Source organism: Gorilla gorilla, chromosome 21, assembly GCF_029281585.2.
Source record: "Gorilla gorilla gorilla isolate KB3781 chromosome 21, NHGRI_mGorGor1-v2.1_pri, whole genome shotgun sequence".
In the NCBI taxonomy this organism is placed as follows: domain Eukaryota; kingdom Metazoa; phylum Chordata; class Mammalia; order Primates; family Hominidae; genus Gorilla; species Gorilla gorilla.
The window spans coordinates 6,120,885-6,192,973 of record NC_073245.2 but is presented as its reverse complement, the minus strand read 5'-3'; positions in this window follow the sequence as shown (position 1 = coordinate 6,192,973).

The window sequence follows — 72,089 nt, the reverse complement described above, 5'->3', positions numbered from 1 at the left end:
TTTCCATTTTCATACAGATGGCGGTGTAGATATTTCCATGTTCATACAGATGGCGGTGCAGATATTTCCATGTTCATACAGATGGCGGTGTAGATATTTCCATGTTCATACAGATAGCGGTGTAGTTATTTCCATGTGTAAAGAGATACCTGTGTAGATATTTCCATGTATATGCAGATAGCTGTGTAGCAATTTCCATTTTCATGCATACAGCGGTGTATATATTTCCCTGTTCAAACAGATAGCGGTGTAGATATTTCCATGTTCATACAGATAGCGGTGTAGATATTTCCATGTTCATACAGATTGTGGTGTAGATATTTCCATGTTCATACAGATAGCGGTGTAGATATTTCCATTTTCAAACAGTTAGCGGTGTATATATTTCCATGTTCAAACAGTTAGCGGTGTAGATATTTCCATGTTCATAAAGATAGCGGTGTAGATATTTCCATGTTTATACAGATAGCGGTGAAAATGTATGCATGTTTACTCAGATAGCGGTGTAGATATTTCCATGTTCATCCAGATGGCTGTGTAGATATAACCATGTTCATACAGATGGCGGTGAAGATATTTCCATGTTCATACAGATAGCGGTGTAGATATTTCCATGTTCATACAGATAGCGGTGTAGATATTTCCATGTTCATGCAGACAGCGGTGTATGTATTTCCATGTTCATACAGATAGCGGTGTAGATATTTCCATGTTAATCCAGATGGCTGTGTATATATTTCCATGTTCATACAGATAGCCGTGTAGATATTTCCATGTTCATACAGATAGCGGTGTAGATATTTCCATGTTCATCCAGATGGCTGAGTAGATATATCCATGTTCATACAGATGGCGGTTAAGATATTTCCATGTACATACAGATAGCGGTGTAGATATTTCCATGTTCATACAGATAGCCGTGTAGATATTGCCATGTTCATACCGATTGCGGTGCTGATACTTCCATGTTTATACAGGTAGCGGTGTACATATTTCCGTGTTTATACTGATGGCTGTGTAGATATATCCATGTTCATACAGATGGCGGTGTAGATATTTCCATGTTCATACAGATAGCGGTTTAGATATTTCCATGTTCATCCAGATGGCTGTGTAGATATATCCATGTTCATACAGAAGGCGGAGAAGATATTTCCATGTTCATACAGATGGCGGTGTAGATATTTCCATGTTCATACAGATAGCGGTTTAGATATTTCCATGTTCATACAGATAGCGGTGTAGATATTTCCATGTTCATACCGATGGCGGTGTAGCTATTTCCATTTTTATGCAGATAGCGGTGTATATATTTCCCTGTTCAATCAGTTAGCGGTTTAGATATTTCCATGTTCATAAAGATAGCGGTGTAGATATTTCCATGTTTATACAGATAGCGGTGAAAATGTATGCATGTTTACACAGATAGCGGTGTAGATATTTCCATGTTCATCCAGAATGTTGTGTAGATATATCCATCTTCATACAGATGGCGGTGAAGATATTTCCATGTTCATACAGATAGCGGTGTAGATATTTCCATGTTCATACAGAAAGCGGTGTAGATATTTCCATGTTCAAACAGATAGCGGTGTATGTATTTCCATGTTCATACAGTTAGCGGTGTATATATTTCCATTTTCAAGCAGATAGCGGTGTATATACTTCCATGTTCAAACAGTTAGCGGTGTAGATATTTCCATGTTCATAAAGATAGCGGTATAGATATTTCCATGTTTATACAGATAGCGATGAAAATGTAGGCATGTTTACACAGATAGCGGTGTAGATATTTCCATGTTCATCCAGATGGCTGTGTAGATATATCCATGTTCATATAGATGGCGGTGAAAATATTTCCATGTTCATACAGATAGCGGTGTAGATATTTCCATGTTCAGACGGATAGCGGTGTAGATATTTCCATGTTCATACAGATAGCTGTGTTGATATTTCCATGTTCATACAGATAGCGGTGTAGATATTTCCATGTTCATACAGATGGCGGTGTAGATATTTCCATTTTCATACAGATAGCGGTGTAGTTATTTCCATGTGTAAAGAGATACCTGTGTAGATATTTCCATATATATGCAGATAGCAGTGTAGCAATTTCCATTTTCATGCAGACAGCGGTGTATATATTTCCCTGTTCAAACAGATAGCGTTGTAGATATTTCCATGTTCATACAGTTAGCGGTGTAGATATTTCCATGTTCATACAGATAGCGCTGTAGAGATTTCCATGTTCATACAGATAGCGGTGCTGATATTTCCATGTTTTTACAGGTAGCGGTGTAGATATTTCCATGTTTATACAGATAGCGGTGAAAATGTAGGCATGTTTACACAGATAGCGGTGTAGATATTTCCATGTTCATCCAGATGGCTGTGTAGATATATCCATGTTCATATAGATGGCGGTGAAAATATTTCCATGTTCATACAGATAGCGGTGTAGATATTTCCATGTTCATACAGATAGCGGTGTAGATATTTCCATGTTCACACAGATAGCGGTGTAGATATTTCCATGTTCATACCGATGGCGGTGTAGCTATTTCCATTTTCATACAGATAGCGGTGTAGTTATTTCCATGTGTAAAGAGATACCTGTGTAGATATTTCCATGTATATGCAGATAGCTGTGTAGCAATTTCCATTTTCATGCAGACAGCGGTGTATATATTTCCCTGTTTAAACAGATAGCGGTGTAGATATTTCCATGTTCATACAGAGAGCGGTGTAGATATTTCCATGTTCATACAGATAGCGGTGTAGATATTTCCATGTTCATACAGATAGCGGTACTGATATTTCCATGTTTTTACAGGTAGCCGTAAAGATATTTCCATGTTTATACAGATAGCGGTGTAGATATTTCCATGTTTATACAGATAGCGGTGTAGATATTTCCATGTTTATACAGATAGCGGTGTAGATATCTCTATTTTAATACAGATGGCTGTGTAGATATTTATATGTTCATACAGATGGCGGTTCAGATATTTCCATTTTCATACAGATGGCGGTGTAGATATTTCCATGTTCATACAGATGGCGGTGCAGATATTTCCATGTTCATACAGATGGCGGTGTAGATATTTCCATGTTCATACAGATAGCGGTGTAGTTATTTCCATGTGTAAAGAGATACCTGTGTAGATATTTCCATGTATATGCAGATAGCTGTGTAGCAATTTCCATTTTCATGCATACAGCGGTGTATATATTTCCCTGTTCAAACAGATAGCGGTGTAGATATTTCCATGTTCATACAGATAGCGGTGTAGATATTTCCATGTTCATACAGATTGTGGTGTAGATATTTCCATGTTCATACAGATAGCGGTGCTGAAATTTCCATGTTTTTACAGGTAGCGGGGAAGCTATTTCCATGTTTATACAGATAGCGGTGTAGATATTTCCATGTTTATACCGATAGCGGTGTAGATATCTCCATGTTTATACAGATAGCTGTGTAGATATCTCCATTTTAATACAGATGGCGGTGTAGATATTTATATGTTCATACAGATGGCGGTTCAGAGATTTCCATTTTCATACAGATGGCGGTGTAGATATTTCCATTTTCATACATATAGCGGTGTAGTTATTTCCATGTGTAAAGAGATAGCTATGTAGATATTTCCATGTATATGCAGATAGCTGTGTAGATATTTCCATTTTCATGCAGATAGCGGTGTATACATTTCCCTATTCAAACAGTTAGCGGTGTAGATATTTCCATGTTCAGAAAGATAGCGGTGCTGATATTTCCATGTTCATACAGATAGCGGTGTAGATATTTCCATTTTCAAACAGTTAGCGGTGTATATATTTCCATGTTCAAACAGTTAGCGGTGTAGATATTTCCATGTTCATAAAGATAGCGGTGTAGATATTTCCATGTTTATACAGATAGCGGTGAAAATGTATGCATGTTTACTCAGATAGCGGTGTAGATATTTCCATGTTCATCCAGATGGCTGTGTAGATATAACCATGTTCATACAGATGGCGGTGAAGATATTTCCATGTTCATACAGATAGCGGTGTAGATATTTCCATGTTCATACAGATAGCGGTGTAGATATTTCCATGTTCATGCAGACAGCGGTGTATGTATTTCCATGTTCATACAGATAGCGGTGTAGATATTTCCATGTTAATCCAGATGGCTGTGTATATATTTCCATGTTCATACAGATAGCCGTGTAGATATTTCCATGTTCATACAGATAGCTGTGTAGATATTTCCATGTTCATCCAGATGGCTGAGTAGATATATCCATGTTCATACAGATGGCGGTGAAGATATTTCCATGTACATACAGATAGCGGTGTAGATATTTCCATGTTCATACAGATAGCCGTGTAGATATTGCCATGTTCATACCGATTGCGGTGCTGATACTTCCATGTTTATACAGGTAGCGGTGTACATATTTCCGTGTTTATACTGATGGCTGTGTAGATATATCCATGTTCATACAGATGGCGGTGTAGATATTTCCATGTTCATACAGATAGCGGTTTAGATATTTCCATGTTCATCCAGATGGCTGTGTAGATATATCCATGTTCATACAGAAGGCGGAGAAGATATTTCCATGTTCATACAGATGGCGGTGTAGATATTTCCATGTTCATACAGATAGCGGTTTAGATATTTCCATGTTCATACAGATAGCGGTGTAGATATTTCCATGTTCATACCGATGGCGGTGTAGCTATTTCCATTTTTATGCAGATAGTGGTGTATATATTTCCCTGTTCAATCAGTTAGCGGTTTAGATATTTCCATGTTCATAAAGATAGCGGTGTAGATATTTCCATGTTTATACAGATAGCGGTGAAAATGTATGCATGTTTACACAGATAGCGGTGTAGATATTTCCATGTTCATCCAGAATGTTGTGTAGATATATCCATCTTCATACAGATGGCGGTGAAGATATTTCCATGTTCATACAGATAGCGGTGTAGATATTTCCATGTTCATACAGAAAGCGGTGTAGATATTTCCATGTTCAAACAGATAGCGGTGTATGTATTTCCATGTTCATACAGTTAGCGGTGTATATATTTCCATTTTCAAGCAGATAGCGGTGTATATACTTCCATGTTCAAACAGTTAGCGGTGTAGATATTTCCATGTTCATAAAGATAGCGGTATAGATATTTCCATGTTTATACAGATAGCGATGAAAATGTAGGCATGTTTACACAGATAGCGGTGTAGATATTTCCATGTTCATCCAGATGGCTGTGTAGATATATCCATGTTCATATAGATGGCGGTGAAAATATTTCCATGTTCATACAGATAGCGGTGTAGATATTTCCATGTTCATACGGATAGCGGTGTAGATATTTCCATGTTCATACAGATAGCTGTGTTGATATTTCCATGTTCATACAGATAGCGGTGTAGATATTTCCATGTTCATACAGATGGCGGTGTAGATATTTCCATTTTCATACAGATAGCGGTGTAGTTATTTCCATGTGTAAAGAGATACCTGTGTAGATATTTCCATATATATGCAGATAGCAGTGTAGCAATTTCCATTTTCATGCAGACAGCGGTGTATATATTTCCCTGTTCAAACAGATAGCGTTGTAGATATTTCCATGTTCATACAGTTAGCGGTGTAGATATTTCCATGTTCATACAGATAGCGCTGTAGAGATTTCCATGTTCATACAGATAGCGGTGCTGATATTTCCATGTTTTTACAGGTAGCGGTGTAGATATTTCCATGTTTATACAGATAGCGGTGAAAATGTAGGCATGTTTACACAGATAGCGGTGTAGATATTTCCATGTTCATCCAGATGGCTGTGTAGATATATCCATGTTCATATAGATGGCGGTGAAAATATTTCCATGTTCATACAGATAGCGGTGTAGATATTTCCATGTTCATACAGATAGCGGTGTAGATATTTCCATGTTCACACAGATAGCGGTGTAGATATTTCCATGTTCATACCGATGGCGGTGTAGCTATTTCCATTTTCATACAGATAGCGGTGTAGTTATTTCCATGTGTAAAGAGATACCTGTGTAGATATTTCCATGTATATGCAGATAGCTGTGTAGCAATATCCATTTTCATGCAGACAGCGGTGTATATATTTCCCTGTTTAAACAGATAGCGGTGTAGATATTTCCATGTTCATACAGAGAGCGGTGTAGATATTTCCATGTTCATACAGATAGCGGTGTAGATATTTCCATGTTCATACAGATAGCGGTACTGATATTTCCATGTTTTTACAGGTAGCCGTAAAGATATTTCCATGTTTATACAGATAGCGGTGTAGATATTTCCATGTTTATACAGATAGCGGTGTAGATATTTCCATGTTTATACAGATAGCGGTGTAGATATCTCTATTTTAATACAGATGGCTGTGTAGATATTTATATGTTCATACAGATGGCGGTTCAGATATTTCCATTTTCATACAGATGGCGGTGTAGATATTTCCATGTTCATACAGATAGCGGTGTAGTTATTTCCATGTGTAAAGAGATAGCTTTGTAGATATTTCCATGTATATGCAGATAGCTGTGTAGATATTTCCATATTCATGCAGATAGCGGTGTATATATTTCCCTGTACAAACAGTTAGCGGTGTAGATATTTCCATGTTCAGAAAGATAGCGGTGTAGATATTTCCATGTTTATACTGATAGCGGTGAAGATATATGCATGTTTACACAGATAGCAGTGTAGATATTTCCATGTTCATCCAGATGGCTGTGTAGATATATCCATTTTCATACAGATAGCGGTGTAGATATTTCCATGTTCATACAGATAGCGGTGTATGTATTTCCATGTTCATACAGATAGCGGTGTAGATATTTCCATTTTCAAGCAGATAGCGGTGTATATATTTCCATGTTCAAACAGTTAGCGGTGTAGATATTTCCATGTTCATAAAGATAGCGGTGTAGATATTTCCATGTTTATACAGATAGCGGTGAAAATGTATGCCTGTTTACACATATAGCGGTGTAGATATTTCCATGTTCATCCAGATGGCTGTGTAGATATATCCATGTTCATACAGATGGTGGTGAAGATATTTCCATGTTCATACAGATAGCGGTGTAGATATTTCCATGTTCATACAGATAGCGGTGTAGATATTTCCATGTTCATACAGATAGCGGTGTATGTATTTACATGTTCATACAGATAGCGGTGTAGATATTTCCATGTTCATCCAGATGGCTGTGTAGATATTTCCGTGTTCATACAGATAGCGGTGTAGATATTTCCATGTTCATACAGATAGCGGTGTAGATATTTCTATGTTCATCCAGATGGCTGCGTAGATATATCCATGTTCATACAGATGGCGGTGAAGATATTTCCATGTACATACAGATAGCGGTGTAGATATTTCCATGTTCATACAGATAGCAGTGTAGATATTGCCATGTTCATACCGATAGCGGTGCTGATACTTCCATGTTTATACAGGTAGCGGTGTACATATTTCCGTGTTTATACAGATGGCTGTTTAGATATATCCATGTTCATACAGATGGCGGTGTAGATATTTCAATCTTCATACAGATAGCGGTTTAGATATTTCCATGTTCATCCAGATGGCTTTGTAGATATATCCATGTTCATAGAGATAGCGGTGTAGATATTTCCATGTTCATACAGATAGCGGTGTAGCTATTTCCATGTTCATACAGATAGCATTGTAGATATTTCCATGTTCATCCAGATGGCTGTGTAGATATTTCCATGTTCATACAGATAGCGGTGCTGATATTTCCATGTTTATACAGGTAGCGGTGTAGATATTTCCATGTTTATACAGATAGCGGTGAAGATGTATGCATGTTTACACAGATAGCAGTGTAGATATTTCCATGTTCATCCAGATGGCTGTGTAGATATATCCATTTTCATACAGATAGCGGTGTAGATATTTCCATGTTCATACAGATAGCGGTGCAGATATTTCCATGTTCATTCAGATGGCTGTGTTGATATATCCATGTTCATACAGATGGCGGTGAAGATATTTCCATGTTCATACAGATAGCGGTGTCGATATTTCCATGTTCATAGAGAAAGCGGTGTAGATATTTCCATGTTCAAACAGATAGCGGTGTATGTATTTCCATGTTCATACAGATAGCAGTGTAGATATTTCCATTTTCAAGCAGATAGCGGTGTATATATTTCCATGTTCAAACAGTTAGCGGTGTAGATATTTCCATGTTCATAAAGATAGCGGTGTAGATATTTCCATGTTTATACAGATAGCGGTGAAAATGTATGCATGTTTACACAGATAACGGTGTAGATATTTCCATGTTCATCCAGATGGCTGTGTAGATATATCCATGTTCATACAGATGGCGGTGAAGATATTTCCATGTTCATACAGATAGCGGTGTAGATATTTCCATGTTCATACAGATAGCGGTGTAGATATTTCCATGTTCATACAGATAGCGGTGTATGTATTTCCAGGTTCATACAGATAGCGGTGTAGATATTTCCATGTTCATCCAGATGGCTGTGTAGATATTTCCGTGTTCATAGAGATAGCGGTGTAGATATTTCCATGTTCATACAGATAGCGGTGTAGATATTTCTATGTTCATCCAGATGGCTGTGTAGATATTTCCATGTTCATACAGTTAGCGGTGTAGATATTTCCATGTTCATACAGATAGCGGTGTAGATATTTCCATGTTCATACAGATAGCGGTGCTGATATTTCCATGTTTTTACAGGTAGCGGTGTAGATATTTCCATGTTTATACAGATAGCGGTGAAAATGTAGGCATGTTTACACAGATAGCGGTGTAGATATTTCCATGTTCATCCAGATGGCTGTGTAGATATATCCATGTTCATATAGATGGTGGTGAAAATATTTCCATGTTCATACAGATAGCGGTGTAAATATTTCCATGTTCATACAGATAGCGGTGTAGATATTTCCATGTTCATACAGATAGTGGTGTAGATATTTCCATGTTCATACCGATGGCGGTGTAGATATTTCCATTTTCATACAGATAGAGGTGTAGTTATTTCCATGTGTAAAGAGATACCTGTGTAGATATTTCCATGTATATGCAGATAGCTGTGTAGCAATTTCCATTTTCATGCAGACAGCGGTGTATATATTTCCCTGTTTAAACAGATAGTGGTGTAGATATTTCCATGTTCATACAGAGAGCGGTGTAGATATTTCCATGTTCATACAGATAGCGGTGTAGATATTTCCATGTTCATACAGATAGCGGTACTGATATTTCCATGTTTTTACAGGTACCCGTGAAGATAATTCCATGTTTATACAGATAGCGATGTAGATATTTCCATGTTTATACAGATAGCGGTGTAGATATTTCCATGTTTATACAGATAGCGGTGTAGATATCTCTATTTTAATACAGATGGCGGTGTAGATATTTATATGTTCATACAGATGGCGGTGCAGATATTTCCATGTTCATACAGATGGCGGTGTAGATATTTCCATGTTCATACAGATAGCGGTGTAGTTATTTCCATGTGTAAAGAGATAGCTTTGTAGATATTTCCATGTATATGCAGATAGCTGTGTAGATATTTCCATATTCATGCAGATAGCGGTGTATACATTTCCCTGTTCAAACAGTTAGCGGTGTTGATATTTCCATGTTCAGAAAGATAGCGGTGTAGATATTTCCATGTTTATACAGATAGCGGTGCAGATATTTCCATGTTCATCCAGATGGCTGTGTAGATATATCCATTTTCAAACAGATAGCGGTGTAGATATTTCCATGTTCATACAGATAGCGGTGCAGATATTTCCATGTTCATTCAGATGGCTGTGTTGATATATCCATGTTCATACAGATGGCGGTGAAGATATTTCCATGTTCATACAGATAGCGGTGTCGATATTTCCATGTTCATAGAGAAAGCGGTGTAGATATTTCCATGTTCAAACAGATAGCGGTGTATGTATTTCCATGTTCATACAGATAGCGGTGTAGATATTTCCATTTTCAAGCAGATAGCGGTGTATATATTTCCATGTTCAAACAGTTAGCGGTGTAGATATTTCCATGTTCATAAAGATAGCGGTGTAGATATTTCCATGTTTATACAGATAGCGGTGAAAATGTATGCCTGTTTACACATATAGCGGTGTAGATATTTCCATGTTCATCCAGATGGCTGTGTAGATATATCCATGTTCATACAGATGGCGGTGAAGATATTTCCATGTTCATACAGATAGCGGTGTAGATATTTCCATGTTCATACAGATAGCGGTGTAGATATTTCCATGTTCATACAGATAGCGGTGTATGTATTTCCATGTTCATACAGATAGCGGTGTAGATATTTCCATGTTCATCCAGATGGCTGTGTAGATATTTCCGTGTTCATACAGATAGCGGTGTAGATATTTCCATGTTCATACAGATAGCGGTGTAGATATTTCTATGTTCATCCAGATGGCTGCGTAGATATATCCATGTTCATACAGATGGCGGTGAAGATATTTCCATGTTCAAACAGATAGCGGTGTATGTATTTCCATGTTCATTCAGTTAGCGGTGTATATATTTCCATTTTCAAGCAGATAGCGGTGTATATACTTCCATGTTCAAACAGTTAGCGGTGTAGATATTTCCATGTTCATAAAGATAGCGGTATAGATATTTCCATGTTTATACAGATAGCGATGAAAATGTAGGCATGTTTACACAGATAGCGGTGTAGATATTTCCATGTTCATCCAGATGGCTGTGTAGATATATCCATGTTCATATAGATGGCGGTGAAAATATTTCCATGTTCATACAGATAGCGGTGTAGATATTTCCATGTTCATACGGATAGCGGTGTAGATATTTCCATGTTCATACAGATAGCTGTGTTGATATTTCCATGTTCATACAGATAGCGGTGTAGATATTTCCATGTTCATACAGATGGCGGTGTAGATATTTCCATTTTCATACAGATAGCGGTGTAGTTATTTCCATGTGTAAAGAGATACCTGTGTAGATATTTCCATATATGTGCAGATAGCAGTGTAGCAATTTCCATTTTCATGCAGACAGCGGTGTATATATTTCCCTGTTCAAACAGATAGCGTTGTAGATATTTCCATGTTCATACAGTTAGCGGTGTAGATATTTCCATGTTCATACAGATAGCGCTGTAGATATTTCCATGTTCATACAGATAGCGGTGCTGATATTTCCATGTTTTTACAGGTAGCGGTGTAGATATTTCCATGTTTATACAGATAGCGGTGAAAATGTAGGCTTGTTTACACAGATAGCGGTGTAGATATTTCCATGTTCATCCAGATGGCTGTGTAGATATATCCATGTTCATATAGATGGCGGTGAAAATATTTCCATGTTCATACAGATAGCGGTGTAGATATTTCCATGTTCATACAGATAGCGGTGTAGATATTTCCATGTTCATACAGATAGCGGTGTAGATATTTCCATGTTCATACCGATGGCGGTGTAGCTATTTCCATTTTCATACAGATAGCGGTGTAGTTATTTCCATGTGTAAAGAGATACCTGTGTAGATATTTCCATGTATATGCAGATAGCTGTGTAGCAATTTCCATTTTCATGCAGACAGCGGTGTATATATTTCCCTGTTTAAACAGATAGCGGTGTAGATATTTCCATGTTCATACAGAGAGCGGTGTAGATATTTCCATGTTCATACAGATAGCGGTGTAGATATTTCCATGTTCATACAGATAGCGGTACTGATATTTCCATGTTTTTACAGGTAGCCGTAAAGATATTTCCATGTTTATACAGATAGCGGTGTAGATATTTCCATGTTTATACAGATAGCGGTGTAGATATTTCCATGTTTATACAGATAGCGGTGTAGATATCTCTATTTTAATACAGATGGCTGTGTAGATATTTATATGTTCATACAGATGGCGGTTCAGATATTTCCATTTTCATACAGATGGCGGTGTAGATATTTCCATGTTCATACAGATAGCGGTGTAGTTATTTCCATGTGTAAAGAGATAGCTTTGTAGATATTTCCATGTATATGCAGATAGCTGTGTAGATATTTCCATATTCATGCAGATAGCGGTGTATATATTTCCCTGTTCAAACAGTTAGCGGTGTAGATATTTCCATGTTCAGAAAGATAGCGGTGTAGATATTTCCATGTTTATACAGATAGCGGTGAAGATATATGCATGTTTACACAGATAGCAGTGTAGATATTTCCATGTTCATCCAGATGGCTGTGTAGATATATCCATTTTCATACAGATAGCGGTGTAGATATTTCGATGTTCATACAGATAGCGGTGTATGTATTTCCATGTTCATACAGATAGCGGTGTAGATATTTCCATTTTCAAGCAGATAGCGGTGTATATATTTCCATGTTCAAACAGTTAGCGGTGTAGATATTTCCATGTTCATAAAGATAGCGGTGTAGATATTTCCATGTTTATACAGATAGCGGTGAAAATGTATGCCTGTTTACACATATAGCGGTGTAGATATTTCCATGTTCATCCAGATGGCTGTGTAGATATATCCATGTTCATACAGATGGCGGTGAAGATATTTCCATGTTCATACAGATAGCGGTGTAGATATTTCCATGTGCATACAGATAGCGGTGTAGATATTTCCATGTTCATACAGATAGCGGTGTATGTATTTCCATGTTCATACAGATAGCGGTGTAGATATTTCCATGTTCATCCAGATGGCTGTGTAGATATTTCCGTGTTCATACAGATAGCGGTGTAGATATTTCCATGTTCATACAGATAGCGGTGTAGATATTTCTATGTTCATCCAGATGGCTGCGTAGATATATCCATGTTCATACAGATGGCGGTGAAGATATTTCCATGTACATACAGATAGCGGTGTAGATATATCCATGTTCATACAGATAGCAGTGTAGATATTGCCATGTTCATACCGATAGCGGTGCTGATACTTCCATGTTTATACAGGTAGCGGTGTACATATTTCCGTGTTTATACAGATGGCTGTTTAGATATATCCATGTTCATACAGATGGCGGTGTAGATATTTCAATCTTCATACAGATAGCGGTTTAGATATTTCCATGTTCATCCAGATGGCTTTGTAGATATATCCATGTTCATAGAGATAGCGGTGTAGATATTTCCATGTTCATACAGATAGCGGTGTAGATATTTCCATTTTTATGCAGATAGCGGTGTATATATTTCCCTGTTCAAACAGTTAGCGGTTTAGCTATTTCCATGTTCATACAGATGGCGGTGTAGATATTTCCATGTTCATACTGATAGCGGTGTAGATATTTCCATGTTCATCCAGATGGCTGTGTAGATATATCCATGTTCATACATACAGATGGCAGAGAAGATATTTCCATGTTCATACAGATAGTGGTGTAAATATTTCCATGTTCATACAGATAGCGGTGTAGATATTTCCATGTTCATCCAGATGGCTGTGTAGATATATCCATGTTCATACAGATGGCGGAGAAGATATTTCCATGTTCATACAGATAGCGTTGTAGATATTTCCATGTTCATACAGATAGCGGTGTAGATATTTCCATGTTCATACAGATAGCGGTGTAGATATTTCCATGTTCGTACAGATAGCGGTGTAGTTATTTCCATGTTCATCCAGATGGCTGTGTAGATATATCCATGTTCATACAGATGGCGGTGAAGATATTTCCATGTTCATACAGATAGCGGTGTAGATATTTCCATGTTCATACAGATAGCCGTGTAGATATTGCCATGTTCATACCGATAGCGATGCTGATACTTCCATTTTTATACAGGTAGCTGTGTACATATTTCCATGTTTATACAGAAAGCGTTGTAGATATTTCCATGTTCATACAGATAGCAGTGTAGATATTTCCATGTTTATGCAGATAGCGGTGTAGATATCTCCTTCTTAATACAGATGGCGGTGTAGGTATTTACATGTTCATACAGATAGTGGTGTAGATATTTCCATGTTCATACAGATAGCGGTGTAGCTATTTCCATGTTCATACAGATAGCATTGTAGATATTTCCATGTTCATCCAGATGGCTGTGTAGATATTTCCATGTTCATACAGATAGCGTTGCTGATATTTCCATGTTTATACAGGTAGCGGTGTAGATATTTCCATGTTTATACAGATAGCGGTGAAGATGTATGCATGTTTACACAGATAGCAGTGTAGATATTTCCATGTTCATCCAGATGGCTGTGTAGATATATCCATTTTCATACAGATAGCGGTGTAGATATTTCCATGTTCATACAGATAGCGGTGCAGATATTTCCATGTTCATTCAGATGGCTGTGTTGATATATCCATGTTCATACAGATGGCGGTGAAGATATTTCCATGTTCATACAGATAGCGGTGTCGATATTTCCATGTTCATAGAGAAAGCGGTGTAGATATTTCCATGTTCAAACAGATAGCGGTGTATGTATTTCCATGTTCATACAGATAGCAGTGTAGATATTTCCATTTTCAAGCAGATAGCGGTGTATATATTTCCATGTTCAAACAGTTAGCGGTGTAGATATTTCCATGTTCATAAAGATAGCGGTGTAGATATTTCCATGTTTATACAGATAGCGGTGAAAATGTATGCATGTTTACACAGATAACGGTGTAGATATTTCCATGTTCATCCAGATGGCTGTGTAGATATATCCATGTTCATACAGATGGCGGTGAAGATATTTCCATGTTCATACAGATAGCGGTGTAGATATTTCCATGTTCATACAGATAGCGGTGTAGATATTTCCATGTTCATACAGATAGCGGTGTATGTATTTCCAGGTTCATACAGATAGCGGTGTAGATATTTCCATGTTCATCCAGATGGCTGTGTAGATATTTCCGTGTTCATAGAGATAGCGGTGTAGATATTTCCATGTTCATACAGATAGCGGTGTAGATATTTCTATGTTCATCCAGATGGCTGTGTAGATATTTCCATGTTCATACAGTTAGCGGTGTAGATATTTCCATGTTCATACAGATAGCGGTGTAGATATTTCCATGTTCATACAGATAGCGGTGCTGATATTTCCATGTTTTTACAGGTAGCGGTGTAGATATTTCCATGTTTATACAGATAGCGGTGAAAATGTAGGCATGTTTACACAGATAGCGGTGTAGATATTTCCATGTTCATCCAGATGGCTGTGTAGATATATCCATGTTCATATAGATGGTGGTGAAAATATTTCCATGTTCATACAGATAGCGGTGTAGATATTTCCATGTTCATACAGATAGCGGTGTAGATATTTCCATGTTCATACAGATAGCGGTATAGATATTTCCATGTTCATACCGATGGCGGTGTAGATATTTCCATTTTCATACAGATAGAGGTGTAGTTATTTCCATGTGTAAAGAGATACCTGTGTAGATATTTCCATGTGTATGCAGATAGCTGTGTAGCAATTTCCATTTTCATGCAGACAGCGGTGTATATATTTCCCTGTTTAAACAGATAGTGGTGTAGATATTTCCATGTTCATACAGAGAGCGGTGTAGATATTTCCATGTTCATACAGATAGCGGTGTAGATATTTCCATGTTCATACAGATAGCGGTACTGATATTTCCATGTTTTTACAGGTACCCGTGAAGATAATTCCATGTTTATACAGATAGCGATGTAGATATTTCCATGTTTATACAGATAGCGGTGTAGATATTTCCATGTTTATACAGATAGCGGTGTAGATATCTCTATTTTAATACAGATGGCGGTGTAGATATTTATATGTTCATACAGATGGTGGTGCAGATATTTCCATGTTCATACAGATGGCGGTGTAGATATTTCCATGTTCATACAGATAGCGGTGTAGTTATTTCCATGTGTAAAGAGATAGCTTTGTAGATATTTCCATGTATATGCAGATAGCTGTGTAGATATTTCCATATTCATGCAGATAGCGGTGTATATATTTCCCTGTTCAAACAGTTAGCGGTGTAGATATTTCCATGTTCAAACAGTTAGCGGTGTAGATATTTCCATGTTCATAAAGATAGCGGTGTAGATATTTCCATGTTTATACAGATAGCGGTGAAAATGTATGCCTGTTTACACATATAGCGGTGTAGATATTTCCATATTCATCCAGATGGCTGTGTAGATATATCCATGCTCATACAGATGGCAGTGAAGATATTTCCATGTTCATACAGATAGCGGTGTAGATATTTCCATGTTCATACAGATAGCGGTGTAGATATTTCCATGTTCATACAGATAGCGGTGTATGTATTTCCATGTTCATACAGATAGCGGTGTAGATATTTCCATGTTCATCCAGATGGCTGTGTAGATATTTCCGTGTTCATACAGATAGCGGTGTAGATATTTCCATGTTCATACAGATAGCGGTGTAGATATTTCTATGTTCATCCAGATGGCTGCGTAGATATATCCATGTTCATACAGATGGCGGTGAAGATATTTCCATGTACATACAGATAGCGGTGTAGATATTTCCATGTTCATACAGATAGCAGTGTAGATATTGCCATGTTCATACCGATAGCGGTGCTGATACTTCCATGTTTATACAGGTAGCGGTGTACATATTTCCGTGTTTATACAGATGGCTGTTTAGATATATCCATGTTCATACAGATGGCGGTGTAGATATTTCCATCTTCATACAGATAGCGGTTTAGATATTTCCATGTTCATCCAGATGGCTTTGCAGATATATCCATGTTCATAGAGATAGCGGTGTACGTATTTCCATGTTCATACAGATAGCGGTGTAGATATTTCCATTTTTATGCAGATAGCAGTGTATATATTTCCCTGTTCAAACAGTTAGCGGTTTAGCTATTTCCATGTTCATACAGATGGCGGTGTAGATATTTCCATGTTCATACTGATAGCGGTGTAGATATTTCCATGTTCATCCAGATGGCTGTTTAGATATATCCATGTTCATACATACAGATGGCAGAGAAGATATTTCCATGTTCATACAGATAGTGGTGTAAATATTTCCATGTTCATACAGATAGCGGTGTAGATATTTCCATGTTCATCCAGATGGCTGTGTAGATATATCCATGTTCATACAGATGGCGGAGAAGATATTTCCATGTTCATACAGATAGCGTTGTAGATATTTCCATGTTCATACAGATAGCGGTGTAGATATTTCCATGTTCATACAGATAGCGGTGTAGATATTTCCATGTTCGTACAGATAGCGGTGTAGTTATTTCCATGTTCATCCAGATGGCTGTGTAGATATATCCATTTTCATACAGATAGCGGTGTAGATATTTCCATGTTCATACAGATAGCGGTGCAGATATTTCCATGTTCATTCAGATGGCTGTGTTGATATATCCATGTTCATACAGATGGCGGTGAAGATATTTCCATGTTCATACAGATAGCGGTGTCGATATTTCCATGTTCATAGAGAAAGCGGTGTAGATATTTCCATGTTCAAACAGATAGCGGTGTATGTATTTCCATGTTCATACAGATAGCAGTGTAGATATTTCCATTTTCAAGCAGATAGCGGTGTATATATTTCCATGTTCAAACAGTTAGCGGTGTAGATATTTCCATGTTCATAAAGATAGCGGTGTAGATATTTCCATGTTTATACAGATAGCGGTGAAAATGTATGCATGTTTACACAGATAACGGTGTAGATATTTCCATGTTCATCCAGATGGCTGTGTAGATATATCCATGTTCATACAGATGGCGGTGAAGATATTTCCATGTTCATACAGATAGCGGTGTAGATATTTCCATGTTCATACAGATAGCGGTGTAGATATTTCCATGTTCATACAGATAGCGGTGTATGTATTTCCAGGTTCATACAGATAGCGGTGTAGATATTTCCATGTTCATCCAGATGGCTGTGTAGATATTTCCGTGTTCATAGAGATAGCGGTGTAGATATTTCCATGTTCATACAGATAGCGGTGTAGATATTTCTATGTTCATCCAGATGGCTGTGTAGATATTTCCATGTTCATACAGTTAGCGGTGTAGATATTTCCATGTTCATACAGATAGCGGTGTAGATATTTCCATGTTCATACAGATAGCGGTGCTGATATTTCCATGTTTTTACAGGTAGCGGTGTAGATATTTCCATGTTTATACAGATAGCGGTGAAAATGTAGGCATGTTTACACAGATAGCGGTGTAGATATTTCCATGTTCATCCAGATGGCTGTGTAGATATATCCATGTTCATATAGATGGTGGTGAAAATATTTCCATGTTCATACAGATAGCGGTGTAGATATTTCCATGTTCATACAGATAGCGGTGTAGATATTTCCATGTTCATACAGATAGCGGTATAGATATTTCCATGTTCATACCGATGGCGGTGTAGATATTTCCATTTTCATACAGATAGAGGTGTAGTTATTTCCATGTGTAAAGAGATACCTGTGTAGATATTTCCATGTGTATGCAGATAGCTGTGTAGCAATTTCCATTTTCATGCAGACAGCGGTGTATATATTTCCCTGTTTAAACAGATAGTGGTGTAGATATTTCCATGTTCATACAGAGAGCGGTGTAGATATTTCCATGTTCATACAGATAGCGGTGTAGATATTTCCATGTTCATACAGATAGCGGTACTGATATTTCCATGTTTTTACAGGTACCCGTGAAGATAATTCCATGTTTATACAGATAGCGATGTAGATATTTCCATGTTTATACAGATAGCGGTGTAGATATTTCCATGTTTATACAGATAGCGGTGTAGATATCTCTATTTTAATACAGATGGCGGTGTAGATATTTATATGTTCATACAGATGGTGGTGCAGATATTTCCATGTTCATACAGATGGCGGTGTAGATATTTCCATGTTCATACAGATAGCGGTGTAGTTATTTCCATGTGTAAAGAGATAGCTTTGTAGATATTTCCATGTATATGCAGATAGCTGTGTAGATATTTCCATATTCATGCAGATAGCGGTGTATATATTTCCCTGTTCAAACAGTTAGCGGTGTAGATATTTCCATGTTCAAACAGTTAGCGGTGTAGATATTTCCATGTTCATAAAGATAGCGGTGTAGATATTTCCATGTTTATACAGATAGCGGTGAAAATGTATGCCTGTTTACACATATAGCGGTGTAGATATTTCCATATTCATCCAGATGGCTGTGTAGATATATCCATGCTCATACAGATGGCAGTGAAGATATTTCCATGTTCATACAGATAGCGGTGTAGATATTTCCATGTTCATACAGATAGCGGTGTAGATATTTCCATGTTCATACAGATAGCGGTGTATGTATTTCCATGTTCATACAGATAGCGGTGTAGATATTTCCATGTTCATCCAGATGGCTGTGTAGATATTTCCGTGTTCATACAGATAGCGGTGTAGATATTTCCATGTTCATACAGATAGCGGTGTAGATATTTCTATGTTCATCCAGATGGCTGCGTAGATATATCCATGTTCATACAGATGGCGGTGAAGATATTTCCATGTACATACAGATAGCGGTGTAGATATTTCCATGTTCATACAGATAGCAGTGTAGATATTGCCATGTTCATACCGATAGCGGTGCTGATACTTCCATGTTTATACAGGTAGCGGTGTACATATTTCCGTGTTTATACAGATGGCTGTTTAGATATATCCATGTTCATACAGATGGCGGTGTAGATATTTCCATCTTCATACAGATAGCGGTTTAGATATTTCCATGTTCATCCAGATGGCTTTGCAGATATATCCATGTTCATAGAGATAGCGGTGTACGTATTTCCATGTTCATACAGATAGCGGTGTAGATATTTCCATTTTTATGCAGATAGCAGTGTATATATTTCCCTGTTCAAACAGTTAGCGGTTTAGCTATTTCCATGTTCATACAGATGGCGGTGTAGATATTTCCATGTTCATACTGATAGCGGTGTAGATATTTCCATGTTCATCCAGATGGCTGTTTAGATATATCCATGTTCATACATACAGATGGCAGAGAAGATATTTCCATGTTCATACAGATAGTGGTGTAAATATTTCCATGTTCATACAGATAGCGGTGTAGATATTTCCATGTTCATCCAGATGGGTGTGTAGATATATCCATGTTCATACAGATGGCGGAGAAGATATTTCCATGTTCATACAGATAGCGTTGTAGATATTTCCATGTTCATACAGATAGCGGTGTAGATATTTCCATGTTCATACAGATAGCGGTGTAGATATTTCCATGTTCGTACAGATAGCGGTGTAGTTATTTCCATGTTCATCCAGATGGCTGTGTAGATATATCCATGTTCATACAGATGGCGGTGAAGATATTTCCATGTTCATACAGATAGCCGTGTAGATATTTCCATGTTCATACAGATAGCCGTGTAGATATTGCCATGTTCATACCGATAGCGATGCTGATACTTCCATTTTTATACAGGTAGCTGTGTACATATTTCCATGTTTATACAGAAAGCGGTGTAGATATTTCCATGTTCATACAGATAGCGGTGTAGATATTTCCATGTTTATGCAGATAGCGGTGTAGATATCTCCTTCTTAATACAGATGGCGGTGTAGGTATTTACATGTTCATACAGATAGTGGTGTAGATATTTCCATGTTCATACAGATAGCGGTGTAGCTATTTCCATGTTCATACAGATAGCATTGTAGATATTTCCATGTTCATCCAGATGGCTGTGTAGATATTTCCATGTTCATACAGATAGCGGTGCTTATATTTCCATGTTTATACAGGTAGCGGTGTAGATATTTCCATGTTTATACAGATAGCGGTGTAGATATTTCCATGTTTATACACATAGCGGTGCAGATATTTCCATGTTTATACAGATAGCGGCGTAGATATTTCCATGTTTATACAGAAAGCGGTGTAGATATCTCCATCTTAATACAGATGGCGGTGTAGATATTTATATGTTCATACAGATGGCGGTTCAGATATTTCCATGTTCATACAGATCGCGGTGTAGATATTTCCATGTTCATACAGATAGCGGTGTAGTTATTTACATGTGTAAAGAGATAGCTGTGTAGATATATCCATGTATATGCAGATAGCTGTGTAGATATTTCCATTTTCATGCAGATAGCGGTGTATATATTTCCCTGTTCAAACAGTTAGTGGTGTAGATATTTCCCTGTTCAGAAAGATAGCGGTGTAGATATTTCCATGTTTATACAGATAACAGTGTAGATGTATGCATGTTTACACTGATAGCGGTGTAGATATATCCATGTTCTTACAGATGGCGGTGAAGATATTTCCATATTCATACAGATAGCGGTGTAGATATTTCCATGTTTATTCAGATAGCGGCGTAGATATTTCCATGTTCATACAGATAGCGGTGCAGATATTTCCATGTTCATACAGATGACGGTGAAGATATTTCCATGTTCATACAGATAGCGGTGTAGATATTTCCATGTTCAAACAGATAGCGGTGTATGTATTTCCATGTTCATACAGATAGCGGTGTAGATATTTCCATTTTCATGCAGATAGCAGTGTATATATTTCCCTGTTCAAACAGTTAGTGGTGTAGATATTTCCATGTTCAGAAAGATAGCGGTGTAGATATTTCCATGTTTATACAGATAGCGGTGAAGATGTATGCATGTTTACACTGATAGCGGTGTAGATATTTCCATGTTTATATAGATAGCGGTGTAGTTATTTCCATGTGTAAAGAGATAGCTGTGTAGGTATTTCCATGTATTTGCAGATTGCTGTGTAGATATTTCCATTTTCATGCAGATAGCGGTGTAGATATTTCCATGTTCAAACAGATAGCGTTGTAGACATTTCCATATTCATTCAGATAGCGGTATAGATATTTCCATGTTTATACAGATAGCGGTGAAAATGTAGGCATGTTTACACAGATAGCGGTGTAGATATTTCCATGTTCATCCAGATGGCTGTGTAGATATATCCATGTTCATATAGATGGCGGTGAAAATATTTCCATGTTCATACAGATAGCGGTGTAGATATTTCCATGTTCATACAGATAGCGGTGTAGATATTTCCATGTTCATACAGATAGCGGTGTAGATATTTCCATGTTCATACCGATGGCGGTGTAGCTATTTCCATTTTCATACAGATAGCGGTGTAGTTATTTCCATGTGTAAAGAGATACCTGTGTAGATATTTCCATGTATATGCAGATAGCTGTGTAGCAATTTCCATTTTCATGCAGACAGCGGTGTATATATTTCCCTGTTTAAACAGATAGCGGTGTAGATATTTCCATGTTCATACAGAGAGCGGTGTAGATATTTCCATGTTCATACAGATAGCGGTGTAGATATTTCCATGTTCATACAGATAGCGGTACTGATATTTCCATGTTTTTACAGGTAGCCGTAAAGATATTTCCATGTTTATACAGATAGCGGTGTAGATATTTCCATGTTTATACAGATAGCGGTGTAGATATTTCCATGTTTATACAGATAGCGGTGTAGATATCTCTGTTTTAATACAGATGGCTGTGTAGATATTTATATGTTCATACAGATGGCGGTTCAGATATTTCCATTTTCATACAGATGGCGGTGTAGATATTTCCATGTTCATACAGATAGTGGTGTAGTTATTTCCATGTGTAAAGAGATAGCTTCGTAGATATTTCCATGTATGTGCAGATAGCTGTGTAGATATTTCCATATTCATGCAGATAGCGGTGAATATATTTCCCTGTTCAGTTAGCGGTGTAGATATTTCCATGTTCAGAAAGATAGCGGTGTAGATATTTCCATGTTTATACAGATAGCGGTGAAGATATATGCATGTTTACACAGATAGCAGTGTAGATATTTCCATGTTCATCCAGATGGCTGTGTAGATATATCCATTTTCATACAGATAGCGGTGTAGATATTTCCATGTTCATACAGATAGCGGTGCAGATATTTCCATGTTCATTCAGATGGCTGTGTTGATATATCCATGTTCATACAGATGGCGGTGAAGATATTTCCATGTTCATACAGATAGCGGTGTAGATATTTCCATGTTCATAGAGAAAGCGGTGTAGATATTTCCATGTTCAAACAGATAGCGGTATATGTATTTCCATGTTCATACAGATAGCGGTGTAGATATTTCAATTTTCAAGGAGATAGCGGTGTATATATTTCCATGTTCAAACAGTTAGCGGTGTAGATATTTCCATGTTCATAAAGATAGCGGTGTAGATATTTCCATGTTTATACAGATAGCGGTGAAAATGTATGCATGTTTACACAGATAACAGTGTAGATATTTCCATGTTCATCCAGATGGCTATGTAGATATATCCATGTTCATACAGATGGCGGTGAAGATATTTCCATGTTCATACAGATAGCGGTGTAGATATTTCCATGTTCATACAGATAGCGGTGTAGATATTTCCATGTTCATACAGATAGCGGTGTATGTATTTCCAGGTTCATACAGATAGCGGTGTAGATATTTCCATGTTCATCCAGATGGCTGTGTAGATATTTCCGTGTTCATAGAGATAGCGGTGTAGATATTTCCATGTTCATACAGATAGCGGTGTAGATATTTCTATGTTCATCCAGATGGCTGTGTAGATATTTCCATGTTCATACAGTTAGCGGTGTAGATATTTCCATGTTCATACAGATAGCGGTGTAGATATTTCCATGTTCATACAGATAGCGGTGCTGATATTTCCATGTTTTTACAGGTAGCGGTGTAGATATTTCCATGTTTATACAGATAGCGGTGAAAATGTAGGCATGTTTACACAGATAGCGGTGTAGATATTTCCATGTTCATCCAGATGGCTGTGTAGATATATCCATGTTCATATAGATGGTGGTGAAAATATTTCCATGTTCATACAGATAGCGGTGTAGATATTTCCATGTTCATACAGATAGCGGTGTAGATATTTCCATGTTCATACAGATAGCGGTTTAGATATTTCCATGTTCATACCGATGGCGGTGTAGATATTTCCATTTTCATACAGATAGATGTGTAGTTATTTCCATGTGTAAAGAGATACCTGTGTAGATATTTCCATGTATATGCAGATAGCTGTGTAGCAATTTCCATTTTCATGCAGACACCGGTGTATATATTTCCCTGTTTAAACAGATAGTGGTGTAGATATTTCCATGTTCATACAGAGAGCGGTGTAGATATTTCCATGTTCATACAGATAGCGGTGTAGATATTTCCATGTTCATACAGATAGCGGTACTGATATTTCCATGTTTTTACAGGTACCCGTGAAGATAATTCCATGTTTATACAGATAGCGATGTAGATATTTCCATGATTATACAGATAGCGGTGTAGATATTTCCATGTTCATACAGATAGCGGTGCAGATATTTCCATGTTCATACAGATAGCGGTGCAGATATTTCCATGTTCATTCAGATGGCTGTGTTGATATATCCATGTTCATACAGATGGCGGTGAAGATATTTCCATGTTCATACAGATAGCGGTGTCGATATTTCCATGTTCATAGAGAAAGCGGTGTAGATATTTCCATGTTCAAACAGATAGCGGTGTATGTATTTCCATGTTCATACAGATAGCGGTGTAGATATTTCCATTTTCAAGCAGATAGCGGTGTATATATTTCCATGTTCAAACAGTTAGCGGTGTAGATATTTCCATGTTCATAAAGATAGCGGTGTAGATATTTCCATGTTAATACAGATAGCGGTGAAAATGTATGCCTGTTTACACATATAGCGGTGTAGATATTTCCATGTTCATCCAGATGGCTGTGTAGATATATCCATGTTCATACAGATGGCGGTGAAGATATTTCCATGTTCATACAGATAGCGGTGTAGATATTTCCATGTTCATACAGATAGCGGTGTAGATATTTCCATGTTCATACAGATAGCGGTGTGTGTATTTCCATGTTCATACAGATAGCGGTGTAGATATTTCCATGTTCATCCAGATGGCTGTGTAGATATTTCCGTGTTCATACAGATAGCGGTGTAGATATTTCCATGTTCATACAGATAGCGGTGTAGATATTTCTATGTTCATCCAGATGGCTGCGTAGATATATCCATGTTCATACAGATGGCGGTGAAGATATTTCCATGTACATACAGATAGCGGTGTAGATATTTCCATGTTCATACAGATAGCAGTGTAGATATTGCCATGTTCATACCGATAGCGGTGCTGATACTTCCATGTTTATACAGGTAGCGGTGTACATATTTCCGTGTTTATACAGATGGCTGTTTAGATATATCCATGTTCATACAGATGGCGGTGTAGATATTTCCATCTTCATACAGATAGCGGTTTAGATATTTCCATGTTCATCCAGATGGCTTTGTAGATATATCCATGTTCATAGAGATAGCGGTGTACGTATTTCCATGTTCATACTGATAGCGGTGTAGATATTTCCATTTTTATGCAGATAGCGGTGTATATATTTCCCTGTTCAAACAGTTAGCGGTTTAGCTATTTCCATGTTCATACAGATGGCGGTGTAGATATTTCCATGTTCATACTGATAGCGGTGTAGATATTTCCATGTTCATCCAGATGGCTGTGTAGATATATCCATGTTCATACATACAGATGGCAGAGAAGATATTTCCATGTTCATACAGATAGTGGTGTAAATATTTCCATGTTCATACAGATAGCGGTGTAGATATTTCCATGTTCATCCAGATGGCTGTGTAGATATATCCATGTTAATACAGATGGCGGAGAAGATATTTCCATGTTCATACAGATAGCGTTGTAGATATTTCCATGTTCATACAGATAGCGGTGTAGATATTTCCATGTTCATACAGATAGCGGTGTAGATATTTCCATGTTCGTACAGATAGCGGTGTAGTTATTTCCATGTTCATCCAGATGGCTGTGTAGATATTTCCATGTTCATACAGATAGCGGTGTAGTTATTTACATGTGTAAAGAGATAGCTGTGTAGATATATCCATGTATATGCAGATAGCTGTGTAGATATTTCCATTTTCATGCAGATAGCGGTGTATATATTTCCCTGTTCAAACAGTTAGTGGTGTAGATATTTCCCTGTTCAGAAAGATAGCGGTGTAGATATTTCCATGTTTATACAGATAGCAGTGTAGATGTATGCATGTTTACACTGATAGCGGTGTAGATATATCCATGTTCTTACAGATGGCGGTGAAGATATTTCCATATTCATACAGATAGCGGTGTAGATATTTCCATGTTTATTCAGATAGCGGCGTAGATATTTCCATGTTCATACAGATAGCGGTGCAGATATTTCCATGTTCATACAGATGACGGTGAAGATATTTCCATGTTCATACAGATAGCGGTGTAGATATTTCCATGTTCAAACAGATAGCGGTGTATGTATTTCCATGTTCATACAGATAGCGGTGTAGATATTTCCATTTTCATGCAGATAGCGGTGTATATATTTCCCTGTTGAAACAGTTAGTGGTGTAGATATTTCCATGTTCAGAAAGATAGCGGTGTAGATATTTCCATGTTTATACAGATAGCGGTGAAGATGTATGCATGTTTACACTGATAGCGGTGTAGATATTTCCATGTTTATATAGATAGCGGTGTAGTTATTTCCATGTGTAAAGAGATAGCTGTGTAGGTATTTCCATGTATTTGCAGATTGCTGTGTAGATATTTCCATTTTCATGCAGATAGCGGTGTAGATATTTCCATGTTCAAACAGATAGCGTTGTAGACATTTCCATATTCATTCAGATAGCGGTATAGATATTTCCATGTTTATACAGATAGCGGTGAAAATGTAGGCATGTTTACACAGATAGCGGTGTAGATATTTCCATGTTCATCCAGATGGCTGTGTAGATATATCCATGTTCATATAGATGGTGGTGAAAATATTTCCATGTTCATACAGATAGCGGTGTAGATATTTCCATGTTCATACGGATAGCGGTGTAGATATTTCCATGTTCATACAGATAGCTGTGTTGATATTTCCATGTTCATACAGATAGCGGTGTAGATATTTCCATGTTCATACAGATGGCGGTGTAGATATTTCCATTTTCATACAGATAGCGGTGTAGTTATTTCCATGTGTAAAGAGATACCTGTGTAGATATTTCCATATATATGCAGATAGCATTGTAGCAATTTCCATTTTCATGCAGACAGCGGTGTATATATTTCCCTGTTCAAACAGATAGCGTTGTAGATATTTCCATGTTCATACAGTTAGCGGTGTAGATATTTCCATGTTCATACAGATAGCGCTGTAGATATTTCCATGTTCATACAGATAGCGGTGCTGATATTTCCATGTTTTTACAGGAAGCGGTGTAGATATTTCCATGTTTATACAGATAGCGGTGAAAATGTAGGCATGTTTACACAGATAGCGGTGTAGATATTTCCATGTTCATCCAGATGGCTGTGTAGATATATCCATGTTCATATAGATGGCGGTGAAAATATTTCCATGTTCATACAGATAGCGGTGTAGATATTTCCATGTTCATACAGATAGCGGTGTAGATATTTCCATGTTCATACAGATAGCGGTGTAGATATTTCCATGTTCATACCGATGGCGGTGTAGCTATTTCCATTTTCATACAGATAGCGGTGTAGTTATTTCCATGTGTAAAGAGATACCTGTGTAGATATTTCCATGTATATGCAGATAGCTGTGTAGCAATTTCCATTTTCATGCAGACAGCGGTGTATATATTTCCCTGTTTAAACAGATAGCGGTGTAGATATTTCCATGTTCATACAGAGAGCGGTGTAGATATTTCCATGCTCATACAGATAGCGGTGTAGATATTTCCATGTTCATACAGATAGCGGTACTGATATTTCCATGTTTTTACAGGTAGCCGTAAAGATATTTCCATATTTATACAGATAGCGGTGTAGATATTTCCATGTTTATACAGATAGCGGTGTAGATATTTCCATGTTTATACAGATAGCGGTGTAGATATCTCTGTTTTAATACAGATGGCTGTGTAGATATTTATATGTTCATACAGATGGCGGTTCAGATATTTCCATTTTCATACAGATGGCGGTGTAGATATTTCCATGTTCATACAGATAGCGGTGTAGTTATTTCCATGTGTAAAGAGATAGCTTTGTAGATATTTCCATGTATATGCAGATAGCTGTGTAGATATTTCCATATTCATGCAGATAGCGGTGCATATATTTCCCTGTTCAGTTAGCGGTGTAGATATTTCCATGGTCAGAAAGATAGCGGTGTAGATATTTCCATGTTTATACAGATAGCGGTGAAGATATATGCATGTTTACACAGATAGCAGTGTAGATATTTCCATGTTCATCCAGATGGCTGTGTAGATATATCCATTTTCATACAGATAGCGGTGTAGATATTTCCATGTTCATACAGATAGCGGTGCAGATATTTCCATGTTCATTCAGATGGCTGTGTTGATATATCCATGTTCATACAGATGGCGGTGAAGATATTTCCATGTTCATACAGATAGCCGTTTAGATATTTCCATGTTCATAGAGAAAGCGGTGTAGATATTTCCATGTTCAAACAGATAGCGGTATATGTATTTCCATGTTCAAACAGATAGCGGTGTAGATATTTCAATTTTCAAGGAGATAGCGGTGTATATATTTCCATGTTCAAACAGTTAGCGGTGTAGATATTTCCATGTTCATAAAGATAGCGGTGTAGATATTTCCATGTTTATACAGATAGCGGTGAAAATGTATGCATGTTTACACAGATAACGGTGTAGATATTTCCATGTTCATCCGGATGGCTGTGTAGATATATCCATGTTCATACAGATGGCGGTGAAGATATTTCCATGTTCATACAGATAGCGGTGTAGATATTTCCATGTTCATACAGATAGCGGTGTAGATATTTCCATGTTCATACAGATAGCGGTGTATGTATTTCCAGGTTCATACAGATAGCGGTGTAGATATTTGAATGTTCATCAAGATGGCTGTGTAGATATTTCCGTGTTCATAGAGATAGCGGTGTAGATATTTCCATGTTCATACAGATAGCGGTGTAGATATTTCTATGTTCATCCAGATGGCTCTGTAGATATTTCCATGTTCATACAGTTAGCGGTGTAGATATTTCCATGTTCATACAGATAGCGGTGTAGATATTTCCATGTTCATACAGATAGCGGTGCTGATATTTCCATGTTTTTACAGGTAGCGGTGTAGATATTTCCATGTTTATACAGATAGCGGTGAAAATGTATTCATGTTTACACAGATAGCGGTGTAGATATTTCCATGTTCATCCAGATGGCTGTGTAGATATATCCATGTTCATATAGATGGTGGTGAAAATATTTCCATGTTCATACAGATAGCGGTGTAGATATTTCCATGTTCATACAGATAGCGGTGTAGATATTTCCATGTTCATACAGATAGCGGTGTAGATATTTCCATGTTCATGCCGATGGCGGTGTAGATATTTCCATTTTCATACAGATAGAGGTGTAATTATTTCCATGTGTAAAGAGATACCTGTGTAGATATTTCCATGTATATGCAGATAGCTGTGTAGCAATTTCCATTTTCATGCAGACAGCGGTGTATATATTTCCCTGTTTAAACAGATAGTGGTGTAGATATTTCCATGTTCATACAGAGAGCGGTGTAGATATTTCCATGTTCATACAGATAGCGGTGTAGATATTTCCATGTTCATACAGATAGCGGTACTGATATTTCCATGTTTTTACAGGTACCCGTGAAGATAATTCCATGTTTATACAGATAGCGATGTAGATATTTCCATGTTTATACAGATAGCTGTGTAGATATTTCCATGTTTATACAGATAGCGGTGTAGATATCTCTATTTTAATACAGATGGCGGTGTAGATATTTATATGTTCATACAGATGGCGGTGCAGATATTTCCATGTTCATACAGATGGCGGTGTAGATATTTCCATGTTCATACAGATAGCGGTGTAGTTATTTCCATGTGTAAAGAGATAGCTGTGTAGATATTTCCATGTATATGCAGATAGCTTTGTAGATATTTCCATATTCATGCAGATAGCGGTGTATATATTTCCCTGTTCAAACAGTTAGCGGTGTAGATATTTCCATGTTCAGAAAGATAGCGGTGTAGTTATTTCCATGTTTATACAGATAGCGGTGAAGATGTATGCATGTTTACACAGATAGCAGTGTAGATATTTCCATGTTCATCCAGATGGCTGTGTAGATATATCCATTTTCATACAGATAGCGGTGTAGATATTTCCATGTTCATACAGATAGCGGTGCAGATATTTCCATGTTCATTCAGATGGCTGTGTTGATGTATCCATGTTCATACAGATGGCGGTGAAGATATTTCCATGTTCATACAGATAGCGGTGTCGATATTTCCATGTTCATAGAGAAAGCGGTGTAGATATTTCCATGTTCAAACAGATAGTGGTGTATGTATTTCCATGTTCATACAGATAGCGGTGTAGATATTTCCATTTTCAAGCAGATAGCGGTGTATATATTTCCATGTTCAAACAGTTAGCGGTGTAGATATTTCCATGTTCAGAAAGATAGCGGTGTAGATATTTCCATGTTTATACAGATAGCGGTGAAGATATATGCATGTTTACACAGATAGCAGTGTAGATATTTCCATGTTCATCCAGATGGCTGTGTAGATATATCCATTTTCATACAGATAGCGGTGTAGATATTTCCATGTTCATACAGATAGCGGTGCAGATATTTCCATGTTCATTCAGATGGCTGTGTTGATATATCCATGTTCATACAGATGGCGGTGAAGATATTTCCATGTTCATACAGATAGCGGTGTAGATATTTCCATGTTCATAGAGAAAGCGGTGTAGATATTTCCATGTTCAAACAGATAGCGGTATATGTATTTCCATGTTCAAACAGATAGCGGTGTAGATATTTCAATTTTCAAGGAGATAGCGGTGTATATATTTCCATGTTCAAACAGTTAGCGGTGTAGATATTTCCATGTTCATAAAGATAGCGGTGTAGATATTTCCATGTTTATACAGATAGCGGTGAAAATGTATGCATGTTTACACAGATAACGGTGTAGATATTTCCATGTTCATCCAGAAGGCTGTGTAGATATATCCATGTTCATACAGATGGCGGTGAAGATATTTCCATGTTCATACAGATAGCGGTGTAGATATTTCCATGTTCATACAGATAGCGGTGTAGATATTTCCATGTTCATACAGATAGCGGTGTATGTATTTCCAGGTTCATACAGATAGCGGTGTAGATATTTCCATGTTCATCCAGATGGCTGTGTAGATATTTCCGTGTTCATAGAGATAGCGGTGTAGATATTTCCATGTTCATACAGATAGCGGTGTAGATATTTCTATGTTCATCCAGATGGCTGTGTAGATATTTCCATGTTCATACGGTTAGCGGTGTAGATATTTCCATGTTCATACAGATAGCGGTGTAGATATTTCCATGTTCATAAAGATAGCGGTGCTGATATTTCCATGTTTTTACAGGTAGCGGTGTAGATATTTCCATGTTTATACAGATAGCGGTGAAAATGTAGGCATGTTTACACAGATAGTGGTGTAGATATTTCCATGTTCATCCAGATGGCTGTGTAGATATATCCATGTTCATATAGATGGTGGTGAAAATATTTCCATGTTCATACAGATAGCGGTGTAGATATTTCCATGTTCATACAGATAGCGGTGTAGATATTTCCATGTTCATACAGATAGCGGTGTGGATATTTCCATGTTCATGCCGATGGCGGTGTAGATATTTCCATTTTCATACAGATAGAGGTGTAGTTATTTCCATGTGTAAAGAGATACCTGTGTAGATATTTCCATGTATATGCAGATAGCTGTGTAGCAATTTCCATTTTCATGCAGACAGCGGTGTATATATTTCCCTGTTTAAACAGATAGTGGTGTAGATATTTCCATGTTCATACAGAGAGCGGTGTAGATATTTCCATGTTCATACAGATAGCGGTGTAGATATTTCCATGTTCATAGAGATAGCGGTACTGATATTTCCATGTTTTTACAGGTACCCGTGAAGATAATTCCATGTTTATACAGATAGCGATGTAGATATTTCCATGTTTATACAGATAGCTGTGTAGATATTTCCATGTTTATACAGATAGCGGTGTAGATATCTCTATTTTAATACAGATGGCGGTGTAGATATTTATATGTTCATACAGATGGCGGTGCAGATATTTCCATGTTCATACAGATGGCGGTGTAGATATTTCCATGTTCATACAGATAGCGGTGTAGTTATTTCCATGTGTAAAGAGATAGCTTTGTAGATATTTCCATGTATATGCAGATAGCTGTGTAGATATTTCCATATTCATGCAGATAGCGGTGTATATATTTCCCTGTTCAAACAGTTAGCGGTGTAGATATTTCCATGTTCAGAAAGATAGCGGTGTAGTTATTTCCATGTTTATACAGATAGCGGTGAAGATGTATGCATGTTTACACAGATAGCAGTGTAGATATTTCCATGTTCATCCAGATGGCTGTGTAGATATATCCATTTTCATACAGATAGCGGTGTAGATATTTCCATGTTCATACAGATAGCGGTGCAGATATTTCCATGTTCATTCAGATGGCTGTGTTGATATATCCATGTTCATACAGATGGCGGTGAAGATATTTCCATGTTCATACAGATAGCGGTGTCGATATTTCCATGTTCATAGAGAAAGCGGTGTAGATATTTCCATGTTCAAACAGATAGCGGTGTATGTATTTCCATGTTCATACAGATAGCGGTGTAGATATTTCCATTTTCAAGCAGATAGCGGTGTATATATTTCCATGTTCAAACAGTTAGCGGTGTAGATATTTCCATGTTCATAAAGATAGCGGTGTAGATATTTCCATGTTTATACAGATAGCGGTGAAAATGTATGCCTGTTTACACATATAGCGGTGTAGATATTTCCATGTTCATCCAGATGGCTGTGTAGATATATCCATGTTCATACAGATGGCGGAGAAGATATTTCCATGTTCATACAGATAGCGGTGTAGATATTTCCATGTTCATACAGATAGCGGTGTAGATATTTCCATGTTCATACAGATAGCGGTGTATGTATTTCCAGGTTCATACAGATAGCGGTGTAGATATTTCCATGTTCATCCAGATGGCTGTGTAGATATTTCCGTGTTCATAGAGATAGCGGTGTAGATATTTCCATGTTCATACAGATAGCGGTGTAGATATTTCTATGTTCATCCAGATGGCTGTGTAGATATTTCCATGTTCATACAGTTAGCGGTGTAGATATTTCCATGTTCATACAGATAGCGGTGTAGATATTTCCATGTTCATACAGATAGCGGTGCTGATATTTCCATGTTTTTACAGGTAGCGGTGTAGATATTTTCATGTTTATACAGATAGCGGTGAAAATGTAGGCATGTTTACACAGATAGCGGTGTAGATATTTCCATGTTCATCCAGATGGCTGTGTAGATATATCCATGTTCATATAGATGGTGGTGAAAATATTTCCATGTTCATACAGATAGCGGTGTAGATATTTCCATGTTCATACAGATAGCGGTGTAGATATTTCCATGTTCATACAGATAGCGGTGAAGATATTTCCATGTTCATACCGATGGCGGTGTAGATATTTCCATTTTCATACAGATAGAGGTGTAGTTATTTCCATGTGTAAAGAGATACCTGTGTAGATATTTCCATGTATATGCAGATAGCTGTGTAGCAATTTCCATTTTCGTGCAGACAGCGGTGTATATATTTCCCTGTTTAAACAGATAGTGGTGTAGATATTTCCATGTTCATACAGAGAGCGGTGTAGATATTTCCATGTTCATACAGATAGCGGTGTAGATATTTCCATGTTCATACAGATAGCGGTACTGATATTTCCATGTTTTTACAGGTACCCGTGAAGATAATTCCATGTTTATACAGATAGCGATGTAGATATTTCCATGTTTATACAGATAGCGGTGTAGATATTTCCATGTTTATACAGATAGCGGTGTAGATATCTCTATTTTAATACAGATGGCGGTGTAGATATTTATATGTTCATACAGATGGCGGTGCAGATATTTCCATGTTCATACAGATGGCGGTGTAGATATTTCCATGTTCATACAGATAGTGGTGTAGTTATTTCCATGTGTAAAGAGATAGCTTTGTTGATATTTCCATGTATATGCAGATAGCTGTGTAGATATTTCCATATTCATGCAGATAGCGGTGTATATATTTCCCTGTTCAAACAGTTAGCGGTGTAGATATTTCCATGTTCAGAAAGATAGCGGTGTAGATATTTCCATGTTTATACCGATAGCGGTGAAGATGTATGCATGTTTACACAGATAGCAGTGTAGATATTTCCATGTTCATCCAGATGGCTGTGTAGATATATCCATTTTCATACAGATAGCGGTGTAGATATTTCCATGTTCATACAGATAGCGGTGCAGATATTTCCATGTTCATTCAGATGGCTGTGTTGATATATCCATGTTCATACAGATGGCGGTGAAGATATTTCCATGTTCATACAGATAGCGGTGTCGATATTTCCATGTTCATAGAGAAAGCGGTGTAGATATTTCCATGTTCAAACAGATAGCGGTGTATGTATTTCCATGTTCATACAGATAGCGGTGTAGATATTTCCATTTTCAAGCAGATAGCGGTGTATATATTTCCATGTTCAAACAGTTAGCGGTGTAGATATTTCCATGTTCATAAAGATAGCGGTGTAGATATTTCCATGTTTATACAGATAGCGGTGAAAATGTATGCCTGTTTACACATATAGCGGTGTAGATATTTCCATGTTCATCCAGATGGCTGTGTAGATATATCCATGTTCATACAGATGGCGGTGAAGATATTTCCATGTTCATACAGATAGTGGTGTAGATATTTCCATGTTCATACAGATAGCGGTGTAGATATTTCCATGTTCATACAGATAGCGGTGTATGTATTTCCATGTTCATACAGATAGCGGTGTAGATATTTCCATGTTCATCCAGATGGCTGTGTAGATATTTCCGTGTTCATACAGATAGCGGTGTAGATATTTCCATGTTCATACAGATAGCGGTGTAGATATTTCTATGTTCATCCAGATGGCTGCGTAGATATATCCATGTTCATACAGATGGCAGTGAAGATATTTCCATGTACATACAGATAGCGGTGTAGATATTTCCATGTTCATACAGATAGCAGTGTAGATATTGCCATGTTCATACCGATAGCGGTGCTGATACTTCCATGTTTATACAGGTAGCGGTGTACATATTTCCGTGTTTATACAGATGGCTGTGTAGATATATCCATGTTCATACAGATGGCGGTGTAGATATTTCCATCTTCATACAGATAGCGGTTTAGGTATTTCCATGTTCATCCAGATGGCTTTGTAGATATATCCATGTTCATAGAGATAGCGGTGTACGTATTTCCATGTTCATACTGATAGCGGTGTAGATATTTCCATTTTTATGCAGATAGCGGTGTATATATTTCCCTGTTCAAACAGTTAGCAGTTTAGCTATTTCCATGTTCATACAGATGGCGGTGTAGATATTTCCATGTTCATACTGATAGCGGTGTAGATATTTCCATGTTCATCCAGATGGCTGTGTAGATATATCCATGTTCATACATACAGATGGCAGAGAAGATATTTCCATGTTCATACAGATAGTGGTGTAAATATTTCCATGTTCATACAGATAGCGGTGTAGATATTTCCATGTTCATCCAGATGGCTGTGTAGATATATCCATGTTCATACAGATGGCGGTGAAGATATTTCCATGTTCATACAGATAGCGGTGTAGATATTTCCATGTTCATACAGATAGCCGTGTAGATATTGCCATGTTCATACCGATAGCGATGCTGATACTTCCATTTTTATACAGGTAGCTGTGTACATATTTCCATGTTTATACAGAAAGCGGTGTAGATATTTCCATGTTCATTCAGATAGCGGTGTAGATATTTCCATGTTTATGCAGATAGCGGTGTAGATATCTCCTTCTTAATACAGATGGCGGTGTAGGTATTTACATGTTCATACAGATAGTGGTGTAGATATTTCCATGTTCATACAGATAGCGGTGTAGCTATTTCCATGTTCATACAGATAGCATTGTAGATATTTCCATGTTCATCCAGATGGCTGTGTAGATATTTCCATGTTCATACAGATAGCGGTGCTGATATTTCCATGTTTATACAGGTAGCGGTGTAGATATTTCCATGTTTATACAGATAGCGGTGTAGATATTTCCATGTTTATACACATAGCGGTGCAGATATTTCCATGTTTATACAGATAGCGGCGTAGATATTTCCATGTTTATACAGAAAGCGGTGTAGATATCTCCATCTTAATACAGATGGCGGTGTAGATATTTATATGTTCATACAGATGGCGGTTCAGATATTTCCATGTTCATACAGATCGCGGTGTAGATATTTCCATGTTCATACAGATAGCGGTGTAGTTATTTACATGTGTAAAGAGATAGCTGTGTAGATATATCCATGTATATGCAGATAGCTGTGTAGATATTTCCATTTTCATGCAGATAGCGGTATATATATTTCCCTGTTCAAACAGTTAGTGGTGTAGATATTTCCCTGTTCAGAAAGATAGCGGTGTAGATATTTCCATGTTTATACAGATAGCAGTGAAGATGTATGCATGTTTACACTGATAGCGGTGTAGATATATCCATGTTCTTACAGATGGCGGTGAAGATATTTCCATATTCATACAGATAGCGGTGTAGATATTTCCATGTTTATTCAGATAGCGGCGTAGATATTTCCATGTTCATACAGATAGCGGTGCAGATATTTCCATGTTCATACAGATGACGGTGAAGATATTTCCATGTTCATACAGATAGCGGTGTAGATATTTCCATGTTCAAACAGATAGCGGTGTATGTTTTTCCATGTTCATACAGATAGCGGTGTAGATATTTCCATTTTCATGCAGATAGCGGTGTATATATTTCCCTGTTCAAACAGTTAGTGGTGTAGATATTTCCATGTTCAGAAAGATAGCGGTGTAGATATTTCCATGTTTATACAGATAGCGGTGAAGATGTATGCATGTTTACACTGATAGCGGTGTAGATATTTCCATGTTTATATAGATAGCTGTGTAGTTATTTCCATGTGTAAAGAGATAGCTGTGTAGATATTTCCATGTATTTGCAGATTGCTGTGTAGATATTTCCATTTTCATGCAGATAGCGGTGTAGATATTTCCATGTTTATACAGATAGCGGTGAAGATGTATGCATGTTTACACAGATAGCGGTGTAGTTATTTCCATGTTCATCCAGATGGCTGTGTAGATATATCCATGTTCATACAGATGGCGGTGAAGATATTTCCATGTTCATACAGATAGCGGTGTAGATATTTCCATGTTCATACAGATAGCGGTGTAGATATTTCCATGTTCATACAGATGGCGGTGCTGATATTTCCATGTTTTACAGGTAGCGGTGAAGCTATTTCCATGTTTATACAGATAGCGGTGTAGATATCTCCATGTTTATACAGATAGCGGTGTAGATATTTCCATGTTTATACAGATAGCGGTGCAGATATCTCCATCTTAATACAGATGGCGGTGTAGATATTTATATGTTAATACAGATGGCGGTTCAGATATTTCCATTTTCATACAGATGGCGGTGTAGATATTTCCATGTTAATACAGATAGCGGTGTAGTTATTTCCATGTGTAAAGAGATAGCTGTGTAGATATTTCCATGTATATGCAGATAGCTGTGAAGATATTTCCATTTTCATTCAGATAGCGGTGTATATATTTCCCTGTTCAAACAGTTAGCGGTGTAGATATATCCATGTTCATACAGATAGCGGTGTAGATATTTCCATGTTCATACAGATAGCGGTGCGGATATTTCCATGTTCATCCAGATGGCTGTGTAGATATATCCATGTTCATACAGATGGTGGTGAAGATATTTCCATGTTCATACAGATAGCGGTGTAGATATTTCCATGTTCATACAGAAAGCGGTGTAGATATTTCCATGTTCAAACAGATAGCGGTGTATGTATTTCCATGTTCATACAGATAGCGGTGTAGATGTTTCCATTTTCAAGTAGATAGCGGTGTATATATTTCCATGTTCAAACAGTTAGCGGTGTCGATATTTCCATGTTCATAAAGATAGCGGTGTAGATATTTCCATGTTTATACAGATAGCGGTGAAAATGTATGCATGTTTACACAGATAGCGGTGTAGATATTTCCAGGTTCATCCAGATGGCTGTGTAGATATATCCATGTTCATACAGATGGCGGTGAAGATATTTCCATGTTCATACAGATAGCGATGTAGATATTTCCATGTTCATACAGATAGCGGTGAAGATATTTCCATGTTCATACAGATAGCGGTGTATGTATTTCCATGTTCATACAGATAGCGGTGTAGATATTTCCATGTTCATCCAGATGGCTGTGTAGATATTTCCATGTTCATACAGATAGCGGTGTAGATATTTCCATGTTCATCCGGATGGCTGCGTAGATATATCCATGTTCATACAGATGGCGGTGAAGATATTTCCATGTACATACAGATAGCGGTGTAGATATTGCCATGTACATACCGATAGTGGTGCTGATACTTCCATGTTTATACAGGTAGCGGTGTACATATTTACGTGTTTATAAAGATGGCTGTGTAGATATATCCATGTTCATACAGATGGCGGTGTAGATATTTCCATGTTCATACAGATGGCGGTGTAGATATTTCCATGTTCATACAGATAGCGGTTTAGATATTTCCATGTTCATCCAGATGGCTGTGTAGATATATCCACGTTCATACATATGGCGGAGAAGATATTTCCAAGTTCATACAGATGGCGGTGTAGATATTTCCATGTTCATACAGATAGCGGTGTAGATATTTCCATGTTCATACAGATAGCGGTGTAGATATTTCCATGTTCATACAGATAGCGGTGTATATATTTCCATGTTCATACAGATAGCGGTGTAGAAATTTCCATTTTCATGCAGATAGCGGTGTAGATATTTCCATGTTTATACAGATAGCGGTGAAGATGTATGCATGTTTACACAGATAGCGGTGTAGTTATTTCCATGTTCATCCAGATGGCTGTGTAGATATATCCATGTTCATACAGATGGCGGTGAAGATATTTCCATGTTCATACAGATAGCGGTGTAGATATTTCCATGTTCATACAGATAGCGGTGTAGATATTTCCATGTTCATACAGATGGCGGTGCTGATATCTCCATGTTTTACAGGTAGCGGTGAAGCTATTTCCATGTTTATACAGATAGCGGTGTAGATATCTCCATGTTTATACAGATAGCGGTGTAGATATTTCCATGTTTATACAGATAGCGGTGCAGATATCTCCATCTTAATACAGATGGCGGTGTAGATATTTATATGTTAATACAGATGGCGGTTCAGATATTTCCATTTTCATACAGATGGCGGTGTAGATATTTCCATGTTAATACAGATAGCGGTGTAGTTATTTCCATGTGTAAAGAGATAGCTGTGTAGATATTTCCATGTATATGCAGATAGCTGTGAAGATATTTCCATTTTCATTCAGATAGCGGTGTATATATTTCCCTGTTCAAACAGTTAGCGGTGTAGATATATCCATGTTCATACAGATAGCGGTGTAGATATTTCCATGTTCATACAGATAGCGGTGCGGATATTTCCATGTTCATCCAGATGGCTGTGTAGATATATCCATGTTCATACAGATGGTGGTGAAGATATTTCCATGTTCATACAGATAGCGGTGTAGATATTTCCATGTTCATACAGAAAGCGGTGTAGATATTTCCATGTTCAAACAGATAGCGGTGTATGTATTTCCATGTTCATACAGATAGCGGTGTAGATGTTTCCATTTTCAAGCAGATAGCGGTGTATATATTTCCATGTTCAAACAGTTAGCGGTGTAGATATTTCCATGTTCATAAAGATAGCGGTGTCGATATTTCCATGTTTATACAGATAGCGGTGAAAATGTATGCATGTTTACACAGATAGCGGTGTAGATATTTCCAGGTTCATCCAGATGGCTGTGTAGATATATCCATGTTCATACAGATGGCGGTGAAGATATTTCCATGTTCATACAGATAGCGATGTAGATATTTCCATGTTCATACAGATAGCGGTGAAGATATTACCATGTTCATACAGATAGCGGTGTATGTATTTCCATGTTCATACAGATAGCGGTGTAGATATTTCCATGTTCATCCAGATGGCTGTGTAGATATTTCCATGTTCATACAGATAGCGGTGTAGATATTTCCATGTTCATCCGGATGGCTGCGTAGATATATCCATGTTCATACAGATGGCGGTGAAGATATTTCCATGTACATACAGATAGCGGTGTAGATATTGCCATGTACATACCGATAGTGGTGCTGATACTTCCATGTTTATACAGGTAGCGGTGTACATATTTACGTGTTTATAAAGATGGCTGTGTAGATATATCCATGTTCATACAGATGGCGGTGTAGATATTTCCATGTTCATACAGATGGCGGTGTAGATATTTCCATGTTCATACAGATAGCGGTTTAGATATTTCCATGTTCATCCAGATGGCTGTGTAGATATATCCACGTTCATACATATGGCGGAGAAGATATTTCCAAGTTCATACAGATGGCGGTGTAGATATTTCCATGTTCATACAGATAGCGGTGTAGATATTTCCATGTTCATACAGATAGCGGTGTAGATATTTCCATGTTCGTACAGATAGCGGTGTATATATTTCCATGTTCATACAGATAGCGGTGTAGAAATTTCCATTTTCATGCAGATAGCGGTGTATATTTTTCCCTGTTCAAACAGTTATCAGTTAAGATATTTCCATGTTCATAAAGATAGCGGTGTAGATATTTCCATGTTTATACAGATAGCGGTGAAGATGTATGCATGTTTACACAGATAGCCGTGTACATATTTCCATGTTCATCCAGATGGCTGTGTAGATATATCCATGTTCATACAGATGGCGGTGAAGATATTTCCATGCTCATACAGATAGCGGTGTAGATATTTCCATGTTCATACAGGTAGCGGTGTAGATATTTCCATGTTCACACAGATAGCGGTGCTGATATTTCCATGTTTATTCAGATAGCGGTGTAGATATTTCCATGTTGATACAGATAGAGGTGTAGATATCTCCATCTTAATACAGATGGCGGTGTAGATATTTATATGTTCATACAGATGGCGGTGCAGATATTTCCATTTTCATACAGATAGCGGTGTAGTTATTTCCATGTGTAAAGAGATACCTGTGTAGATATTTCCATGTATATGCAGATAGCTGTGTAGCAATTTCCATTTTGATGCAGATAGCGGTGTATATATTTCCCTGTTCAAACAGATAGCGGTGTAGATATTTCCATGTTCATACAGATAGCGGTGCTGATATTTCCATGATTTTACAGTAGCGGTGAAGCTATTTCCATGTTTATACAGATAGCGGTGTAGATATTTCCATGTTTATACAGATAGCGGTGTAGATATTTCCATGTTTATACAGATAGCGGTGTAGATATCTCCATGTTAATACAGATGGCGGTGTAGATATTTATATGTTCATACAGATGGCGGTTCAGATATTTCCATTTTCATACAGATAGCGGTGTAGTTATTTCCATGTGTAAAGAGATAGCTGTGTAGATATTTCCATGTATATGCAGATAGCTGTGTAGATATTTCAATTCTCATGCAGATAGCGGTGTATATATTTCCCTGTTCAAACAGTTAGCGGTGTTGATATTTCCATGTTCATAAAGATAGCGGTGTAGATATTTCCATGTTTATACAGATAGCGGTGAAGTTGTATGCATGTTTACACAGATAGCGGTGTAGCTATTTCCATGTTCATCCAGATGGCTGTATAGATATATCCATGTTCATACAGATAGCGGTGTAGATATTTCCGTGTTCATACAGATAGCGGTGCAGATATTTCCATGTTCATCCAGATGGCTGTGTAGATATATCCATGTTCATACAGATGACGGTGAAGATATTTCCATGTTCATACAGATAGCGGTGTAGATATTTCCATGTTCATACAGAAAGCGGTGTAGATATTTCCATGTTCAAACGGATAGCGGTGTATGTATTTCCATATTCATACAGATAGCGGTGTAGATATTTCCATTTTCAAGCAGATAGCGGTGTATATATTTCCAAGTTCAAACAGTTAGCGGTGTAGATATTTCCATGTTCATAAAGATAGCGGTGTAGATATTTCCATGTTTATACAGATAGCGGTGAAAATGTATGCATGTTTACACAGAGAGCGGTGTAGATATTTCCATGTTCATCCAGAATGCTGTGTAGATATATCCATCTTCATACAGATGGCGGTGAAGATATTTCCATGTTCATACAGATAGCGGTGTAGATATTTCCATGTTCATACAGAAAGCGGTGTTGATATTTCCATGTTCAAACAGATATTTCCATGTTCATACAGATAGCGGTGCAGATATTTCCATGTTCATTCAGATGGCTGTGTTGATATATCCATGTTGATACTGATGGCGGTGAAGATATTTCCATGTTCATACAGATAGCGGTGTAGATATTTCCATTTTCATAGAGAAAGCGGTGTAGATATTTCCATGTTCAAACAGATAGCGGTGTATGTATTTCCATGTTCATACAGATAGCGGTGTAGATATTTCCATTTTCAAGCAGATAGCGGTGTATATATTTCCATGTTCAAACAGTTAGCGGTGTAGATATTTCCATGTTCATAAAGATAGCGGAGTGGATATTTCCATGTTTATACAGATAGCGGTAAAAATGTATGCATGTTTACACAGATAGCGGTGTAGATATTTCCATGTTCATCCAGATGGCTGTGTAAATATATCGATGTTCATACAGATGGCGGTGAAGATATTTCCATGTTCATACAGATAGCGGTGTAGATATTTCCATGTTCATACAGATAGCGGTGTAGATATTTCCATGTTCATACAGATAGCGGTGTATGTATTTCCATGTTCATACAGATAGCGGTGTAGATATTTCCATGTTCATCCAGATGGCTGTGTAGATATTTCCGTGTTCATACAGATAGCGGTGTAGATATTTCCATGTTCATACAGATAGCGGTGTAGATATTTCTATGTTCATCCAGAAGGCTGCGTAGATATATCCATGTTCATACAGATGGCGGTGAAGATATTTCCATGTACATACAGATAGCGGTGTAGATATTTCCATGTTCATACAGATAGCCGTGTAGATATTGCCATGTTCATACCGATAGCGGTGCTGATACTTCCATGTTTATACAGGTAGCGGTGTTCATATTTCCGTGTTTATACAGATGGCTGTGTAGTTATATCCATGTTCATACAGATGGCAGTGTAGATATTTCCATCTTCATACAGATAGCAGTTTAGATATTTCCATGTTCATCCAGATGGCTGTGTAGATATATCCATGTTCATACAGATAGCGGTGTATGTATTTCCATGTTCATACAGATAGCGGTGTAGATATTTCCATTTTTATGCAGATAGCGGTGTATATATTTCCCTGTTCAAACAGTTAGCGGTTTAGCTATTTCCATGTTCATAAAGATAGTGGTGTAGATATTTCCATGTTTATACAGATAGCGGTGAAAATGTATGCATGTTTACATAGATAGCGGTGTAGATATTTCCATGTTCATCCAGAATGCTGTGTAGATATATCCATCTTCATACAGATGGCGGTGAAGGTATTTTCATGTTCATACAGATAGCGGTGTAGATATTTCCATGTTCATACAGAAAGCGGTGTTGATATTTCCATGTTCAAACAGATAGCGGTGTATGTATTTCCATGTTCATACAGTTAGCGGTGTATATATTTCCATTTTCAAGCAGATAGCAGTGTATATACTTCCATGTTCAAACAGTTAGCGGTGTAGATATTTCCATGTTCATAAAGATAGCGGTGTAGATATTTCCATGTTTATACAGATAGCGGTGAAAATGTAGGCATGTTTACACAGATAGCGGTGTAGATATTTCCATGTTCATCCAGATAGCTGTGTAGATATATCCATGTTCATATAGATGGCGGTGAAAATATTTCCATGTTCATACAGATAGAGGTGTAGATATTTCCATGTTCATACAGATAGCGGTGTAGATATTTCCATGTCATACAGATAGCGGTGTAGATATTTCCATGTTCATCCAGATGGCTGTGTAGATATTTCCATGTTCATACAGATAGCGGTGTAATTATTTCCATGTTCATCCAGATGGCTCTGTAGATATTTCCATGTTCATACAGATAGCGGTGTAGATATTTCCATGTTCATACAGATAGCGGTGTAGATATTTCCATGTTCATACAGATGTCGGTGTAGATATTTCCATTTTCATACAGATAGCGGTGTAGTTATTTCCATGTGTAAAGAGATACCTGTGTAGATATTTCCATGTACATGCAGATAGCTGTGTAGCAATTTCCATTTTCATGCAGACAGCGGTGTATAAATTTCCCTGTTCAAACAGATAGCCGTGTAGATATTTCCATGTTTATACAGATAGCGGTGTAGATATTTCCATGTTTATACAGATAGTGGTGTAGTTATCTCCATTTTAATACAGATGGCGGTGTAGATATTTTTATGTTCATACAGATGGCGGTTCCTATATTTCCATTTTCATACAGATGGCGGTGTAGATATTTCCAGGTTCTTACAGATAGAGGTGTAGTTATTTCCATGTGTAAAGAGATAGCTTTGTAGATATTACCATGTATATGCAGATAGCTGTGTAGATATTTCCATATTCATGCAGATAGCGGTGTATATATTTCCCTGTTCAAACAGTTAGCGGTGTAGATATTTCCATGTTCAGAAAGATAGCGGTGTAGATATTTCCATGTTTATACAGATAGCAGTGAAGATGTATGCATGTTTACACGGATAGCAGTGTAGATATTTCCATGTTCATCCAGATGGCTGTGTAGATATATCCATGTTCATACAGACAGCGGTGTAGATATTTCCATGTTTATACAGATAGCGGTGAAAATGTATGCATGTTTACACAGATAGCGGTGTAGATATTTCCATGTTCATCCAGATGGCTGTGTAGATATATCCATGTTCATACAGATGGCGGTGAAGATATTTCCATGTTCATACAGATAGCAGTGTAGATATTTCCATGTTCATACAGATAGCGGTGTAGATATTTCCATGTTCATACAGATAACGGTGTATGTATTTCCATGTTCATACAGATAGCGGTGTAGATATTTCCATATTCATACAGATAGCCGTGTAGATATTGCAATGTTCATACCGATAGTTGTGCTGATACTTCCATGTTTATACAGGTAGCGGTGTACATATTTCCGTGTTTATACAGATGGCTGTGTAGATATATCCATGTTCATACAGTTGGCGGTGTAGATATTTCCATGTTCATACAGATAGCGGTTTAGATATTTCCATGTTCATCCAGATGGCTGTGTAGATATATCCATGTTCATACAGATGGCGGAGAAGATATTTCCATGTTCATACAGATGGCGGTGTAGATATTTCCATGTTCATACAGATAGCGGTGTAGATATTTCCATGTTCATACAGATAGCAGTGTAGATATTTCCATGTTCATTCAGATAGCGGTGTATGTATTTCCATGTTCCTACAGATAGCGGTGTAGATATTTCCATTTTTATGCAGATAGCGGTGTATATATTTCCCTGTTCAAACAGTTAGCCGTTTAGGTATTTCCATGTTCATAAAGATAGCGGTGTAGATATTTCCATGTTTATACAGATAGCGGTGAAAATGTATGCATGTTTACGCAGATAGCGGTGTAGATATTTCCATGTTCATCCAGAATGCTGTGTAGATATATCCATGTTCATACAGATGGCGGTGAAGATATTCCCATGTTCATACAGATAGCGGTGTAGATATTTCCATGTTCATACAGATGGCGGTGTAGATATTTCCATGTTCATACTGATAGCGGTGTAGATATTTCCATGTTAATCCAGATGGCTGTGTAGATATATCCATGTTCATACATACAGATGGCAGAGAAGATATTTCCATGTTCATACAGATAGTGGTGTAAATATTTCCATGTTCATACAGATAGCGGTGTAGATATTTCCATGTTCATCCAGATGGCTGTGTAGATATATCCATGTTCATACAGATGGCGGAGAAGATATTTCCATGTTCATACAGATAGCGTTGTAGATATTTCCATGTTCATACAGATAGCGATGTAGATATTTCCATGTTCATACAGATAGCGGTGTAGATATTTCCATGTTCGTACAGATAGCGGTGTAGTTATTTCCATGTTCATCCAGATGGCTGTGTAGATATATCCATGTTCATACAGATGGCGGTGAAGATATTTCCATGTTCATACATATAGCGGTGTAGATATTTCCATGTTCATACAGATAGCCGTGTAGATATTGCCATGTTCATACCGATAGCGGTGCTGATACTTCCATGTTTATACAGGTAGCTGTGTACATATTTCCATGTTTATACAGAAAGCGGTGTAGATATTTCCATGTTCATACAGATAGCGGTGTAGATATTTCCATGTTTATGCAGATAGCGGTGTAGATATCTCCTTCTTAATACAGATGGCGGTGTAGGTATTTACATGTTCATACAGATAGTGGTGTAGATATTTCCATGTTCATACAGATAGCGGTGTAGCTATTTCCATGTTCATACAGATAGCATTGTAGATATTTCCATGTTCATCCAGATGGCTGTGTAGATATTTCCATGTTCATACAGATAGCGGTGCTGATATTTCCATGTTTATACAGGTAGCGGTGTAGATATTTCCATGTTTATACAGATAGCGGTGTAGATATTTCCATGTTTATACACATAGCGGTGTAGATATTTCCATGTTTATACAGATAGCGGCGTAGATATTTCCATGTTTATACAGAAAGCGGTGTAGATATCTCCATCTTAATACAGATGGCGGTGTAGATATTTATATGTTCATACAGATGGCGGTTCAGATATTTCCATGTTCATACAGATCGCGGTGTAGATATTTCCATGTTCATACAGATAGCGGTGTAGTTATTTACGTGTGTAAAGAGATAGCTGTGTAGATATATCCATGTATATGCAGATAGCTGTGTAGATATGTCCATTTTCATGCAGATATCGGTGTATATATTTCCCTGTTCAAACAGTTAGTGGTGTAGATATTTCCCTGTTCAGAAAGATAGCGGTGTAGATATTTCCATGTTTATACAGATAGCAGTGAAGATGTATGCATGTTTACACTGATAGCGGTGTAGATATTTCCATGTTCATCCAGATAGCTGTGTAGATATATCTATGTTCATACAGATAGCGGTGTAGATATTTCCATGTTCATACAGATAGCGGTGCAGATATTTCCATGTTCATCCAGATGGCTGTGTAGATATATCCATGTTCTTACAGATGGCGGTGAAGATATTTCCATGTTCATACAGATAGCGGTGTAGATATTTCCATGTTTATTCAGATAGCGGCGTAGATATTTCCATGTTCATACAGATAGCGGTGCAGATATTTCCATGTTCATACAGATGACGGTGAAGATATTTCCATGTTCATACAGATAGCGGTGTAGATATTTCCATGTTCAAACAGATAGCGGTGTATGTATTTCCATGTTCATACAGATAGCGGTGTAGATATTTCCATTTTCATGCAGATAGCGGTGTATATATTTCCCTGTTCAAACAGTTAGTGGTGTAGGTATTTCCATGTTCAGAAAGATAGCGGTGTAGATATTTCCATGTTTATACAGATAGCGGTGAAGGTGTATGCATGTTTACACTGATAGCGGTGTAGATATTTCCATGTTTATATAGATAGCGGTGTAGTTATTTCCATGTGTAAAGAGATAGCTGTGTAGGTATTTCCATGTATTTGCAGATTGCTGTGTAGATATTTCCATTTTCAAGCAGATAGCGGTGTAGATATTTCCATGTTCAAACAGATAGCGTTGTAGACATTTCCATATTCATACAGATAGCGGTGTAGATATTTCCATGTTTATACAGATGGCTGTGTAGATATATCCATGTTCATACAGATGGCGGTGTAGATATTTCCATGTTCATGCATATAGCGGTTTAGATATTTCCATGTTCATCCAGATGGCTGTGTAGATATATCCATGTTCAAACAGATGGCGGAGAAGATATTTCCATGTTCACACAGATGGCGGTGTGGATATTTCCATGTTCATACAGACAGCGGTGTAGATATTTCCATGTTCATAGAGATAGCAGTGTAGATATTTCCATGTTCATACAGATAGCGGAGTATGTATTTCCATGTTGATACAGAGAGTGGTGTAGATATTTCCATTTTCATGCAGATAGCGGTGTCTATATTTCCCTGTTCAAACACTTAGCGGTTTAGATATTTCCATGTTCATAAAGATAGCGGTGTAGATATTTCCATGTTTATACAGATAGCGGTGAAGATGTATGCAGGTTTACACAGATAGCGGTGTAGTTATTTCCAAGTTCATCCAGATGGCAGTGTAGATATATCCATGTTCATACAGATGGCGGTGAAGATATTTCCATGTTCATACAGATAGCGGTGTAGATATTTCCATGTTCATACAGATAGCGGTGTAGATATTTCCATGTTCATACAGATGGCGGTGCTGATATTTCCATGTTTTTACAGGTAGTGGTGAAGCTATTTCCATGTTTATACAGATAGCGGTGTAGATATTTCCATGTTTATACAGATAGCGGTGTAGATATTTCCATGTTTATACAGATAGCGGTGTAGATATCTCCATCTTAATAAAGATGGCGGTGTAGATATTTATATGTTAATACAGATGGCGGTTCAGATATTTCCATTTTCATACAGATGGCGGTGTAGATATTTCCATGTTAATACAGATAGCGGTGTAGTTATTTCCATGTGTAAAGAGATAGCTGTGTAGATATTTCCATGTATATGCAGATAGCTGTGAAGATATTTCCATTTTCATGCAGATAGCGGTGTATATATTTCCCTGTTCAAACAGTTAGCGGTGTAGATATATCCATGTTCATACAGATAGCGGTGTAGATATTTCCATGTTCATACAGGTAGCGGTGCGGATATTTCCATGTTCATCCAGATGGCTGTGTAGATATATCCATGTTCATACAGATGGCGGTGAAGATATTTCCATGTTCATACAGATAGCGGTGTAGATATTTCCATGTTCATACAGAAAGCGGTGTAGATATTTCCATGTTCAAACAGATAGCGGTGTATGTATTTCCATGTTCATACAGATAGCGGTGTAGATATTTCCATTTTCAAGCAGATAGCGGTGTATATATTTCCATGTTCAAACAGTTAGCGGTGTAGATATTTCCATGTTCATAAAGATAGCGGTGTAGATATTTCCATGTTTATACAGATAGCGGTGAAAATGTATGCAAGTTTACACAGATAGCGGTGTAGAAATTTCCAGGTTCATCCAGATGGCTGTGTAGATATATCCATGTTCATACAGAGGGAGGTGAAGATATTTCCATGTTCATACCGATAGCGATGTAGATATTTCCATGTTCATACAGATAGCGGTGTAGATATTTCCATGTTCATACAGATAGCGGTGTATGTATTTCCATGTTCATACAGATAGCGGTGTAGATATTTCCATGTTCATCCAGATGGCTGTGTAGATATTTCCATGTTCATACAGATAGCGGTGTAGATATTTCCATGTTCATACAGATAGCGGTGTAGATATTTCCATGTTCATCCAGATGGCTGCGTAGATATATCCATGTTCATACAGATGGCGGTGAAGATATTTCCATGTACATACAGATAGCGGTGTAGATATTGCCATGTACATACCGATAGTGGTGCTGATACTTCCATGTTTATACAGGTAGCGGTGTACATATTTCCGTGTTTATAAAGATGGCTGTGTAGATATATCCATGTTCATACAGATGGCGGTGTAGATATTTCCATGTTCATACAGATAGCGGTGTAGAAATTTCCATTTTCATTCAGATAGCGGTGTATATTTTTCCCTGTTCAAACAGTTATCGGTTTAGATATTTCCATGTTCATAAAGATAGCGGTGTAGATATTTCCATGTTTATACAGATAGCGGTGAAGATGTATGCATGTTTACACAGATAGCCGTGTACATATTTCCATGTTCATCCAGATGGCTGGGTAGATATATCCATGTTCATACAGATGGCGGTGAAGATATTTCCATGCTCATACAGATAGCGGTGTAGATATTTCCATGTTCATACAGGTAGCGGTGTAGATATTTCCATGTTCACACAGATAACGGTGCTGATATTTCCATGTTTATTCAGATAGCGGTGTAGATATTTCCATGTTGATACAGATAGCGGTGTAGATATCTCCATCTTAATACAGATGGCGGTGTAGATATTTATATGTTCATACAGATGGCGGTGCAGATATTTCCATGTTCATACAGATGGCGGTGTAGATATTTCCATTTTCATACAGATAGCGGTGTAGTTATTTCCATGTGTAAAGAGATACCTGTGTAGATATTTCCATGCATATGCAGATAGCTGTGTAGCAATTTCCATTTTGATGCAGATAGCGGTGTATATATTTCCCTGTTCAAACAGATAGCGGTGTAGATATTTCCATGTTCATACAGATAGCGGTGCTGATATTTCCATGATTTTACAGTAGCGGTGAAGCTATTTCCATGTTTATACAGATAGCGGTGTAGATATTTCCATGTTTATACAGATAGCGGTGTAGATATTTCCATGTTTATACAGATAGCGGTGTAGATATCTCCATCTTAATACAGATGGCGGTGTAGATATTTATATGTTCATTCAGATGGCGGTTCAGATATTTCCATTTTCATACAGATGTCGGTGTAGATATTTCCATTTTCATACAGATAGCGGTGTAGTTATTTCCATGTGTAAAGAGATAGCTGTGTAGATATTTCCATGTATATGCAGATAGCTGTGTAGATATTTCAATTCTCATGCAGATAGCGGTGTATATATTTCCCTGTTCAAACAGTTAGCGGTGTTGATATTTCCATGTTCATAAAGATAGCGGTTTAGATATTTCCATGTTTATACAGATAGCGGTGAAGTTGTATGCATGTTTACACAGATAGCGGTGTAGATATTTCCATGTTCATCCAGATGGCTGTGTAGATATATCCATGTTCATACAGATAGCGGTGTAGATATTTCCATGTTCATACAGATAGCGGTGCAGATATTTCCATGTTCATCCAGATGGCTGTGTAGATATATCCATGTTCATACAGATGACGGTGAAGATATTTCCATGTTCATACAGATAGCAGTGTAGATATTTCCATGTTCATACAGAAAGCGGTGTAGATATTTCCATGTTAAAACGGATAGCGGTGTATGTATTTCCATGTTCATACAGATAGCGGTGTAGATATTTCGATTTTCAAGCAGATAGCGGTGTATATATTTCCAGGTTGAAACAGTTAGCGGTGTAGATATTTCCATGTTCATAAAGATAGCGGTGTAGATATTTCCATGTTTATACAGATAGCAGTGAAAATGTATGCATGTTTACACACATAGCGGTGTAGATATTTCCATGTTCATCCAGATGGCTGTGTAGATATATCCATGTTCATACAGATGGCGGTGAAGATATTTCCATGTTCATACAGATAGCGGTGTAGATATTTCCATGTTCATACAGATAGCGGTGTAGATATTTCCATGTTCATACAGATAGCGGTGTTTGTATTTCCATGTTCATACAGATAGCGGTGTAGATATTTCCATGTTCATCCAGATGGCTGTGTAGGTATTTCCATGTTCATACAGATAGCGGTGTAGATATTTCCATGTTCATACAGATAGCGGTGTAGATATTTCCATGTTCATCCAGATGGCTGTGTAGATATATCCATGTTCATACAGATGGCGGTGAAGATATTTCCATGTACATACAGATAGCGGTGTAGATATTTCCATGTTCATACAGATAGCCGTGTAGATATTGCCATGTACATACCGATAGCGGTGCTGATACTTCCATGTTTATACAGGTAGCGGTGTACATATTTCCGTGTTTATAAAGATGGCTGTGTAGATATATCCATGTTCATACAGATGGCGGTGTAGATATTTCCATGTTCATACAGATAGCGGTGTAGGTATTTCCATGTTCATACAGATAGCGGTGTAGATATTTCCATGTTCATACAGATAGCGGTGTAGATATTTCCATTTTCATGCAGATAGTGGTGTCTATATTTCCCTGTTCAAACAGTTAGCGGTTTAGATATTTCCATGTTCTTAAAGATAGCGGTGTAGATATTTCCATGTTCAGAAAGATAGCAGTGCTGATATTTCCATGTTCATACAGATAGCGGTGTAGATATTTCCATTTTCAAACAGTTAGCGGTGTATATATTTCCATGTTCAAACAGTTAGCGGTGTAGATATTTCCATGTTCATAAAGATAGCGGTGTAGATATTTCCATGTTTATACAGATAGCGGTGAAAATGTATGCATGTTTACTCAGATAGAGGTGTAGATATTTCCATGTTCATCCAGATGGCTGTGTAGATATAACCATGTTCATACAGATGGCGGTGAAGATATTTCCATGTTCATACAGATAGCGGTGTAGATATTTCCATGTTCATACAGATAGCGGTGTAGATATTTCCATGTTCATACAGACAGCGGTGTATGTATTTCCATGTTCATACAGATAGCGGTGTAGATATTTCCATGTTATTCCAGATGGCTGTGTATATATTTCCATGTTCATACAGATAGCCGTGAGGATATTTCCATGTTCATACAGATAGCGGTGTAGATATTTCCATGTTCATCCAGATGGCTGAGTAGATATATCCATGTTCATACAGATGGCGGTGAAGATATTTCCATGTACATACAGATAGCGGTGTAGATATTTCCATGTTCATACAGATAGCCGTGTAGATATTGCCATGTTCATACCGATTGCGGTGCTGATACTTCCATGTTTATACAGGTAGCGGTGTACATATTTCCGTGTTTATACTGATGGCTGTGTAGATATATCCATGTTCATACAGATGGCGGTGTAGATATTTCCATGTTCATACAGATAGCGGTTTAGATATTTCCATGTTCATCCAGATGGCTGTGTAGATATATCCATGTTCATACAGATGGCGGAGAAGATATTTCCATGTTCATACAGATGGCGGTGTAGATATTTCCATGTTCATACAGATAGCGGTGTAGATATTTCCATGTTCATACAGATAGCGGTGTAGATATTTTCATGTTCATACAGATAGCGGTGTATGTATTTCCGTGTTCATACAGATAGCGGTGTGGATATTTCCATTTTTATGCAGATAGCGGTGTATATATTTCCCTGTTCAATCAGTTAGCGGCTTAGATATTTCCATGTTCATAAAGATAGCGGTGTAGATATTTCCATGTTTATACAGATAGCGGTGAAAATGTATGCATGTTTACACAGATAGCGGTGTAGATATTTCCATGTTCATCCAGAATGTTGTGTAGATATATCCATCTTCATACAGATGGCGGTGAAGATATTTCCATGTTCATACAGATAGCGGTGTAGATATTTCCATGTTCATACAGAAAGCGGTGTAGATATTTCCATGTTCAAACAGATAGCGGTGTATGTATTTCCATGTTCATACAGTGAGCGGTGTATATATTTCCATTTTCAAGCAGATAGCGGTGTATATACTTCCATGTTCAAACAGTTAGCGGTGTAGATATTTCCATGTTCATAAAGATAGCGGTATAGATATTTCCATGTTTATACAGATAGCGGTGAAAATGTAGGCATGTTTACACAGATAGCGGTGTAGATATTTCCATGTTCATCCAGATGGCTGTGTAGATATATCCATGTTCATATAGATGGCGGTGAAAATATTTCCATGTTCATACAGATAGCGGTGTAGATATTTCCATGTTCATACGGATAGCGGTGCAGATATTTCCATGCTCATACAGATAGCGGTGTAGATATTTCCATGTTCATACAGATAGCGGTGTAGATATTTCCATTTTCATACAGATGGCGGTGTAGATATTTCCATTTTCTTACAGATAGCGGTGTAGTTATTTCCATGTGTAAAGAGATACCTCTGTAGATATTTCCATATATATGCAGATAGCAGTGTAGCAATTTCCATTTTCATGCAGACAGCGGTGTATATATTTCCCTGTTCAAACAGATAGCATTGTAGATATTTCCATGTTCATTCAGTTAGCGGTGTATATATTTCCATGTTCATACAGATAGCGCTGTAGATATTTCCATGTTCATACAGATAGCGGTGCTGATATTTCCATGTTTTTACAGGTAGCGGTGTAGATATTTCCATGTTTATACAGATAGTGGTGAAAATGTAGGCATGTTTACACAGATAGCGGTGTAGATATTTCCATGTTCATCCAGATGGCTGTGTAGATATATCCATGTTCATATAGATGGCGGTGAAAATATTTCCATGTTCATACAGATAGCGGTGTAGATATTTCCATGTTCATACAGATAGCGGTGTAGATATTTCCATGTTCATACAGATAGCGGTGTAGATATTTCCATGTTCATACCGATGGCGGTGTAGCTATTTCCATTTTCATACAGATAGCGGTGTAGTTATTTCCATGTGTAAAGAGATACCTGTGTAGATATTTCCATGTATATGCAGATAGCTGTGTAGCAATTTCCATTTTCATGCAGACAGCGGTGTATATATTTCCCTGTTTAAACAGATAGCGGTGTAGATATTTCCATGTTCATACAGAGAGCGGTGTAGATATTTCCATGTTCAAACAGATAGCGGTGTAGATATTTCCATGTTCCTACAGATAGCGGTACTGATATTTCCATGTTTTTACAGGTAGCCGTAAAGATATTTCCATGTTTATACAGATAGCGGTGTAGATATTTCCATGTTTATACAGATAGCGGTGTAGATATCTCTATTTTAATACAGATGGCGGTGTAGATATTTATATGTTCATACAGATGGCGGTTCAGATATTTCCATTTTCATACAGATGGCGGTGTAGATATTTCCATGTTCATACAGATAGCGGTGTAGATATTTCCATTTTCATGCAGATAGCGGTGTATATATTTCCCTGTTCAAACAGTTAGTGGTGTAGGTATTTCCATGTTCAGAAAGATAGCGGTGTAGATATTTCCATGTTTATACAGATAGCGGTGAAGATGTATGCATGTTTACACTGATAGCGGTGTAGATATTTCCATGTTTATATAGATAGCGGTGTAGTTATTTCCATGTGTAAAGAGATAGCTGTGTAGGTATTTCCATGTATTTGCAGATTGCTGTGTAGATATTTCCATTTTCAAGCAGATAGCGGTGTAGATATTTCCATGTTCAAACAGATAGCGTTGTAGACATTTCCATATTCATACAGATAGCGGTGTAGATATTTCCATGTTTATACAGATGGCTGTGTAGATATATCCATGTTCATACAGATGGCGGTGTAGATATTTCCATGTTCATGCATATAGCGGTTTAGATATTTCCATGTTCATCCAGATGGCTGTGTAGATATATCCATGTTCAAACAGATGGCGGAGAAGATATTTCCATGTTCACACAGATGGCGGTGTGGATATTTCCATGTTCATACAGACAGCGGTGTAGATATTTCCATGTTCATAGAGATAGCAGTGTAGATATTTCCATGTTCATACAGATAGCGGAGTATGTATTTCCATGTTCATACAGAGAGTGGTGTAGATATTTCCATTTTCATGCAGATAGCGGTGTCTATATTTCCCTGTTCAAACACTTAGCGGTTTAGATATTTCCATGTTCATAAAGATAGCGGTGTAGATATTTCCATGTTTATACAGATAGCGGTGAAGATGTATGCATGTTTACACAGATAGCGGTGTAGTTATTTCCAAGTTCATCCAGATGGCAGTGTAGATATATCCATGTTCATACAGATGGCGGTGAAGATATTTCCATGTTCATACAGATAGCGGTGTAGATATTTCCATGTTCATACAGATAGCGGTGTAGATATTTCCATGTTCATACAGATGGCGGTGCTGATATTTCCATGTTTTTACAGGTAGTGGTGAAGCTATTTCCATGTTTATACAGATAGCGGTGTAGATATTTCCATGTTTATACAGATAGCGGTGTAGATATTTCCATGTTTATACAGATAGCGGTGTAGATATCTCCATCTTAATACAGATGGCGGTGTAGATATTTATATGTTAATACAGATGGCGGTTCAGATATTTCCATTTTCATACAGATGGCGGTGTAGATATTTCCATGTTAATACAGATAGCGGTGTAGTTATTTCCATGTGTAAAGAGATAGCTGTGTAGATATTTCCATCTATATGCAGATAGCTGTGAAGATATTTCCATTTTCATGCAGATAGCGGTGTATATATTTCCCTGTTCAAACAGTTAGCGGTGTAGATATATCCATGTTCATACAGATAGCGGTGTAGATATTTCCATGTTCATACAGGTAGCGGTGCGGATATTTCCATGTTCATCCAGATGGCTGTGTAGATATATCCATGTTCATACAGATGGCGGTGAAGATATTTCCATGTTCATACAGATAGCGGTGTAGATATTTCCATGTTCATACAGAAAGCGGTGTAGATATTTCCATGTTCAAACAGATAGCGGTGTATGTATTTCCATGTTCATACAGATAGCGGTGTAGATATTTCCATTTTCAAGCAGATAGCGGTGTATATATTTCCATGTTCAAACAGTTAGCGGTGTAGATATTTCCATGTTCATAAAGATAGCGGTGTAGATATTTCCATGTTTATACAGATAGCGGTGAAAATGTATGCATGTTTACACAGATAGCTGTGTAGATATTTCCAGGTTCATCCAGATGGCTGTGTAGATATATCCATGTTCATACAGAGGGAGGTGAAGATATTTCCATGTTCATACCGATAGCGATGTAGATATTTCCATGTTCATACAGATAGCGGTGTAGATATTTCCATGTTCATACAGATAGCGGTGTATGTATTTCCATGTTCATACAGATAGCGGTGTAGATATTTCCATGTTCATCCAGATGGCTGTGTAGATATTTCCATGTTCATACAGATAGCGGTGTAGATATTTCCATGTTCATACAGATAGCGGTGTAGATATTTCCATGTTCATCCAGATGGCTGCGTAGATATATCCATGTTCATACAGATGGCGGTGAAGATATTTCCATGTACATACAGATAGCGGTGTAGATATTGCCATGTACATACCGATAGTGGTGCTGATACTTCCATGTTTATACAGGTAGCGGTGTACATATTTCCGTGTTTATAAAGATGGCTGTGTAGATATATCCATGTTCATACAGATGGCGGTGTAGATATTTCCATGTTCATACAGATAGCGGTGTAGAAATTTCCATTTTCATGCAGATAGCGGTGTATATTTTTCCCTGTTCAAACAGTTATCGGTTTAGATATTTCCATGTTCATAAAGATAGCGGTGTAGATATTTCCATGTTTATACAGATAGCGGTGAAGATGTATGCATGTTTACACAGATAGCCGTGTACATATTTCCATGTTCATCCAGATGGCTGGGTAGATATATCCATGTTCATACAGATGGCGGTGAAGATATTTCCATGCTCATACAGATAGCGGTGTAGATATTTCCATGTTCATACAGGTAGCGGTGTAGATATTTCCATGTTCACACAGATAACGGTGCTGATATTTCCATGTTTATTCAGATAGCGGTGTAGATATTTCCATGTTGATACAGATAGCGGTGTAGATATCTCCATCTTAATACAGATGGCGGTGTAGATATTTATATGTTCATACAGATGGCGGTGCAGATATTTCCATGTTCATACAGATGGCGGTGTAGATATTTCCATTTTCATACAGATAGCGGTGTAGTTATTTCCATGTGTAAAGAGATACCTGTGTAGATATTTCCATGCATATGCAGATAGCTGTGTAGCAATTTCCATTTTGATGCAGATAGCGGTGTATATATTTCCCTGTTCAAACAGATAGCGGTGTAGATATTTCCATGTTCATACAGATAGCGGTGCTGATATTTCCATGATTTTACAGTAGCGGTGAAGCTATTTCCATGTTTATACAGATAGCGGTGTAGATATTTCCATGTTTATACAGATAGCGGTGTAGATATTTCCATGTTTATACAGATAGCGGTGTAGATATCTCCATCTTAATACAGATGGCGGTGTAGATATTTATATGTTCATTCAGATGGCGGTTCAGATATTTCCATTTTCATACAGATGGCGGTGTAGATATTTCCATTTTCATACAGATAGCGGTGTAGTTATTTCCATGTGTAAAGAGATAGCTGTGTAGATATTTCCATGTATATGCAGATAGCTGTGTAGATATTTCAATTCTCATGCAGATAGCGGTGTATATATTTCCCTGTTCAAACAGTTATCGGTGTTGATATTTCCATGTTCATAAAGATAGCGGTTTAGATATTTCCATGTTTATACAGATAGCGGTGAAGTTGTATGCATGTTTACACAGATAGCGGTGTAGATATTTCCATGTTCATCCAGATGGCTGTGTAGATATATCCATGTTCATACAGATAGCGGTGTAGATATTTCCATGTTCATACAGATAGCGGTGCAGATATTTCCATGTTCATCCAGATGGCTGTGTAGATATATCCATGTTCATACAGATGACGGTGAAGATATTTCCATGTTCATACAGATAGCAGTGTAGATATTTCCATGTTCATACAGAAAGCGGTGTAGATATTTCCATGTTAAAACGGATAGCGGTGTATGTATTTCCATGTTCATACAGATAGCGGTGTAGATATTTCGATTTTCAAGCAGATAGCGGTGTATATATTTCCAGGTTCAAACAGTTAGCGGTGTAGATATTTCCATGTTCATAAAGATAGCGGTGTAGATATTTCCATGTTTATACAGATAGCAGTGAAAATGTATGCATGTTTACACACATAGCGGTGTAGATATTTCCATGTTCATCCAGATGGCTGTGTAGATATATCCATGTTCATACAGATGGCGGTGAAGATATTTCCATGTTCATACAGATAGCGGTGTAGATATTTCCATGTTCATACAGATAGCGGTGTAGATATTTCCATGTTCATACAGATAGCGGTGTTTGTATTTCCATGTTCATACAGATAGCGGTGTAGATATTTCCATGTTCATCCAGATGGCTGTGTAGGTATTTCCATGTTCATACAGATAGCGGTGTAGATATTTCCATGTTCATACAGATAGCGGTGTAGATATTTCCATGTTCATCCAGATGGCTGTGTAGATATATCCATGTTCATACAGATGGCGGTGAAGATATTTCCATGTACATACAGATAGCGGTGTAGATATTTCCATGTTCATACAGATAGCCGTGTAGATATTGCCATGTACATACCGATAGCGGTGCTGATACTTCCATGTTTATACAGGTAGCGGTGTACATATTTCCGTGTTTATAAAGATGGCTGTGTAGATATATCCATGTTCATACAGATGGCGGTGTAGATATTTCCATGTTCATACAGATAGCGGTGTAGGTATTTCCATGTTCATACAGATAGCGGTGTAGATATTTCCATGTTCATACAGATAGCGGTGTAGATATTTCCATGTTCATGCAGATAGTGGTGTCTATATTTCCCTGTTCAAACAGTTAGCGGTTTAGATATTTCCATGTTCTTAAAGATAGCGGTGTAGATATTTCCATGTTCAGAAAGATAGCAGTGCTGATATTTCCATGTTCATACAGATAGCGGTGTAGATATTTCCATTTTCAAACAGTTAGCGGTGTATATATTTCCATGTTCAAACAGTTAGCGGTGTAGATATTTCCATGTTCATAAAGATAGCGGTGTAGATATTTCCATGTTTATACAGATAGCGGTGAAAATGTATGCATGTTTACTCAGATAGAGGTGTAGATATTTCCATGTTCATCCAGATGGCTGTGTAGATATAACCATGTTCATACAGATGGCGGTGAAGATATTTCCATGTTCATACAGATAGCGGTGTAGATATTTCCATGTTCATACAGATAGCGGTGTAGATATTTCCATGTTCATACAGACAGCGGTGTATGTATTTCCATGTTCATACAGATAGCGGTGTAGATATTTCCATGTTATTCCAGATGGCTGTGTATATATTTCCATGTTCATACAGATAGCCGTGAGGATATTTCCATGTTCATACAGATAGCGGTGTAGATATTTCCATGTTCATCCAGATGGCTGAGTAGATATATCCATGTTCATACAGATGGCGGTGAAGATATTTCCATGTACATACAGATAGCGGTGTAGATATTTCCATGTTCATACAGATAGCCGTGTAGATATTGCCATGTTCATACCGATTGCGGTGCTGATACTTCCATGTTTATACAGGTAGCGGTGTACATATTTCCGTGTTTATACTGATGGCTGTGTAGATATATCCATGTTCATACAGATGGCGGTGTAGATATTTCCATGTTCATACAGATAGCGGTTTAGATATTTCCATGTTCATCCAGATGGCTGTGTAGATATATCCATGTTCATACAGATGGCGGAGAAGATATTTCCATGTTCATACAGATGGCGGTGTAGATATTTCCATGTTCATACAGATAGCGGTGTAGATATTTCCATGTTCATACAGATAGCGGTGTAGATATTTTCATGTTCATACAGATAGCGGTGTATGTATTTCCGTGTTCATACAGATAGCGGTGTGGATATTTCCATTTTTATGCAGATAGCGGTGTATATATTTCCCTGTTCAATCAGTTAGCGGCTTAGATATTTCCATGTTCATAAAGATAGCGGTGTAGATATTTCCATGTTTATACAGATAGCGGTGAAAATGTATGCATGTTTACACAGATAGCGGTGTAGATATTTCCATGTTCATCCAGAATGTTGTGTAGATATATCCATCTTCATACAGATGGCGGTGAAGATATTTCCATGTTCATACAGATAGCGGTGTAGATATTTCCATGTTCATACAGAAAGCGGTGTAGATATTTCCATGTTCAAACAGATAGCGGTGTATGTATTTCCATGTTCATACAGTGAGCGGTGTATATATTTCCATTTTCAAGCAGATAGCGGTGTATATACTTCCATGTTCAAACAGTTAGCGGTGTAGATATTTCCATGTTCATAAAGATAGCGGTATAGATATTTCCATGTTTATACAGATAGCGGTGAAAATGTAGGCATGTTTACACAGATAGCGGTGTAGATATTTCCATGTTCATCCAGATGGCTGTGTAGATATATCCATGTTCATATAGATGGCGGTGAAAATATTTCCATGTTCATACAGATAGCGGTGTAGATATTTCCATGTTCATACGGATAGCGGTGCAGATATTTCCATGCTCATACAGATAGCGGTGTAGATATTTCCATGTTCATACAGATAGCGGTGTAGATATTTCCATTTTCATACAGATGGCGGTGTAGATATTTCCATTTTCTTACAGATAGCGGTGTAGTTATTTCCATGTGTAAAGAGATACCTCTGTAGATATTTCCATATATATGCAGATAGCAGTGTAGCAATTTCCATTTTCATGCAGACAGCGGTGTATATATTTCCCTGTTCAAACAGATAGCATTGTAGATATTTCCATGTTCATACAGTTAGCGGTGTATATATTTCCATGTTCATACAGATAGCGCTGTAGATATTTCCATGTTCATACAGATAGCGGTGCTGATATTTCCATGTTTTTACAGGTAGCGGTGTAGATATTTCCATGTTTATACAGATAGCGGTGAAAATGTAGGCTTGTTTACACAGATAGCGGTGTAGATATTTCCATGTTCATCCAGATGGCTGTGTAGATATATCCATGTTCATATAGATGGCGGTGAAAATATTTCCATGTTCATACAGATAGCGGTGTAGATATTTCCATGTTCATACAGATAGCGGTGTAGATATTTCCATGTTCATACAGATAGCGGTGTAGATATTTCCATGTTCATACCGATGGCGGTGTAGCTATTTCCATTTTCATACAGATAGCGGTGTAGTTATTTCCATGTGTAAAGAGATACCTGTGTAGATATTTCCATGTATATGCAGATAGCTGTGTAGCAATTTCCATTTTCATGCAGACAGCGGTGTATATATTTCCCTGTTTAAACAGATAGCGGTGTAGATATTTCCATGTTCATACAGAGAGCGGTGTAGATATTTCCATGTTCAAACAGATAGCGGTGTAGATATTTCCATGTTCCTACAGATAGCGGTACTGATATTTCCATGTTTTTACAGGTAGCCGTAAAGATATTTCCATGTTTATACAGATAGCGGTGTAGATATTTCCATGTTTATACAGATAGCGGTGTAGATATCTCTATTTTAATACAGATGGCGGTGTAGATATTTATATGTTCATACAGATGGCGGTTCAGATATTTCCATTTTCATACAGATGGCGGTGTAGATATTTCCATGTTCATACAGATAGCGGTGTAGTTATTTCCATGTGTAAAGAGATAGCTTTGTAGATATTTCCATGTATATGCAGATAGCTGTGTAGATATTTCCATATTCATGCAGATAGCGGTGTATATATTTCCCTGTTCAAACAGTGAGCGGTGTAGATATTTCCATGTTCAGAAAGATAGCGGTGTAGATATTTCCATGTTTATACAGATAGCGGTGAAGATATATGCATGTTTACACAGATAGCAGTGTAGATATTTCCATGTTCATCCAGATGGCTGTGTAGATATATCCATGTTCATACAGATAGCGGTGTAGATATTTCCATGTTCATACAGATAGCGGTGCAGATATTTCCATGTTCATTCAGATGGCTGTGTTGATATATCCATGTTCATACAGATGGCGGTGAAGATATTTCCATGTTCATACAGATAGCGGTGTAGATATTTCCATGTTCATAGAGAAAGCGGTGTAGATATTTCCATGTTCAAACAGATAGCGGTATATGTATTTCCATGTTCATACAGATAGCGGTGTAGATATTTCCATTTTCAAGGAGATAGCGGAGTATATATTTCCATGTTCAAACAGTTAGCGGTGTAGATATTTCCATGTTCATAAAGATAGCGGTGTAGATATTTCCATATTTATACAGATAGCGGTGAAAATGTATGCATGTTTACACAGATAACGGTGTAGATATTTCCATGTTCATCCAGATGGCTGTGTAGATATATCCATGTTCATACAGATGGCGGTGAAGATATTTCCATGTTCATACAGATAGCGGTGTAGATATTTCCATGTTCATACAGATAGCGGTGTAGATATTTCCATGTTCATACAGATAGCGGAGTATGTATTTCCAGGTTCATACAGATAGCGGTGTAGATATTTCCATGTTCATCCAGATGGCTGTGTAGATATTTCCGTGTTCATACAGATAGCGGTGTAGATATTTCCATGTTCATACAGATAGCGGTGTAGATATTTCCATGTTCATACAGATAGCGGTGTAGATATTTCCATGTTCATACAGATAGCAGTGCTGATATTTCCATGTTTTTACAGGTAGCGGTGTAGATATTTCAATGTTTATACAGATAGCGGTGAAAATGTAGGCATGTTTACACAGATAGCGGTGTAGATATTTCCATGTTCATCCAGATGGCTGTGTAGATATATCCATGTTCATATAGATGGCGGTGAAAATATTTCCATGTTCATACAGATAGCGGTGTAGATATTTCCATGTTCATACAGATAGCGGTGTAGATATTTCCATGTTCATACAGATAGCGGTGTAGATATTTCCATGTTCATACCGATGGCGGTGTAGATATTTCCATTTTCATACAGATAGAGGTGTAGTTATTTCCATGTGTAAAGAGATACCTGTGTAGATATTTGCATGTATATGCAGATAGCTGTGTAGCAATTTCCATTTTCATGCAGACAGCGGTGTATATATTTCCCTGTTTAAACAGATAGTGGTGTAGATATTTCCATGTTCATACAGAGAGCGGTGTAGATATTTCCATGTTCATACAGATAGCGGTGTAGATATTTCCATGTTCATACAGATAGCGGTACAGATATTTCCATGTTTTTCCAGGTACCCGTGAAGATAATTCCATGTTTATACAGATAGCGATGTAGATATTTCCATGTTTATACAGATAGCGGTGTAGATATTTCCATGTTTATACAGATAGCGGTGTAGATATCTCTATTTTAATACAGATGGCGGTGTAGATATTTATATGTTCATACAGATGGCGGTGCAGATATTTCCAAGTTCATACAGATGGCGGTGTAGATATTTCCATGTTCATACAGATAGCGGTGTAGTTATTTCCATGTGTAAAGAGATAGCTTTGTAGATATTTCCATGTATATGCAGATAGCTGTGTAGATATTTCCATATTCATGCAGATAGCGGTGTATATATTTCCCTGTTCAAACAGTTAGCGGTGTAGATATTTCCATGTTCAGAAAGATAGCGGTGTAGATATTTCCATGTTTATACAGATAGCGGTGAAGATGTATGCATGTTTACACAGATAGCAGTGTAGATATTTCCATGTTCATCCAGATGGCTGTGTAGATATATCCATTTTCATACAGATAGCGGTGTAGATATTTCCATGTTCATAAAGATAGCGGAGTGGATATTTCCATGTTTATACAGATAGCGGTGAAAATGTATGCATGTTTACACAGATAGCGGTGTAGATATTTCCATGTTCATCCAGATGGCTGTGTAGATATATCGATGTTCATACAGATGGCGGTGAAGATATTTCCATGTTCATACAGATAGCGGTGTAGATATTTCCATGTTCATACAGATAGCGGTGTAGATATTTCCATGTTCATACAGATAGCGGTGTATGTATTTCCATGTTCATACAGATAGCGGTGTAGATATTTCCATGTTCATCCAGATGGCTGTGTAGATATTTCCGTGTTCATACAGATAGCGGTGTAGATATTTCCATGTTCATACAGATAGCGGTGTAGATATTTCTATGTTCATCCAGAAGGCTGCGTAGATATATCCATGTTCATACAGATGGCGGTGAAGAGATTTCCATGTACATAAATATAGCGGTGTAGATATTTCCATGTTCATACAGATAGCCGTGTAGATATTGCCATGTTCATACCGATAGCGGTGCTGATACTTCCATGTTTATACAGGTAGCGGTGTACATATTTCCATGTTTATACAGATGGCTGTGTAGATATATCCATGTTCATACAGATGACGGTGTAGATATTTCCATCTTCATACAGATAGCGGTTTAGATATTTCCATGTTCATCCAGATGGCTGTGTAGATATATCCATGTTCATACAGATAGCGGTGTATGTATTTCCATGTTCATACAGATAGCGGTGTAGATATTTCCATTTTTATGCAGATAGCGGTGTATATATTTCCCTGTTCAAACAGTTAGCGGTTTAGCTATTTCCATGTTCATACAGATAGCGGTGTAGATATTTCCATGTTTATACAGATAGCAGTGAAAATGTATGCATGTTTACACAGATAGCGGTGTAGATATTTCCATGTTCATCCAGAATGCTGTGTAGATATATCCATCTTCATAGAGATGGCGGTGAAGGTATTTCCATGTTCATACAGACGGCGGTGTAGATATTTCTATGTTCATACAGAAAGCGGTGTTGATATTTCCATGTTCAAACAGATAGCGGTGTATGTATTTCCCTGTTCATACAGTTAGCGGTGTATATATTTCCATTTTCAAGCAGATAGCGGTGTATATACTTCCAAGTTCAAACAGTTAGCGGTGTAGATATTTCCATGTTCATAAAGATAGCGGTGTAGATATTTCCATGTTTATACAGATAGCGGTGAAAATGTAGGCATGTTTACACAGATAGCGGTGTAGATATTACCATGTTCATCCAGATAACCGTGTAGATATTGCCATGTTCATACCGATAGCGGTGCTGATACTTCCATGTTTATACAGGTAGCTGTGTACATATTTCCATGTTTATACAGAAAGCGGTGTAGATATTTCCATGTTCATACAGATAGCGGTGTAGATATTTCCATGTTTATGCAGATAGCGGTGTAGATATCTCCTTCTTAATACAGATGGCGGTGTAGGTATTTACATGTTCATACAGATAGTGGTGTAGATATTTCCATGTTCATACAGATAGCGGTGTAGCTATTTCCATGTTCATACAGATAGCATTGTAGATATTTCCATGTTCATCCAGATGGCTGTGTATATATTTCCATGTTCATACAGATAGCGGTGCTGATATTTCCATGTTTATACAGGTAGCGGTGTAGATATTTCCATGTTTATACAGATAGCGGTGTAGATATTTCCATGTTTATACAGATAGCGGTGTAGATATTTCCAAGTTTATACAGATAGCGGAGTAGATATCTCCATCATAATACAGATGACGGTGTAGATATTTGTATGTTAATACAGATGGCGGTGCAGATATTTCCATGTTCATACAGATGGCGGTATAGGTATTTCCATGTTTATAGAGATAGCAGTGTAGTTATTTCCATGTGTAAAGAGATAGCTGTGTAGATATTTCCATGTATATGCAGATATCTGTGTAGATATTTCCATTTTCATGCAGATAGCGGTGTAGATATTTCCATGTTCATACAGATGGCTGTGTAGATATATCCATGTTCATACAGATGGCGGTGAAGATATTTCCATGTTAATAGAGATGGCGGTGTAGATATTTCCATATTCATTCCGATAGCGGTGCTAATATTTCCATGTTTATACAGGTAGCGGTGTAGATATTTACCATGTTTATACAGATAGCGGTGTAGATATTTCCATGTTTATACACATAGCGGTGTAGATATTTCCATGTTTATACAGATAGCGGTGTAGATATCTCCATCTTAATACAGATGGCGGTGTAGATATTTATATGTTCATACAGATGGCGGTGCAGATATTTCCATGTTCATACAGATGGCGGTGAAGATATTTCCAAATTCATACAGATAGCGGTGTAGTTATTTCCATGTGTAAAGAGATAGCTGTGTAGATATTTCCATGTATATGCAGATAGCTGTGTAGATATTTCCATTTTCATGCAGATAGCGGTGTAGATATTTCCATGTTCAAACAGATAGCGGTGTAGATATTTCCATGTTCATACAGATAGCGGTGTAGATATTTCCAAGTTTATACAGACTGCGGTGAAGATGTATGCATATTTACACAGATAGCGGTGTAGATATTTCCATGTTCATAAAGATAGCGGTGTAGATATTTCCATGTTTATACAGAGAGCTGTGAAGATGTATGCATGTTTACACAGATAGCGGTGTAGATATTTCCATGTTCATCCAGATGGCTGTGTAGATGTATCAATGTACATACAGATAGCGGTGTAGATATTTCCATGTTCATACAGATAGCGTTGCAGATATTTCCATGTTCATCCAGATGGCTGTGTAGATATATCCATGTTCATACAGATAGCGGTGAAGATATTTCCATGTTCATACAGATAGCGGTGTAGATATTTCCATGTTCATACAGATAGCGGTGTAGATATTTCCATGTTCATACAGATAGCGGTTTTGATATTTCCATGTTCATCCAGATGGCTGTGTAGACATATCCATGTTCATACAGATAGCGGTGCAGATATTTCCATGTTCATCCAGATGGCTGTGTAGATATTTCCATGTTCATACAGATAGCGGTGTAGATATTTCAATGTTCATACAGATAGCAGTGTAGATATTTCCATGTTCATAAAGATAGCGGTGTAGATATTTCCATGTTTATACAGATAGCGGTGAAGATGTATGCATGTTTACACAGATAGCCGTGTACATATTTCCATGTTCATCCAGATGGCTGTGTAGAAATATCCATGTTCATACAGATGGCGGTGAAGATATTTCCATGTTCATACAGATAGCGGTGTAGATATTTCCATGTTCATACAGATAGCGGTGCTGATATTTCCATGTTCATACAGGTAGCGGTGTAGATATTTCCATGTTTATACAGATAGCGGTGTAGATATTTCCATGTTTATACAGATAGCGGTGTAGATATTTCCATGTTGATACAGATAGCGGTGTAGATATCTCCATCTTAATACAGATGGCGGTGTAGATATTTATATGTTCATACAGATGGCGGTGAAGATATTTCCATGTTCATACAGATGGCGGTGTAGATATTTCCATGTTCATACAGATAGCGGTGTAGTTATTTCCATGTGTAAAGAGATACCTGTGTAGATATTTCGATGTATATGCAGATAGCTGTGTAGCAATTTCCATTTTCATGCAGACAGCGGTGTATATATTTCCCTGTTCAAACAGATAGCGGTGTAGATATTTCCATGTTTATACAGATAGCGGTGAAAATGTATGCATGTTTACACACATAGCGGTTTAGATATTTCCATGTTCATCCAGATGGCTGTGTAGATATATCCATGCTCATACAGATGGCGGTGAAGATATTTCCATGTTCATACAGATAGCGGTGTAGATATTTCCATGTTCATACAGATAGCGGTGTAGATATTTCCATGTTCATACAGATAGCGGTGTTTGTATTTCCATGTTCATACAGATAGCGGTGTAGATATTTACATGTTCATCCAGATGGCTGTGTTGGTATTTCCATGTTCATACAGATAGCGGTGTAGATATTTCCAAGTTCATACAGATAGCGGTGTAGATATTTCCATGTTCATCCAGATGGCTGCGTAGATATATCCATGTTCATACAGATGGCGGTGAAGATATTTCCATGTACATACAGATAGCGGTGTAGATATTTCCATGTTCATACAGATAGCGGTGTAGATATTGCCATGTACATACCGATAGCGGTGCTGATACTTCCATGTTTATACAGGTAGCGGTGTACATATTTCCGTGTTTATAAAGATGGCTGTGTAGATATATCCATGTTCATACAGATGGCGGTGTAGATATTTCCATGTTCATACAGATAGCGGTTTAGATATTTCCATGTTCATCCAGATGGCTGTGTAGATATATCCATGTTCATACAGATGGCGGAGAAGATATTTCCATGTTCATACAGATGGCGGTGTAGATATTTCCATGTTTATACAGATAGCGGTGAAGATGTATGCATGTTTACACAGTTAGCCGTGTACATATTTCCATGTTCATCCAGATGGCTCTGTAGATATATCCATGTTCATACAGATGGCGGTGAAGATATTTCCATGGTCATACAGATAGCGGTGTAGATATTTCCATGTTCATACAGGTAGCGGTGTAGATATTTCCATGTTCACACAGATAGTGGTGCTGATATTTCCATGTTTATTCAGATAGCGGTGTAGATATTTCCATGTTGGTACAGATAGCGGTGTAGATATCTCCATCTTAATACAGATGGCGGTGTTGATATTTATATGTTCATACAGATGGCGGTGCAGATATTTCCATGTTCATACAGATGGCGGTGTAGATATTTCCATGTTCATACAGATAGCGGTGTAGTTATTTCCATGTGTAAAGAGATACCTGTGTAGATATTTCCATGTATATGCAGATAGCTGTGTAGCAATTTCCATTTTCATGCAGATAGCGGTGTATATATTTCCCTGTTAAACAGATAGCGGTGTAGATATTTCCATGTTCATACAGATAGCGGTGCTGATATTTCCATGTTTTTACAGTATCGGTGAAGCTATTTCCATGTTTATACAGATAGCGGTGTAGATATTTCCATCTTTATACAGATTGCGGTGTAGATATTTCCATGTTTATACAGATAGCGGTGTAGATATCTCCATCTTAATACAGATGGCGCTGTAGATATTTATATGTTCATACAGATGGCGGTTCAGATATTTCCATGTTCATACAGATGGCGGTGTAGATATTTCCATGTTCATACAGATAGCGGTGTAGTTATTTCCATGTGTATAGAGATAGCTGTGTAGATATTTCCATGTATATGCAGATAGCTGTGTAGATATTTCAATTCTCATGCAGATAGCGGTGTATATATTTCCCTGTTCAAACAGTTAGCGGTGTTGATATTTCCATGTTCAGAAAGATAGCAGTGTAGATATTTCCATGTTTATACAGATAGCGGCGAAGTTGTATGCATGTTTACACAGATAGCGGTGTGGATATTTCCATGTTCATCCAGATGGCTGTGTAGATATATCCATGTTCATACAGATAGCGTTGTAGATATTTCCATGTTCATACAGATAGCGGTGCAGATATTTCCATGTTCATCCAGATGGCTGTGTAGATATATCCATGTTCATACAGATGACGGTGAAGATATTTCCATGTTCATAAAGATAGCGGTGTAGATATTTCCATGTTCATACAGATAGCGGTGTAGATATTTCCATGTTCATACAGATAGCGGTGTTTGTATTTCCATGTTCATACAGATAGCGGTGTAGATATTTACATGTTCATCCAGATGGCTGTGTAGGTATTTCCATGTTCATACAGATAGCGGTGTAGATATTTCCATGTTCATACAGATAGCGGTGTAGATATTTCCATGTTCATCCAGATGGCTGCGTAGATATATCCATGTTCATACAGATGGCGGTGAAGATATTTCCATGTACATACAGATAGCGGTGTAGATATTTCCATGTTCATACAGATAGCCGTGTAGATATTGCCATGTACATACCGATAGCGGTGCTGATACTTCCATGTTTATACAGGTAGCGGTGTACATATTTCCGTGTTTATAAAGATGGCTGTGTAGATATATCCATGTTCATACAGATGGCGGTGTAGATATTTCCATGTTCATACAGATAGCGGTTTAGATATTTCCATGTTCATCCAGATGGCTGTGTAGATATATCCATGTTCATTCAGATGGCGGAGAAGATATTTCCATGTTCATACAGATGGCCGTGTAGATATTTCCATGTTCATACAGATAGCGGTGTAGGTATTTCCATGTTCATACAGATAGCGGTGTAGATATTTCCATGTTCATACAGATAGCGGTGTATGTATTTCCATGTTCATACAGATAGCGGTGTAGATATTTCCATTTTCATGCAGATAGCGGTGTATATATTTCCCTGTTCAAACAGTTATCGGTTTAGATATTTCCATGTTCATAAAGATAGCGGTGTAGATATTTCCATGTTTATACAGATAGTGGTGAAGATGTATGCATGTTTACACAGATAGCCGTGTACATATTTCCATGTTCATTCAGATGGCTGTGTAGATATATCCATGTTCATACAGATGGCGGTGAAGATATTTCCATGTTCATACAGATAGCGGTGTGGATATTTCCATGTTCATACAGATAGCGGTGTAGATATTTCCATGTTCATACAGGTAGCGGTGTAGATATTTCCATGTTTATACAGATAGCGGTGTAGATATTTCCATGTTTATACAGATAGCGGTGTAGATATTTCCATGTTGATACAGATAGCGGTGTAGATATCTCCATCTTAATACAGATGGCGGTGTAGATATTTATATGTACATACAGATGGCGGTGCAGATATTTCCATGTTCATACAGATGGCGGTGTAGATATTTCCATGTTCATACAGATAGCGGTGTAGTTATTTCCATGTGTAAAGAGATAGCTGTGTAGATATTTCCATGTATATGCAGATAGCTGTGTA